The sequence below is a fragment of the Cannabis sativa genome, chromosome 5 (genome assembly GCF_029168945.1).
Source record: "Cannabis sativa cultivar Pink pepper isolate KNU-18-1 chromosome 5, ASM2916894v1, whole genome shotgun sequence".
In the NCBI taxonomy this organism is placed as follows: Eukaryota; Viridiplantae; Streptophyta; class Magnoliopsida; order Rosales; family Cannabaceae; genus Cannabis; species Cannabis sativa.
In genome coordinates this window covers 22,989,759-23,061,847 of record NC_083605.1, presented here as the reverse complement: position 1 = coordinate 23,061,847, position 72,089 = coordinate 22,989,759, and the positions used below count along the sequence as shown (strand labels likewise).

The following is a 72,089-nucleotide window of genomic DNA, read 5'->3' as shown; positions in this document are numbered from 1 at the left end:
CATATAATTATTTAAATAATGTGAATCTATTGTACTGTCCATTATTCAAACAACACAACTAGTTTAAATAATGTGAATCTGTTGTACCGACCGTTATTCAAACTACTTATACATATCTATAGTCTAAATAATGTGAACCCATTGTACCGTCCATTATTCAAACCACATACACATATCTACTGTTTAAATAATGCGAACTCATTGTACCATCCATTATTCAAACAATATAATATAATAATGAACAAACAAAAATAGGTTTGAAGTCTTATACCTCATTCCTACTCCTTTTGAACATTATTTCATACAGAAAACTTAAAAGTTTCTACTTAATTTCCTTACCTCGTGGAAAAAATAGCTTGATTGCCTTTTACTTGCGTAGATCCAATTCTTTCGGTACTTGTAAATCCTAATTTCAAATCTTAAATTAAATACTCAGTTTAAACAATGATAGTAACTTGAAATTGATCTTACTATGAAATTTATCTTCTAGTATCATGCTTATCATATATTTTCTTCGAAAATAATACCTTAAATCACTATCCAACGAACTCTTGCATCCAAGCTTGCGTAAAACTCACCAAAGAAAAAGATGACTATAGTTTCAACTAAGATTAGCGAAACATGTGACGAACTTCCAATAACCAAGATTTAAGCAAGCTTGGCTCGCACTAGATTCTTAGACTCCGAATCCTTGATATAAAATACAAGATTATTAGAGTGTGACTAAAAGAGTTCATAAAATGTGTTTTAGAAAAATTACCAATATGCGGTGATAAAAAATTGAAAGGCAAAGATATGAATGGCAATGATGAGGCTTTGATCAAGATTATGACTCCAAGTACGAAGTGGACACATAAAAATAAAAGCTTGAATCGGTGATATATAGGTTTGGCTATATAGGATAAAAGGGAGATTGCTGAGAGATTGATTTTGGTTAATGAAGAAATATGAAGAGTATGGCTCTCTATTTATAGACCTCTACACCCACAATACTATACCAACTGACCATATTGTTAATATTAATTAACCCTAGTTAAGTTTTGAATCTTTAAATTTTGAATATCTTCCTAGTCCTATCTCGGGTACATGTTCATGCACAACAATTTTTGCTATTATCTCTACATGCCACATGTGCATGTCCATTCAAATGCATAATGGATATTTATATATTTATTTATCATTTTTTTTAAATTAAACTCTTATTAATAATAATCAGAGTTTAATACATCAATAGGAAATGATAAAAAAAAAAACTATCAATTCAAGCTCATTCACTATCCACCCTAAGTGCATGCACAACTAATTCATGAACGGAGATATGAACTAGGAATGCCTCAGGAAAACTGGAAAGTAAACTAGCCAAATCAGTTAAGAAAAAGTCCAAATCATTACACCAAGCGAAACGCTTAGAAAAAGCTGAGATCAAAACTAAACAAATAGACTCTTGAAATGAATAGAAAGCTCCAACAAACAAGAGAGACCAATTTAGCCCTTCCATCAAAAATACTTGTTCTCTGCTTGAATGACTGAAAATTTTCCCTACAAAAATAACAAAACAAAGAATGAGTTCTTACAAAATATCTTGTAACATCAAGTAAAGTAACTATAGGAAACAATCATAAAATAAGCAAAGAAAAATAAAAAAAATTATCTCACGTAAGTAACTCCAAAAGTGACCTTGACAACCTCCATAAATAGTCACTATGTAAAACAAATAAAACAAAACAAAAAGTATCATAATATAACATAACATACACAAACATGAAAAATAATCCAAATAAACTTAAATTACCAATAATTAGTAAATTTATAAAATTAACTAACATATACTATAATTAATTAATTTAGCAGTAACAAAAATTTATATAAAATTTAAAATTTATATTAACACCGTATAAAAATAACAAACTTAAAGATTTAAAAAAAAATTCTCAAAAATTAAAAAAAAAAGTTAAAAGGTAAAAGAAAAAGAAAACTAATAAAAATAATAGGTATTGTAATTACAATATATCTACTAAGTTCATTTTCTTAGTGTTAGACGTTCCCAATATTCAAATTTAAAAATTCGAATTGTCTTCATAACATATATACTTATAAAACTTACTTATTTAAGGAGAATATTGCTTCACGTGTAGACTAACATGCACACTTCTATGTAACTAAATATTATTCCTCATATAATATATCATTTCAAATATTGAGACCAGCCCAACCCCATATATATATACCACTATACGACCTTAGTACTACTACTATAATACCTTAAATTATTTTCTAAAAAATAATACCTCCACCATCCTTTCCGAGTTTCTCAACTTTTACTCCAATCTTTTCCATTTTCAAGGAGTTAATCAAGATGCCATCAATGCCATCCTCCAGGGAGTCACTCTGTTGAAAATATTTTACCAGGATCTAGATTTACTACCAAGTATGTTTGATTAACATTCTAATATGAATTCTAAAACAATGAAATAAACACATAAGAGTTTAAGAAACCTTACATTGGGTGCAGCGGAATAATATGACTCCTTCCATTCAGATCTCTAGTCCTTGATTCCTTTCTGTAGCAGAGCATAATCAAGATCTGAATCTGGATCTCCTTCTCTCCTTCTTTGATGCTGATTTTCCACAGTCTTACATACTATGATTGAGGTACCACTTGATGTGTGTGGGCACTACTCTATCACTCAAGGGAATTTTCGAAATTTTGAAGAGAAGAGAAGAGAGAGGAAAGTGGCGGCTCGGGAATTCTCTCAGAAAAGAATGAGATGCAATTGTGTGTTGTTTCCTAAAGCCATTACTTTCTATTTATAGAATGCCCTCTAGATTTAGGTTAGAATTGTGTGGCATTAAAATAATGAAAAAATAAAATGATAAAAGCCTATGCATAGTGGGCGGCCCAGATAAGGAAATTGGGCCTCACTTTGCAACTTTTCCATTTTGTTATTTCTCATTCCCATTTTCTCAAAAATGCCAATTTTCAAATTTAACCATTTAAATGCCAATTCTAATTATTTAATAACTTAAAATAATTATTAAATAATATTGTCATTTAATATATTTATTAATTTAGACATATAAAGTATCTTAATTAATAAATAAACCTAAAATCTCTTTTCTTTACAATTTTGCCCTTGCTTAGTGAAAATTCATAAAGTAGACATAGTCTAACTTTTAGAATTATAATTGATTAATTAAAATCAATTAACTGAGTCTTACAAGCAGTATGGTCTCAACTAGTATGGGGACCATGGATCTATATAACCGAGCTTCCAATAAGTCGAACTGAATTTACCAAGTAAATTCCCTAACTTATTAATTCCTTATTGAATCCACACTTAGAACTTGGAATTGCACTTTCAGTCATATAGAACGCTCTATATGTTCCATGATATAGACACGTCATTAGTTATCCATTGTTATAATTCTAATGTGATAAATGACCCTCTAATAGATGATCTACATTGAAAAGGCACTAAGTTACCGTTACACCTTCAATGTATTTTATCCTTAAAACACTTAGCTCCGTATAAATAATATTTCAGCAAAGTGAAATGAGATCTCCACCATTTATCTCTGTTTAGCCAAGCTCGAAGGATATCATCGTTTCACTTCTATATTCCTATAGAATTTATAGATTCCATATTTATGGTAGCGCTCCCACTCAATTATACTATCAAGTTCCCAAAATGTACGTATCACCCTGACCCAAAAGTAGGCTTAACTAAGAAATCAAAGAACATGTATAGTACTGTTGAGATCGATCCTAGCCATATCAGGATTAAGATCATTTGATCTAGGATCAACAGGTGATATTAAATTGAATAGATATTACGGTAAATTTTAATATATCTAATCAAAGTTCAATATCAGTCCCTTCCGATGTATACTCCATACATCCGATACTGGTAAACTTTGCCAATGTCCTGGAAAGGACGTAACACTTTTCCAAGGTGTAAGAATACCTATCGCTGATTATACCATATCAGTCTAAATCCAGTGTTGTGACAAATCAGGGAATAAACTTTCGAACATATAATTAAGATTATATTTCACTGTGCTGACAACACTATAATCTTTAACAAATTCATATGTTCTGGACTTAAATAGAATTCATACATTATATGTATATAATCATGAAATAAATCATGTGAATCATGCAACATAAAATGTTATTTTTGATCTTTATTAATAAGTAAATCTGATTATATTGAAATGGGTTTTATTTAGGGCATAAAATCCAACACACTCATCACCTCTCCCCCACCCAAATCTCCTTCCTGGATGAGCCTTTCTCAAAAGATGAGATCAAAAAAGCTATGTTTAGCCTTTCTGGAGATAATGCTTCTGGCCCTAATGGTCTGAACTCTCTCTTTTATCAAAAATATTGGCACCTTCTGGGATCTGATCTGTGTCATGCTGTTCTTCATATCCTAAATCATAATGGCAATATTTCCCTAATTAACGAAACTATTCTAGTTCTGATCCCTAAAAAGAAAGGGCAACAACCCTGTGTGATTTTTGCCCTATCAGCCTATGTAATACCATATATAAGTGCCTCTCAAAGGTCCTGGCAAATTGCATTAAGACCGTTCTTCATTCTGTCATTGTTAATAACCAGAGCGCGTTCCTCACTGGCCGTCAAATCTTTGATAACATTCTCATTGCCAATGAAATTATTCACTCTATTCATTCCAGGAAATCGGGTAAAATCAGCCGTGCTGCGATTAAACTTGATATGGAAAAAGCTTTTGACAGGGTTGAGTGGCCTTTTCTCAAGAACATCCTTGCTCAAGTGGGATTCCTCTCCAGGTTCACTTCTCTTATCATGAGTTGTCATTCCACAGTCACCTACCGTTTATCCCTTAATGGTAATTGGTCTGACAGTTTTTTCTCTTTCCGTGGAATCCGTCAAGGAGACCCTTTATCCCCGTATCTCAGCTGCTATTAGAACCAAAGAGATGACTAACGATTTCTCTGGTATCAAAATTTGTCGGGGAGCTCCTTCTATGTCACCTCTTGTTTACCGATGACAGTATGTTGTTCACCCCTGTCACTACTTAGTCGAGTACTGCCATAAATGATTTCCTTCATATCTATCATCAGGCAACTGGTCAATCGGTCAATCTGGAAAAATCCTCCATCCTTTTCTCACCCAACACTCCCCAGGACTCTCAAAATCTGTTCAGGAATTCGTTACATCTTACTAACGAGGGTTTCATCAGCAAATACCTAAACGTGCCCCATTGTGTTGGCAGGGTTAGCAACTCTGCCTTCCATTACCTTATCCAAAATGTTTTTTCAAAGATGAATGTCTAGCATGGAAAATTCTTTTCTAGGGCTGGTAAGGAAACACTTATCAAAGCCGTCATTCAGACTATCTCTTCTTTTGCCATGTCCTGTTTTAAGCTCCCTAAATCTATTTGCTGGGCTATCCAACGTCTAATCTCTAAATTTCGGTGGGGTTCGACTTCAAATGATAAGAAAATCCACTAGAAGAAACGGTCTACTATCTCTTTTTCAAAATTTTTTGGTGGTCTTGGATTTAGATCTCTTATCCATCATAATCAAGCGCTACTTGCAAAGCAGGCTTGGAGATTTTGGTCTAATCCAGATTCCCTCCTTCATTCAATTCTCAAAGCCAGATATTTCAAAAACTCAGATTTCTTGTATGCCTTCAATGGTTACAACATCTCTTTCACTTGGAGAAGCCTCCTCTGGGGTTGTCAACTTCTTAAAAAGGGCCTTGTCTGGAAAATTGGTAGTGGCAATGATATCCCTATTTCTGCTTCCAACTAGATACCAAACATATCTCACCCAACTCTTCTTCATCCCATCGATCCTTCCTTTTCCACTGTGTCTTTTTTCATAAACCCAAACAACACCTGGAATATGGCCAAACTATAGCATTACCTCCCACATTACCAAGCCATTATACAAATTCCTCTTGACCCCAATCCCCGCGATACCCATCATTTGGGGTTACCACTAGTCAAGCATTCTTACTGTTAACTCTGCTTATCACCTTGCTTCCTCATCCTCCAATATCAATTCACCATCCCCATCTAATTCCAATGCCTTTAATCAATGGTAGAAAACTCTTTGGAACCTTCCCATCCCACAAAAAATCAAACACTTCACTTGGAAAGCTTTCAACCACATCCTTCCTTGTGCTCTTAACCTGTTTCATAAGAAATTCCTCAACGACCCATTTTGTCGCTTCAGTGGAGGCAGAATGGAATCTGTAACCCATGCACTTATAGATTGCAACAGAGCTCGCACTATTTGGAAGCATTCAAAATTTAAGGAATTTTTCTCAGCTCATAGAGGCCAGGACATTAAAGAATTCTATCTCCAAGGCCTCGCCATTTTAGCTAAAGTGGACCTTCCTCTGTTCATTAGCTTAATATGGCATATTTGGAACACTCGAAAATAAGTGTTGTTTAATAAATCTTATAATACTGACAATGTGGAAGAATTTGTTAAGAATTTTTTGCAGGAATATAAGGAGGCTCAAAGAATTAATCGCACAGATCCTCCCTCGGCCAACACAAGACAACAACAATCTCAGTCCAATCCTGCATCACAGCACACTATCCCAGCTGGTAGTACTGCTTTATTTGTGGACGCAGCGCTAAATCAATCAAGTAGTGTTACTAGTTTAGGCTTCGTTTTCAAGAAAGGCTCTCACCAAGTCTTAGCCTCTGCAATGACTCATAAACCAGGAGCTCCTACCCCTATTTTTGCAGAAGGTCAAACTGTACTGGAGGGTCTCTCTTGTTGCCTCTCCCTTCAGTTGCAGCCTGATCTTTGTTGGGATTTTATGCCCTAAATAAAACCCATTTTAATCTAATCTGATTTGTTATCAATAAAAGATTAGAAGTCATTTATGTTTACATGTAGTTTTCATATTTATGGTTTAATATATACAAAATCTGTTAAGTCAAGAACATATAGTTATTCACAATCACAGTGATGTCAACACAGTGGAACGTGATTGTGATTATATGCTTCAAAAGATAATGTCCTTGATTCATCAGTGCACTGTATTTACACTGATGTGATAATCAGCGATAAAGTATACTTACACCTTGGATAAGTGTTATGTTCTTTCCAGAACATTGGAAAAGTATGCTAGTTTCGGATGTATGGAGTATACATTGGACTGGGACGGATATTGATCTTGGTGAAGATATTATAATCATACTGTTGTATCTTTCTAAGTCAATATCACTGGTTGATCTTAGATCAAAAGATCTTAATCCTGACATGCTTAGATTCAATCTCAGGAGTGCTATTCATGTTCTTGTTGCAATTATTTTACCAGGATCTAGATTTACTAACAAGTATGTTATTAGCATCCTAAACATGAACTTCTAAAACGATATGAAATAAACACATATAAAGTATCAGGAACCTTACAATGGTTGCAGCGGAATATAATGTCTCCTTCCACTCAGATCTCTAACCCTTGTATCTTTTTTGCAGCAGGGTATCACTAAGATCTGAGCCCGAATCTCCTTCTCTTGAAACTGGATTCTTCACAGCCTTACACACTATGATTGAGTACCACTTGATATGTGTGGGCACTCACTCTTTTCACTATGTGGCTTCGGTTTTGAAGAGAGGAAGAGAGAGATAGGGTTTCGGTTTTAGTATAGGAGAAGAGGCTCAAATTTTTACTGAAGGAATGAGATGCATCATCTTTTCCCTTTAGCCATCACTACCTATTTATAGGAAACCACTTAGGGTTAGGTTAGATTTAATTAGCATTAAAATAATAAAAAAAAATAAAGTGGCAAAATCCATCCCAAGTGGCCGGCGATGGATTGTGGGCCCCACTTTGCAATTTTGCCATTTTTCTCATTTTTCATATCATTTTCTCAAAAATGTCATTTTTCCAATTTAACCACTTAAATGCCAATTCTAATTATTTAATAACTAAAATTAATTATTAAATAATATTGACATTTAACATATTTATTAATTAGACTCAATAAAGTCTCTTAATTAACAAATAAACCCTAGAATCTCTTTTCTTCATAATTAAGCCATTGCTTAGTGAAAATTCATAAACTAGACATAGTCTAATTTTAGAATTATAATTGATTAATCAAAATCAATTAACTGAGTCTTACAAGTAGTATTGTCTCAACTAGTATGGGGACCATGGGCCTATATATCTGAGCTTCCAATAAGCAGACCTAGAATTTACCAAGTAAATTCACTGGCTTATTAATTCCTCATTGCATCCACCATAGCACTTGGATTGCACTCTCAGTTATATAGAACGCTCTATATGTTCCACGATATAGATACGCTATTAGTTATCCATTGTTATAATCCCAATAATCAATGATCCTCTATATATGATCTACATTGTATAGGGATTAATTTACCGTTACACCCTTCAATGTATTTTATCCTTAAAACACTTAGCCACCTATAAATGATATTTCAGTAAACTAACATAATCACTGAAATGAGTACTCAACCATTTATCTCTGTTTAGCCAAGCTCGAAGGAAATCATCATTTTACTTCTATGTCTAGATAGAAGCTATAGATTCCATATCTATGACTAGCGCTCTCACTCAATTGCACTACCATGTTCCCAAAATGTACGTATCACCCTGACCAAAAAGTAGGCTTAACTAACAAATCAAAGAACATGTATAATACTCTTGAGATCGAACCTAACCATGTCAGGATTAAGATCATTTGATCTAGGATCAACTAGGTGATATTGAATTGAATATATATTATGGTAAATTTATTATATCTAATTCAAGTTCAATATCGGTCCCTTCCGATGCATACTCCATACATCCAACCCAAGCTTTACTTTAACCAATGCCCTGGAAAGGACATATCACTTATCCAATGTGCAAGTAAACTATGTTGTAGATTATCATATCAGTTTAAACCCTGTGTACTGATAAATCTAGGAATATATATTTAATCACACAATCTTGATTACTTTCAGCTGTGTTGATGACACAATAAACAAGAATATTAATGTGATAAGAGTTTGGATGAATTTATAAATCAAATAAACATATAAATGATAACATGAACCGAATGACACATTAAATAAGTGATGAAAATACTTTTGTCTCTTCATTGATAATTGAATGATTAATATTACATTGAAATGGAGTTTTATTTAGGGCACAAAGCCCAACAGTTCTTTGATTTGTTAGTTAAGCCTACTTTTTGGTCAGGGTGATACGTACATTTTGGGAACATGATAGTGCAATTGAGTGGGAGCGCTAAACATAGATATTGAATCTATAGCTTCTATCTCGACATAGAAGTGAAACGATGATTTCTTTCAAGCTTGGCTTAATAGAGATAAATGGAAGAGCTCTTGTTTCAGTGATTATATTAGTTCACTGAAATATCATTTATAGGGAGCTAAGTGTTTCAAGGATAAAATATATTGAGGGGTGAAATGGTAAATTTATCCAAACTCGGTGAAAATTATCTATAAAGGATCTTTGATTATTGAGATTAAAACGATGGTTAAATGTTTATAGCGTATCTATATCGTGGAACATATAGAGCGTTCTATATGACTGAGAGTGCAATTCCAAGTTCTATGGTGGATGCAATAAGGAATTAATAAGTCAGTGAATTTACTTGGTAAATTCTAGTTCTGCTTATTGAAAGCTCGGTTGTATAGGCCCATGGTCCCCATACTAGTTGAGACCATACTACTTGTAAGACTCAGATAATTGATTTTAATTAATCAATTATATTTCTAAAGTTAGACTATGTCTAATTTATGAATTTTCACTAAGTAAGGGTTTAAATGTGAAGAAAATAGATTCTAGGGATTATTTATTAATTAAGAGACTTTATTAAGTCTAATTAATAAATATCTTAAAAGGAAATTTTATTTGATAATTAATTTTAATTATTAAATAAATAGTTTTGGCATTTAAGTGGTTAGAATTGAAAAAATAGTATTTTTGAGAAAATAAGGAAAGATTGTTATAAAATGGAAAAAAATTTCAAAGTGGGGCCTATATCCATGGCCGGCCACTTGTACGGTATTTTCCATTTAATTTTTTCAATATTTTAATGCGTAATTAATTCTAACCTAAACCTAGTTGGTTGCCTATAAATAGATAGTGGTGGCTCACACTTAAAGATGATGAAAATTCACCTTCAGTCAAAATTTTCCTGTGCCTTCTCTTCTATTATTTTCGAACCAACCTTCTCTTCCTCTCTTCATTTTTTTCATACCTTGAGTGATAGAGTAAGTGCCCACACACATCAAGTGGTAACTCAATCATAGTGTGTAAGGCCGTGAAGAATCCAGAATCAAGAGAAGGACATTCGGGCTCAGATCTTGGTGATACCCTACTACAGACAGGATACAAGGGTTATGAGTGGAAGGAGCCATTAATATTCCGTTGTACCCACTGTAAAGTTTCTCAAACTTTATATTTGTTTATTTATATTGTTTTTGAGATTCATATTTAGGGTGTTAAATAACATACATGGTAGTAAATCTAGATCCTGGTAAAACATATTTCAACAACTGGCCTCAGAGCCATGGTAATAATTTACTTTCATGAAATATGAATGAAAACGATTTTTGTGTTGATTTGGATGGTTTCATGATGGTTTATGTGCTTATTTGATGATTGTTTGGAAATCGCAGTATATGTTGTAAAAATATTTTTTATTTCGTTCTAGAAATATTTTTACTGGAAAGTAGATAAAAAATTAATACATTTAGGCTTTTGCAGAACCTAATTTGGATTTTTTTTGAATTTTTTATGATTTTTTAAATTTGGATGAAAATATTTGAAATCAAATACACACGTGTGCACGCGCGGGTATCAGGCACCACTCGAACAACACGCCTCTTCAGACAGGAGCTGGCCGAGTTTTCTCAGAAACAACCCTGTCTGAAGGGCTGCTCATGTCGAGTTTCCTCGGCCATTGAGGCTGCATCCAACCTCTATCTCGTTCAAATCCCTTCCATCTGCGCACGCAGGGGTATGCATTGCATACCAATGTGCACCAAAATTGTTTTCTTCATATTTTTTGATTCAAAAATCGTTTTTCCTTGAAATAAAATTTAAATTTCGGTAAAATTTTATGTAGAATCTAAATTTTCAATTAAAAATCTAATTATCAGAATAAAATTAATTTTATTAATTTTTTAATTAATTAAAATTAGTTTTAGATATTATTAGGCTTTGATTTTTCACAAAAATAGCCTTATGGTTAATTTAGAAATTTTAGATTATTTTATTTATTTTAATTATAAGGTTAGATATTACATTTTTTTATTAAATTTGAATGATCTTATTTTGATATTAAAATATTTTTTTAATAAAACAATCTTGTTTAAATTTCAAAAATTTGCTAACCATATCATTTTGTTTTTCAAATTTGTTATTTTTAAAATATATTTTATTAATTAAAACTATAAGATTTGATAAATGTTAGGTTTAACTTTTATCTTATTAGATATATTTTAATTAAAAATTAGTTTTGGCAAAATAACATGAAATTTGAAAAATTAGTTAGTTTAGGTTTGAATAGAAATTTTAGGGTTTCTAACCATAAAATTTTTCAAACTTATTTTATTTTATTATTTTTAATAAAATTGGTAATATCCTAACCATGAAATGTCTTATTTTTCAAATTGTCTATTTTATAATATTTAATTTATTAAATTATAAGATTAAGAATATAATATTAGGAATATCAAAATTTTAAAATTCAAGATATTATATTATCTTATTAGAAATTTAAATAATTTAAATTTTGAATAAACTTGAAATTTGAAAAATTGGTTAGATATTTGAATTTAAGTTAGAATTTAGGATATTTAGGAGATTTGTTAGTTTTTTTCAATTTTTTTTTAAATATTCTCTAACAACCTAAATTTTAAATTCTAGTTAAGATATATTTTAAATTTTAAAATAGAGATATCTTAGCCTACTTTCCAGATTATCTGTTACTTGTTTTGGTTTGTATTGTTTGATTATTTAATTATTTATTCAAATTTGTTTTACAAACCTATTATTTATTTGATCTAAATTGCTATGATTAACTTGTTGACAGATCCAACAATCTGATTTTAATCATAGTTCAATTGCCAATAGATATTATAAATAATTTGTAACAGGTAAATTTTGCATTCCTTTCATCTGTGTAAACCTAGTAACATGATAGGGCCCATCCAAATTATTTGACCTGTGTGAGCCTATATGTTTGCTTTTGAGCTTAGATGCATATAAGAAGTCCATTTAAGTTTTATTAATAAAATGGACTAGGTTGCTAAAAGGGTCAAGATGCAAAATGGCCCTAAATCTAACAATTAAGTTAATAAATGTCCATTTTTTTAAAAAAATTAACAAAATGTCCTTTTAGTTAAAAATTTGATGATAAAATTACAATTATAACCTTGAATAATTAAGTGTTTGGTATAGTTATTTTGCACAATAGTATATCGTTTTATGTGCAATAATATACTAAAAAAAACTGAAAGGTAGTATATTAGTTTAAGATTGTAGTATATTATTTTAATGTGCTATGGTACATAATGAACGAAGGACGGAAATTAAAAAATATGGAATATTAGTTTAAGTTTGAGGTATAGTTATATTTCACTTGGAAATATTGTCTTTATGTTCATTAGTATATCATGAAGGAAAGAAAAAGAAAAAAAAAACATGTGGAATATTAAATTAAGTTTTTAGTATATATGTATTTTCCACTATATTGGTGGTATATTAATTTTTTATTATAGTATTTATGCTTATGATTGCAAGCTTTGATATGCTATTATATATCGTGGAAAAAAATCATTTAATAGTATATTAGTTTAAGTTTATTGTATATTTATATTGGTCTAAGGTATATTGTTTGTATGTGATATGTATATCGTGAAGGATATAAAGAAAAAAAAAACTATTAAATATTAATTTAAGTATGAGGTATAGTTATATTTGACTGAGGTATATTGATTTTATGTTCATTGGTATTTCATGAAGGAAAGAACAAGAAAAAAAAAACTTGTGGAATATTAAATTAAATTTTTTGTATAATTTTTTTTTTCACTATGCTGGTGGTATATTAATTTTTTATTATGGTATATCTGCTTATGATTGTGGTATATAGTTTTTGTATGCTACTGTATATTATGGAAAATAATTCATTTAATAGTATATTAGTTTAAATTTGTGATATATGTATATTGGTTTAAGGTATATTGTTTGTATATCATACGATATATTAATAAAAAATTAATTATATGGTTAAATAACATATTAGACAACAACAACAACAGCAGCAAAATCTAAAAGAATAAAATATATAATACCTTTTATATAATGAAAAAATAGTTGACAAAAATTCAGTAGAGAGGTTTTGATTTATTGTTTTTCATAATTTCTATTAAAGGAATAAAACATATAATACATTTTATATAATGAAGGGTATTTTAGGTATTAAAAAGTAAAAAAGGACATTTGCTTTATTATTTTAAAAAAGGGACATTAACTATCTATAGAGTTAGAAATAGGTAATTTTGAGGTATACTTGCTGAAATAAAATTTCACTTAGGTAATTTTATTTAGGCCTAATTAGAATTGAGCTTATTCAATTGATAACAATTATTTATTTAATGGTTAAATTTCTCTCCTTTGGGCCTTGTGTGAGAGTTAGGGGGCCTTTGTAGTGGGTAGGACATACTGAACCCAGCCCTCCCTCACATGAACCACCCCAATTGTGAAGGCTCATTTGCCTTATTTAAAAAATAATATTAGGTTAATTATATTAGTCTAACCTAATTAAAATTGAATTAGCAACATAATTAACTTTAAAATATATGAAATTTATTTTTCATTGAATATTTTAAAGTTAATTTTAGAAAAATACTTAGTTAATGAGATATATTTTAGATAGTTATTTCTAATAGCTAATTATATTTCCTAATATCTAATTAGGAAATATTTTAAGTTAAAAATTAATTATTTATTAATTAATTTTGGACCAACTTAATTTAGAATATTTTTCCTAGTATTAAATTAGAATTAATAATTAAGTTTATTTTATACTTGATTATTTAAATCTTATATTTAATACATTTAATTAAATTGAAAATTAAATATTTAAGTTGATTTTATTCTTGACACTTAAATATTATAATTTTCAGAATATTTAATTAAATAGAAAATTATTTTAAGTTGGAAATTTTATTTTCAGAACAACTTAAATTTGAATAATTTTCAAAATATATTTTATTTTATTTTATTAATCATTTTATGCATAAATTCGAAATTGCATTTTTATAATGCAGAAAATTTTGAATTTTGTTTGAAAAATAGATTAAAGTTGAAAATTAATTTTTTTTATTAGTTTTAGACCAAATTAAATCAATAAATTTTTCATTTAATGATTAATTAAAATAAATGGACTAAAATATATTATAATTAGAAAATAAAGTAATTAGTTAGTGAAAGTCTAGATAGTTATTGTCTGTTTGCTTGAAGTATTTTTCTAGTTATATTTAATTAAATAGAAAATTAATATTTAAGTTGATTTTAATCATCATACTTAAATATTTGATAATTTTCTTAATATTTAATTAAATAGGAAAATTATATTTGTGTTGAAAATTAATTTTCAATTAATTTTGGACCAACATAAATTAGAATAATTTTTCATGATTTATTTTATTTTATTTTATTTTAAAGCATTTTCGAAAATTGTATTTATTTTAAATACATTAATTTTCGAATTATGCAATATATATTTGTAGAAAATTAAAATTGAGTTGAAAATTAATTTGTTAAATTAATTTTGGATCAACTTCAATTGAATAATTTTCGAAATATTTATTGAAAATTATTACTAAGATGGAAAATAATTTAATTTATTTTCAAATCAATCTAAGTATAATTTTATAAATATTTTATTAAAATTTATATTTAGAATTTTATTCTAAATTGGAAATTTTAATTAAATAAATATATATTTAAAATAAATAGATTAAAATAAATATTAGAGAAAATACACTTTAAATAATGAGCTTTATTACTAGGATATTCGATCTCCATTGTTGGTTCTACTGTTGGGTTTTATGCCCTAAATAAAACTCATTTCAATATAATCAGATTTACTTATTAATATAGATCAGAAATAACATTTAATGTTGCATGGTTCACATGATTTATTTCATGATTATTTACATAATGTATGAATTCTATTTAAGTCCAGAACATATCAATTTGCTAATGATTATAGTGTTGTCAGCACAGTGGAATATAATCTTGATTATATGTTCGAAAGTTTATTCCTTGATTTGTCAGTTCACTGGATTTAGACCGACATGATAATCAGCGATAGGTATTCTTACACCTTAGATAAGTGTTATGTCCTTTCCAGGACATTGGCAAAGTTTACCAGTATCGGATGTATGGAGTATACATCGGAAGGGACTGATATTGAACTTTGATTAGATATATTAAAATTTACCGTAATATCTATTCAATTTAATATCACCTGTTGATCCTAGATCAAATGATCTTAATCCTGATATGGCTAGGATCGATCTCAACAGTACTATACATGTTCTTTGATTTGTTAGTTAAGCCTACTTTTGGGTCAGGGTGATGCGTACATTTTGGGAACATGATAGTATAATTGAGTGGGAGCGCTAACATAAATATGGAATCTATAACTTCTACAGGAATTTAGAAGTGAAACGATGATATCCTTCGAGCTTGGCTAAACAGAGATAAATGGTGGAGATATCTTTCACTTCGCTGAAATATCATTTATACGGAGCTAAGTGTTTTAAGGATAAAACACATTGAAGGTGTAACGGTAACTTAATGCCTATTCAATGTAGATCATCTATTAGAAGATCATTGATCAAATTAGGATTATAACAATGGAAATTAATGACGTTTCTATATCGTGGAACATATAGAGCGTTTTATATACTGAGAGTGCAATTCTAAGTTCTATGCGTGGATTCAACGAAGAATTAATAAGTCAGTGAACTTAAGATATAAATTCTTGATCTGCTTATTGGAAGCTCGGATATATAGACCCATGGTCCCTATACTAGTTGAGACCATACTACTTGTAAGACTCAGTTAATTGATTTTGATTAATCAATTATAATTCTAAAGTTAGACTATGTCTAGTTTATGAATTTTCACTAAGCAAGGGCAAAATTGTAAAGAAAAGAGATTCTAGGTTTATTTATTAATTAAGAGACTTTATATGTCTAATTAATAAAAATATTAAATGACAATATTATTTAATAATTAATTTTAGTTGTTAAATAATTATAATTGCAATTTAAATGGTAGAATTTGAAAATTGGCGTTTTTGAGAAAATGAGATGCAAGAATGATAAAACAGCAAAATTGCATAAGTGAGGCCCATTATCCAAAGCCCATGGCCGGCCACACTTATAGGGTTTTATCATTTATTTTTACATTATTTTAATGCCAAATAATTCTAACTTAAACCTAGGTGGTTACCTATAAATAGATAGTGATGGCTCTCATTCACACTTAATTCTGTCAGATGAAAACTGAGCCTCCTATTCTTTTCTCTATAGGCCGAACCACTTCCCTTCTTCTTTTCTTCTCTAAATTTCGAAATCCTTGAGTGAATGAGTGAGTGCCCACACACATCAAGTGGTATCTCAATCATAGTGTATAAGACTGTGGAAAATCAACAAACAAGAAGGAGATTCAGCATCAAAGGAAGGAGAGAAAGAGATCCAGGTTCAAATCTTGGTGATGCTCTGCTACAGAAAGGAATCAAGGGCTAGAGATCTGAACGGAATGAGTCATTATATTCCGCTGCACCCAATGTAAGGTTTACTAAAATTTATATGTGTTTACTTCATTGTTTTATAATTCATATAAGGATGTTAATGAAACATACTTGTTAGTAAATCTAGATCCTGGTAAAATAATTTCCAACAACTGGCCTCTGATCCATGGTAATGATTTACTTTCATGAAATATGAATTAAAACGATGTTATATGTTGATTTGGATGGTTTTATGTTGTTTATATGCTTATTTGATGATAGTTTAGAAATCACAATATATGTTACTGAAATATTTTTTATTTCGATCTGGAATTATTTTTTCTGGAAAGTAGACGAAAAATTAATAAATTTAGGTCTTTACAGAACCTAATTTTGATTTTTATGAATTAGTTATGATTTTTTTGAATTTGAACGAAAATATCGGGATTTGAATGTCACACACGCGCGCATGAGCCTCGGATCTGCTGGGAGACGCTGCTGTCTGAAGGGCAGCTCGCGCCCAAGATCCTCGGTCAAATGGGGCTGCTTGCAGCCTCTATCCTCGGCCACACCCTTGCTTGCAGCCTCAAACTTGTTTTCGTCATAACTTTTGATTCAAAAATCGTTTTTCATTGAAACAAAAGCCAAATTTTGGTAGAACTTTGTGTAGAATCTGAATTTTCAATTAAAAATCTAATTGTCAGAATAAAATTATTTTATTAATTTTTTAATTAATTAAAATTAGTTTCTGATATTAGTAGGTTTTGAATTTTAAAAATTTGAATTCTCACAAAGGAGCCTTATGGTTAATTTTGAAATTTTAGATTATTTTATTTATTTTAATTATAAGATCAGATATTATTTTTTTATTAAATTTTAAATGATCTTACTTTGATATTAAAATATTATCTTTTAAAAATAATCTTGTACTAATTTCAAAAAATTTCTAATTATATCATATCTTTTTCAAATTTGTTATTTTCAAAATATATTTTATTAATTAAAATTATAAGATTAGGAATATGTTAGGTTTAACATTTTATCTTATTAGACATTTTTTTAATAAAATTATATTTTGGCAAAAATAACTTGAAGATTTGAAAAATTGGTTAGTTTAGTTTGAATAGATATTTTAGGGTTTCCAACCATAAATTTTTTAAACTTATTATTTTTTTAAAAAATATTCTAACCATATAAAATATCTTATTTTTCAATTAGTTTATTTATGTAATATTTAAATTTATTCAATTATAAGACTCAGAATATAATAATAAAATATCTAAATTTAAAATTCAAGATATTATATTATATTATCTTATCAGAAATTTTAAATAAATTTAAATTTTGAATAAACTTGATATTTGAAAAATTGGTTAGATATTTTTGATTTTTTGTTAGAATTTAAGAAATTTAGGAGTTTGTTGAATTTTGAATTTTTTTCAAATATTCTCTAACAACCAAAATTTGAATTCTAGTTAAGATATTTATTTTAAAATTTTATTTTATTTTAAATTTTAAAATTGAGATATTTTAACTTACTTTCCAGATATTCAAGATCAGTTATTTATTTGTATTGTTTGATTATATTATTATGTATTCAAAAAAAATTTTTACAAACCTATTATTTATTTGATCTAAATTGCTATGATTAACTTGTTGACAGATCCAAGCATCTGATTTTAATCATAGTCCAATTGTCAATAGATCTTATAAATAATTTGTAACAGGTAAATTTTGCAATTTTTTTTATCTGTGTAAACCTAGTAACATGATAGGGCTCATCCAAATCTTTTGACCTGTGTGAGCCTATATGTTTGCTATTGGGCTTAGATGCATATAGGAAGCCCATTTAAGTTTTTACTAAGTAAATGGATTAGGTTGCTAAAATAAAATTTGACATAAGTAATTTTATTTAAGCCCAATTAGATTTGGACTTATTCAATGAATAACAATTGTTTATTTAAAGGTTAAATTCCTCTCTTTTGGGCCTTGTGTGAGATTTGGGGGCCAATAGAAGTGGGTACGACACACTGGACCCAGCACCCCCTCACATGAACTACCCCAATTGTGAAGGCCTATTTGCCTTATTTAAATAATTGTATTAGGTTAATTATATTAGTCTAACCTAATTAAAATTGAATAAGCAACATAATTAACTTTTAAAATATATAAAATTTAATTTTTCATTTAATATTTTAAAGTTAATTTTAGAAAAACACTTAGTAAATGAAATTATTCTAGATAGTTATTTCTAGATTAGTTATTTTTTCTAATATTTAATTAGGAAAATATCATAGATTGTGAAATTAATTGTTTAATAATTAATTTTGGTACAATCTAAGTTAAGTATATTTTTCCTAGTATTAAACTAGAATTAATAATTAAGTCTTCTCTATACTTAATTATTTATTTCTTGAATTTAATACATTTAATTAAATTGAAAATTTAAATATTTAAGTTGATTTTCATCTTGATACTTAAAAATTATTATTTTCATGTTATTTAATTAAAATTGAAAATTATTTTAAGTTTGAAATCTTATTTCATAATAACTTAAATTTGAATAATTTTCAAAATATATTTTATTTTATTTTATTAATCTTTTTCCACAATTTCGAAATTGCATTTCTTAAATGCAGAAATTTCGAATTTTATTTGAAAAATAGATTAAAGTTGTAAATTATTTATTTTAATTTTGGACCAACTTAAATCAATGATTTTTTCATTTAATGATTAATTAAAATAAATGAAGTAAAATATATTTAATTAGAAAATGAATTAATTAGTCAATGAAAATCTAGATAGATATTATCTGTTTTTGCTTGAAGTATTTTTCTAATGTATTTAATTAAATAGAAAATTAATATTTAAGTTGATTTTCATCATGATACTTAAATATATTAAATTTTTCTTATATATTTAATTAAATAGGAAAATTATATTTTTTGTTGTAAATTAATTTTATTAATTAATTTTGGGCCAACATTAAATTAGAATAATTTTTTCAGAATTTATTTTTATTTTATTTTAAAGCATTTTTTTCGAAAATAGTATTCTTAAATACTTCAGTTTTTTGAAATGCAATGTATATTTATAGAAAATAAAATTTGAGTTGTAAATTAATTTAAATTAATTTTGTAACAACTTAAATTGAATATTTTTCTAAATATTTATTGGAAATTATTACTAAGATGGAAATAATTCATTTTATTTTCATATCCATCTAAGTAAAATTTATAAATATTAAATTAAAATTTATATTTAGAATTTTTCATTCTAAATTGGAAATTTTAATTAAATAAATATATATATATATAGTTAAAATAAATAGATTAAAATAAATATTAGAAGAAAATACACTTTAAATAATGAGCTTTATTATTAGGACATTCGATCTCCATTGTTGGTTTTACATAACTTTTGTTTTAGTGAGTAATCCTCCCTAATGGAGGAACGTTCATTAGCAAGTTAGCACCGTTTAATCTCGAAAGATAAGTAGCTTTGTAAGTGTTTTATATGGTATGGATCACCCTAATGGTGGCGACTATATTTGACTTACAAAATATGAAACAATGGTGGAAGATCATAAGATAGAATAGCCTTGACTCTCGCCTAAACGGGGCAACGCTGGATTCCAATCTTGATCGAATAAAAGGTTGCTAGAATGTTTAACATTTTAGATGAGCTGACAACTCTATTCAATGGATGGTAGCTTTGACTCTCGCCTAAACGGGATACTGATATCAATTTGTTGAAGACCTTGAAAATTATTTAGGACTGTATGTTTTAGTATTTTCACTTGTCATTCCTACTTGCTATATGTTTAATAATTTCTGAATTGTGTATGAATTTATATTGAACCATGTTATTTTCTGTTATTAAATTGTAGTTTAATTTCGAATCTTCATTGTTGGTCTAACTTGGTTTGTTTTTCTAATGAGATAAATCCCTAATGGATTTTCATCATTAGGCATACATAATAGTGTTAGATCTCGAAAGATAAATATTGTATATGCAACATCTAGTTGTTCATCAATTGATGACACCTTAGACTAGTATTTTACAATATGAAACAAGAAGATTGTATAAATAAGATTACTTTGACTCTCGTTAATCGAATCATCATTGGATTCTTATTTAAAACAACGAAATTATCCTAATTCCTCTTAGCTTATTCATTTCGAATTAGCTTAATAACATATCATTGGATGAATGGTCTATAAATCGTTTAATGTCATTCTATTTTTTCTCTTCAGAAATTTAATGACGCATATGATTATATTCCCAAAATTCTATTCCAAAATGATATAAATCCTCAATCTTAGAAATCTCCTACTTGTATGGGCAAATCAAACTTAGAGTTAAATTAGTAGTGGTGGTCCAAGAAAGAATTACTCATTATATTTGATATAAATTTAAGTCTTTGACTTTAAATTTTAGATTCCAAACATTTTTTTTTACAATACAGTTTCACTTTCACAAGTGTTTAATAACCATTTTCTATCAATGGATTCAAACTGTATGGAATATGAGTTTAGTATTCTGTGACCAGGATCCACTTGCACTACTCTAAGAACTCTTTGATGTAACTAAACCTAAGTCATCAAAAAGACACAACAACACATTTTTAATCTATGGCATTTATATCTTGATCATAGTGGTATTGACAAGATCAATCTCTGCAAAGAGTTAATATGCCTATATCCACTGAAAGTAAGTTCATGTCATTCGCAGATGGATGTACATTCAGGGGTGGATATGAGTTTTTTATTGTATTCTTAAAACGATCACTCTAGATTATACCTTATGCAAAGAAATTTGAAATGTTTGAAAAAATTCATGAATTTCTAGCAATGGTGAAAACCATTAAGGTAAGTGGTTAAAGATCTTGCGAACTGATAGGGGTGGAGAAATAGTTAGTAGATATGCAGTTCAAAGATCATTAATTTGATCATTAATTTGATTTTTGAATTATATCCAAACTTACCTCCCCAGAAATTTTGATTTGCATATTGATGATTAATTACTAGTCGTTGCCTAAATCCTTCTATGGTAATACAATTTCAGAATGATGCAATGGTTGTATACTTAAAGTAAATCATTACTAGATTCATGGATGACCTAATAAAAATCTTAAGAAAAGCTTGAACTGTTAACCATGGTTTGCATGTTTGTTAGCTATTCTAAGTGATTAGGGGTGGACCATCCCATAGTCAATAGATAAGAAAGTGTTTGTTTAAACAAATACTACTTTTCTAAGAAAATGACTAAGTCTGAAAATAAAGTAAAACATAAAGGAGATATTTTTCTTGATTCTAAAAGTGTTCTATCATCTTATTTGACATATGATGATCCCACTACCTCTGTTGTCTTGTCACAACCGAAGAGATCAATACTATTTAGTTTTCTTAGACATAATTTACGGTACCTTGTCGTAGTGGGAGAGTTTCAAGGAACTTCACTTCTTATGACTTGGAAGACACTAGTGATTAAAATCCATTGTGAGTTTAAATAAGTAATGGATTGTCAAGATAAGAAACTAAGAAGAAAAGCCAATAGAACTATGGTTTAATCCATTCACATGGAGTAACCTAAACTTTCTATTACAAGGACATAAAAGGAAATTTTGTGTATAAGTCTATTCAATGGACTTAACAAAACTTCATGTTCCTAGTATTATAGGTTTGAGTTTATCTAAACCTATGGCTTATGGTATACCTGGTAATTACTTACTCTAATGCAAGCAACTTACTTTAGTAAGATGCTGAAGCATTTTCTTTCTAGTGGCAATCTATAGAAGCTTCTCGACTTCTAGGCATAGATTTTATTTATCTAAGGAAAAGTATCAACTATTCCAGAAAAGATAAAGCCATGAAAGAATTTCTTAAATCAACAGTGAGAGGTCTCAGATATGCTTTAGTATGCCTTAGACCAGACACCTGCTGTTGAGTGGGAGTAATGAGTAGGTATCAGATTAATTCAGGAGAAGAACATTGGAAGACAATCAAGTAAATCTTAAGATTAAGAAGAGGAACTATATGTTAGTCAATAAGAGTGTGTTTAAAACTCTTAGACTACACCACATTAGATTTCGAGACTTGGCTTTATGCTAGAAAGTCTGCTGATAAGATGGTGATTACTCTGGGGTGGAGTAGTGATTTTGGAGAAGTGTAAAAACCTATCTGAAATCTCTAGGTCTACCAGAGAGGGACTGAATGTTAAAGTTGCAGGAAAGGTACTTATTCAGTCTAAGGAAAGTTTTATACAATTGTGGCACCGTTCCAACTCGTCTTAACTACTAGTGTTAATTTCCTGATTAACCAAAAGTAGCTGCCAAAGGTATAGAATCCAGTATCCCAAAAGAGTAGACATATAGAGAGGAATTTCACATTATCAATGATTTTGTGATTAAGGAAGAGTAATGGTGGAGAAAAGGTTGTGGTTAATTCAACCTGTCAGATCCTATTACGAGGAGTTTACTACTACTACACTTGATTTGTATATCAAGGTGTTGAGATTATTTGAAATGCACTTTTTTGTTTTATATTAGTACAAGTGGGAGTTTGTTGAGTTTTATGCCCTAAATAAAACTCATTTCAATGTAATCAGATTTACTTATTAATATATATCAGAAATAACATTTAATATTGCATGGTTCACATGATTTATTTCATGATTATTTACATAATATATGAATTCTATTTAAGTCGAGAACATATCAATTTGTTAATGCTTATAGTGTTGTCAGCACAGTGGAATATACTCTTGATTATATGTTCGAAAGTTTATTCCCTGATTTGTCAGTTCACTGGATTTAGACTGACATGATAATCAGCGATATGTATTCTTACACCTTGGATAAATGTTATGTCCTTTCCAGGACATTGGCAAAGTTTACCAGTATCGAATGTATGGAGTATACATTGGAAGGGACAGATATTGAACTTTGATTAGGTATATTAAAATTTACCGTAATATCTATTCAATTCAATATCACCTGTTGATCCTAGATCAAATGATCTTAATCCTGATATGTTTAGGTTCGATCTCAAGAGTATTATACATGTTCTTTGATTTGTTAGTTAAGCCTACTTTTGGGTCAGGGTGATACGTACATTTTGGGAACATGAAAGTATAATTGAGTGGGAGCGCTAACATAAATATGGAATCTATAACTTCTATAGGAATTTAGAAGTGAAACGATGATATCCTTCGAGCTTGGCTAAACAGAGATAAATGGTGGAGATCTCATTTCACTTCGCTGAAATATCATTTATACGGAGCTAAGTGTTTTAAGGATAAAATACATTGAAGGTGTAAGGGTAACTTAGTGCCTATTCAATGTAGATCATCTATTAGAGGATCATTGATCAAATTAGGATTATAACAATGGATAACTAATGACGTTTCTATATCATGGAACATATAGAGCGTTCTATATACTGAGAGTGCAATTCTAAGTTCTATGCGTGGATTCAACGAAGAATTAATAAGTCAGTGAATTTAAGATATAAATTCTTGATCTGCTTATTGGAAGCTCGGATATATAAACACGGTCCCCATACCAGTTGAGACCATACTACTTGTAAGACTCAGGTAATTGATTTTGATTAATCAATTATAATTCTAAAGTTAGACTATGTCTAGTTTATGAATTTTCACTAAGCAAGGACAAAATTGTAAAGAAAAGAGATTCTAGGTTTATTTATTAATTAAGAGATTTTATATGTCTAATTAATAAATATATTAAATGACAATATTATTTAATAATTAATTTTAGTTGTTAAATAATTAGAATTGGAATTTAAATGGTAGAATTTGAAAATTGGCGTTTTTGAGAAAATAAGATGCAAGAATGATAAAACAGCAAAATTACATAAGTGAGGCCCATTATCCAAAGCCCATGGTCGGCCACACTTATAGGGTTTTATCATTTATTTTTCATTATTTTAATGTCAAATAATTCTAACTTAAACCTAGGTGGTTACCTATAAATAGATAGTAATGGCTCTCATTCACACTTAATTCTGTCAGATGAAAACTGAGCCTCCTATTCTTTTCTCTATAGGCTGAACCACTTCCCTTCTTCTTTTCTTCTCTAAATTTTGAAATCCTTGAGTGAATGAGTGAGTGCCCACACACATCAAGTGGTATCACAATCATAGTGTGTAAGACTGTGGAAAATTAACAAACAAGAAGGAGATTCAGCATCAAAGGAAGGAGAGAAAGAGATCCAGGTTCAGATCTTGGTGATGCTCTGCTACAGAAAGGAATCAAGGGCTAGAGATCTGAACGGAAGGAGTCATTATATTCCGCTGCACCCAATGTAAGGTTTACTAAACTTTTTATGTGTTTATTTCATTGTTTTAGAATTCATATTAGGATGTTAATGAAACATACTTGTTAGTAAATCTAGATCCTGGTAAAATAATTTCCAACATCTACATATGTAACGCCCTAATGCTAAGGCACGCTACAGTGTTTTTTTCAATTATTGTGCAATCTTTGCTAATCAAAGAAATTTCTCGAAAAACGTGTCAAATTAAAACTTTTGCTTTAAATATTAAACTTTGCAATATAACATAATAATTACAAATTCCGGGATCCCGTTTTTAAACTTTGTAAAATTTACTTTTTCAAACTATACATTCAAAATACACAAGTTCTAGGTCGCACAGCGACTTTCAAAATATAACTCCCAGATGTCCCGAGACCGAACACTCCAGGTCGCGCTGCTTGACATGTACAATCTCACCCGAGCTCAGGTTCATTCTTGTTCAGCCTTCGCCTTTCCTTTACCTACACATGGAAGCAGAAACTGTGAGTCAACAGACTCAGTAAGAAATGCATATAACATACCATATAATTTCCGACCTGTAAATAGGCGCCCATACACCTATTTACAGAGCTTAACAGATGAGTATGAACGTTCAATACCAGGGTACAACCACTATACCACATACACATCGTACCTCACTGTACGAGTGTTGGTAGGGTTTACCCCGAACACTGAGTAACACTGAGTGATGTACCACACACCTTAGCATTTACCCGTGCTCATGTTGGTATCACTGTGTCGTACTCACAGCCACAATAATCACTATACCAATGCACTCTATAAATTATTCATATAAGTGTTGGTAGTGCTTTACATGATTCAAGCATGCATATATAAACACATATACACACATTCAGATAATCACATCATACATTATACACAGTTCTGACCTGTTTTCCGAATTCAAGTGTGCTGGCCGACCTGAACGGAATTCACGTGCTAGATGGATGCCCTAATCACAATAATTGCAACACAGATGAGTGACTCGCTAAATCACTTTTTGGGACTTTAAACTTGAAACTAAAAGTTTCCCTATCGATAAACCTCATGGCAATACCCTAAATATCTCAAAATTGGCCAAAACTAGGGTTCTGGAATTTCCCCCAACAGGCAGACCGGTTCCCAACCGGCAATCCGGTTCTGGGTCACCAACCGGTCGACCGGTTGGTACTGGTCTCCCAGAACCGGAATTCCGGTTCTGCTGCTGGGAACCAAAAATCATCCCCCTTAATTCAATTCAATCCCAAACCTTACCAAACTCTCCAGTATACCTATACAATGCATAAACATCCATTTCCAACCAACAAATCACAGAACAAACCAATAATTCAAATTATGCCATTAAAGCTCAAAGCTTGAGTTTCAAAACTCAAGCTTGCTTAGAATCATTAACAAGCATTAAAAACAATAGCTAGGGACTCAAATCAACTCAAATTAACCCTTGAATTCGAACCCTAAGTAATTTAAACCTTAACAGCTCCTATTATCCCAAAACACCATTTCAACCTAACTTAAAAACTTGAAAACTAAGAAGGGTTCAATGGAGCTTACCTTAGATTGATTATCTCCTATGAAATCCTTGCTGAAATCCAACAATCAACACCAAACTCCCTTGATTTGTCCCAGCCGAAAGCAAGAAAGAGAGAGAGAGGGTTCAAGAACAATGCAATTTCTAATTTTTCCCTTTTCCTTGATTTTTCTTCAAATGAGACAAAAGGATTAAGTTAATCCTTTGCTGAAATTAACTTGATTAGGTGTCAAAACCTAAGGCAGCCACCTATCTCTATTTATTAGCAAATGACTAAAATGCCCTTAAAGATATAACTTAGGTATTTCTAAAGCTAGGGGTAAAATGGTCAAAATCCATAACCCCGCTCAATCCCGATAATTTATTTTCTCTAAAATATTTCCCACTATGAAATAGAGTTCTAAACTTACCCATGTGATCAATCTAGCCATCCATCGCATTTTCCGTTGTCGCCAAGCAAAAATTACAAAATTAACATATTTCACATATAAGCTAAATAATACCCCTAGAGTTTAATAAAATCTCCGGAATTGAGAAATTATAACTCTAATATTTATTTCTAAATATTGGGGTCCACATTAAAATTAATTCACAAATAATAATAAAATAATAAAAATTAGTGCTAATTGCCTTTACTAATCCACATTACTAGAGCGGTCATTACAATTATCCCCCCGTTAATAGGATTTCGTCCCCGAAATCTAACCTGAATAGCTCTGGATGTTGAGTCCTCATATCTGACTCCAATTCCCAGGTGGCTTCTTCCACCTTACTGTTCCTCCAGAGCACCTTAACCAGTGCAATAGTCTTGTTCCGAAGAACTTTTTCTTTTCTATCCAATATCTGGACAGGTTGCTCTTCATAGGATAAGTCTGGTTGTAGTTCAAGGGCTTCATAACTCAAGACATGAGTCGGGTCCGACACGTATTTCCTTAACATAGAGATGTGAAATACGTCATGAACAGCTGATAATGCTGGTGGTAAGGCTAGCCGATACGCTACCTGCCCGACCTTCTCGAGTATCTGAAATGGCCCAATGAACCTAGGGCTTAACTTACCCTTCTTCCCGAAGCGCCTAATACCCTTCATTGGTGAAACCCGCAGGAAAACATGTTCCCCTGCCTGAAATGTAACATCTCTGCGCTTCGGATCAGCATAACTTTTCTGCCTGCTTTGAGAAGCAAGCATCCGAGCCTTGATCTTATCAATAGCTTCATTGGTCCTCTGCACTAACTCTGGACCCAGGTACTTCCTTTCTCCTGTCTCGTCCCAATGAATAGGAGAACGACATTTTCTACCATATAACATCTCATAGGGAGCCATCCCTATTGTACTTTGGTAGCTGTTGTTGTAGGAGAATTCAATTAAAGGCAAGTACTTACTCCATGAACCCTCAAAGTCCATGACACAGGCTCGCAGTAGGTCTTCTAAAATTTGGATAGTTCTTTCTGACTGACCATCAGTCTGAGGGTGAAAGGCTGTACTAAACTTTAACTTGGTACCCATAGCCTTCTGAAGACTCACCCAAAACTTCGATGTGAACTTTGGATCCCTATCTGACACAATAGATTTAGGGGCTCCGTGGAGACGAACTATCTCCTTCACATACAATTCAGCATACTGATCCACTGAATAGGTAACTTTCACTGGTAGGAAGTGAGCTGACTTTGTGAATCTGTCCACGATGACCCATACTGAATCATACATCCCCGTAGTTCTAGGCAAACCAGTTACAAAGTCCATTGCGATGTCCTCCCACTTCCATTCTGGAAGGACTAAAGGTTGCAATAACCCTGCCGGCCTCTGATGTTCAGCCTTAATCTGCTGGCAGGTTAAACACTTGGACACGTAGTCCACCACATCTCTTTTCATCCCATACCACCAGAAGTAGGGTTTCAAATCCTGATACATCTTGGTGGTTCCCGGATGCAACGAATAAGGCGTGGTGTGAGCTTCATCCAGTATTTCTTTCTTAAGCTCATCAACACTAGGAACACAAACTCAAGCTTTATATAACAACATTCCACTGCTCGAGACTAAAAAGCCTTTAGGCCGACCAGCCACTACTTCGTCTCGAACTTTAACTAGTTCGGGATCTTCCAGTTGTGCCTTTCTGATTCTCTCCAACAGATCAGATTGGAGTGTTAAATTATGTAATTTCCCGACCACGAACTCAATCCCTGCACTAACCATTTCCGAGGCTAGTTGAGGGGCTATCATAACCGTAGTACACACTTGACCGAGACCTTTTCTGCTTAAAGCATCGGCCACAACATTGGCTTTCCCGGGGTGATACAGTATTTCACAATCGTAGTCTTTAACTAACTCCAACCACCTTCTCTGCCTCATATTCAGATCTTTCTGGGTGAAAAAGTATTTGAGACTTTTATGATCAGTATAAATCTCACACTTTTCACCGTAAAGATAATGTCGCCATATCTTTAAAGCAAAAACCACAGCAGCGAGCTCTAAATCATGAGTTGGGTAACGCTACTCATAATCCTTCAGTTGACGAGAGGCATAGGCTATGACTCTGTCAGTTTGCATCAGAACACATCCCAGACCCTATCTGGATGCATCACAATAAACAACGAATTTCTCTTGATCTGATGGCAAAGCTAACACCGGAGCTGTTATCAAACGTTGCTTCAACTCCTGAAAGCTTGACTCACACTTATCTGACCACACAAATCTCTGATTTTTCTTGGTCAATTCGGTTAGGGGCATAGAAAGTTTAGAAAATCCTTCGACGAAACGTCGATAATACCCTGCTAACCCGAGAAAACTTCGAACTTCCGTCACAGACTTGGGCCTCGGCCAATTCTTCACTGATTCTACCTTATTTGGATCGACCATAATTCCATTCTTCCCAACAATATGACCCAGAAAGGACACCTCGGACAACCAGAATTCGCACTTTTTGAACTTGGCATACAGCTTGTGATCCCTCAGTCGCTGTAACACCATTCGAAGATGATGCTCGTGCTCCTTTTCTGACTGAGAGTATACAAGAATGTCATCGATAAACACTATAACACAGTTATCGAGGAAATCCTTGAATACCCTATTCATGAGATCCATAAAGGCCGCAGGACCATTAGTCAATCCGAATGACATTACCAGAAACTCATAGTGCCCATATCTGGTTCTAAAAGCAGTCTTCGGTATGTCCTCCTCCCAAATTCTGAGTTGATGATAACCAGACCGTAAATCAATCTTCAAAAACACTGTCTTTCCCTGAAGCTGATCGAACAGATCATCGATCCTGGGCAACGGGTACTTGTTCTTAATCGTCAGCTTGTTTAGTTCCCGATAATCAATACACATTCTGAGGGAACCATCTTTCTTTTTCACAAAAAGAACCGGAGCTCCCCAGGGCGACACACTGGGTCGAATAAACCCAATGTAAAGCATCCCCTGAAGTTGTAACTTAAGCTCCTTGAGTTCTGCTGGAGCCATCCTATATGGAGCTTTAGAAACAGGTTCAACTCCAGGTGCCAAATCAATTACAAAGTCAATCTCTCGCTGTGGCGGCAATCCCGGCAACTCCTCGGGAAACACATCAAGAAAATCTTTCACCACCCGGACTACCTCAGGCCCAAATGTTTCAGGTCTGCTGGAGTCAAATACCACCGCTAGAAATCCTACACAACCATTGCATAGTAAATCCCTAGCTCTCAGCACAGAAATAACCGGGATCCGAGACCCCTGAACCGATCCAACATAAACAAATGGATCTTCACCTTCCGGCTGAAAAGTCACCATTTTACGCCTACAATCTATATTGGCCGAATACTTGGATAAGAAATCCATTCCCAGTATAATATCAAACTCAGTTAGTTTCAATTCTATGAGGTCAGTACTCAATTCCCTATCTTCGATCCTAATTGGCATAGACCTAATGCGCCTATTAGAGATAACCAATTCCCCGCTAGGCATTAGGGTTCCAAACCCTCTTTCTAAAATATCACAAGGCCTACCCAAAAGGTCAATCACTCTTGTAGCCACATATGAACGTGTAGCTCCCGAGTCAAATAATACTGTAAATAACAAGTTGTTGACGGGAAGCTGACCTGTCACAACAGAAGGACTGGCTGCAGCATCAGCTTGGGTAATAGCAAACACACGAGCAGGAACCGGTTTCACCTCAGCTTTCGGCTCCTCTTTCTTTGCCTGGGGGCAATCTTTCTTGAAATGCCCCACCATGCCACACAGAAAGCATGTCTTCCGGTTACATTCTCCCGGATGGTGTTTCTTCCACCGTGGACACTCAGGGTAGGAGTAACCCTGGCGTCCTCCTCTGCCTTGGTTCCCACGGAACCGCTTGCTTTGCCCCGAGCCACCAGAAGCTGGAACAACTTTTCTTTTCTGCTCAGTGGTGGAGTCACCACCATCCCTACCATAAACAGGAGTAGGAACAGTGGGGGTTCCACCAACACTCGGAGTCACTCGGGGCTCCTGAAGGAATTTCACTGCTCCCTCGGCTCTCAAAGCCTTTTCAACCATCTCCGCATATGTGGTTGCTTCAGTGGTGGTAATCACTAGGTCATGTCGAATCTTTGCACTCAAACCCGCCAAATATTTTTCTTTCTTACTGAAGTCAGTTGGCACAATTCCTGCTGCCAACTTGGCCAATCGATCAAACTTCGTCGTGTATTCTGTAACCGACATTCCTTCAGTTTGAACTAGATCAGTGAACTCTTTCCCCTTTGCACTGCGGACTGCTTCATTATAATACTTGGAGTTAAATAACTCCTTGAATTCTTCCCAGGTCATCAGCGTGACGTCTCGAGTGAGGGTTATCAACTCCCACCACACGAGAGCATCTTCCTGAAACTGGAAAGTGGCGCAGGTCACCCGGTCATTTCCAACCACTCCCATGAAGTTGAGAATACGCTCGATCACCGAAAGCCACTGCTCGGCCTTCATCACATCAGGACCTCCCAGAAACACTGGAGGTGCCTGTTTCCGAAATCTTTCATACAATGGCTCCATACGGTTGCCAACAACAGGTTGTTCTGCTGGCACCGCAGGAACTGCAACGGCTTGAACCACTTGAGGAGGCACGGCAGGAGGACCCTGCTGCCTCAACCTTTGAATCTCTTCATCTTGCTGGCGGATTTTATCTTGCATCTCAGCAAATCTTTGCTCCCAATCAGGAGGAGCTTGAGGTGGATTTACAGGGCGACCACCCTGAGCTCTGCCACGGCCACGGCCGCGACCACGAGGATTTTGAAGATTCCCCTGACCACCTCCATTCTCAACCATGCCACCCTGACTTCTTGTATTTCGCGGGGAGTCCATTTAATAGGACTTAGCCTGCGAATCCATAAGCCAGGCACGTTAGACAGCGATCAAAATTAACTCCGCTCTTAATAACTTAAAGGCAACACACTTTCTTTTCTTTTTAAAGAAATATATTTAATTTAAATCTAATATGCTTCCTAACATGCTTTTGTTGGGTTTTATGCCCTAAATAAAACTCTATTTCAATGTAATCCAGATTATTCAATATGAATAAAGTAACAGAAGTAATTTTTCATTCACTTGTGTATGTTTTGGTTCACTTAATCAATTGCTTGTCTGTTTGATTTATAAATTCATCCAAACCCCTTTCACATACTTGATCATGTTTATTGTGTTGTCAACACAGTGGAAAATAAACATGACTATGTGAATAAAGTATTCCTAGATTTATCAGAACACTGGGTTTCACTGATATGACAATCTACAACAGAGTTTACTTACATATGGAGAAATGTTATGTTATTTCCAGAACATAGGTTAAAGTAAAGCTCAGGTTGGATGCATGGAGTATGCATTGGAATGGACCGATATTGAACTTTGAATTAGATTTTGAAACTTACCGTAAATATCTATTCAATTCAGTATCATAAGTTGATCCTAGATCACATGATCGAAATCCTGATATGGTTAGGCTCAATTTCAAGAGTATTGTTCGTGTTCTTTGATTTGTTAGTTAAGCCTAATCTTTAGTCTGGGCAATACATACATTTTGGGAACACGGTAGTGCGATTGAGTGGGAGCGCTAACATAAATATGGAATCTATAGCTTCTATCTGGCGAATAGTAAGCAAAGGGTGATTTCCTTCGAGCTTAACCAAACGAGATAAATGATTGAGTACTCATTTCACTTAGTTGAAATATCATTTATACAGGGTTAAGTGTTTTAAGGATAAAATACATTGTAGGGTGTTACGGTAATTTAGTCCCTTTACAGTGTAAATCATCCATATAGAGGATCATTGATCACATTAGGATTATAACAATGGATAACTAATAATGTGTCTATATGGTGGAACATATAGAGCATTCTATATACTGAGAGTGCAATTCTGAGTTCTATGTGTGGATTCAACGAAGAATTAATAAGTCAGTGAATTTAAGTGGTAAATTCTAGATCTGCTTATTGGAAGCTCGGATATATAGACCCATGGTCCCCTCACTAGTTGAGATGATATTACTTGTAAGACTCATTTAATTGATTTTAATTAATCAATTAAAAATTCTCAAGATAGACTTGTCTATTTGAGAATTTATCACTTATTAAGGGCAAAACAGTAAATAGAGATTTTGAAGGGCATATTTATTAATTAGGAAACTTTAATTAGTTTCATTATTAATAAAATAAATGATAATATATTATTTGATAATTAATTTTAATTATTAAATAATTAGATTTGTCATTTATGTGGTTGAACAATGGAATTGGCAGTTTTTGACAAAACAGGAAACTATCAGTGTAGGAAAAGGAAAGTTGGAAAAGTGGCAAGCCTTGTTTCCACAATGCCTAGGCCGGCCACTTAGCTTCCTTTTCTCTTTAATTTTTTCAATTCCAAATGTCAATCATAGCCCTTGGTAGTCTTCTATAAATAGAAGGCAAAGGCTTCAGAGTTGCATACAACTGTACAACCTTTTCACAATATTATTCTGAAAGAATTTTCTCTCAGAAAATTCTCTCTGAGCCGCCACCTTCTCTCTCTCTCTTCCTTCACTGTTTCGAAAAGTATAAGTGCTAGAGTAGTGCCCACACACATCAAGTAATACCTCAATCATAGTGAGGAAGGCTGTGTAGAATTCAGAAACAACAAAGAAGGACTATCGGGCTCAGATCTTGATTATACTCTGCTACAGAAAGGAATCAAGGGTTAGAGATCTGAGTGGGAGGAGACATATATATTCCGCTGCAATCACTGTAAGATTTCTGATACTCTTATGTGTTTAATTTCCTATCGTTTTAGAAGTTCATATTTAGGTTGTTAAATCAACATACTTGTGAGTAGATCTAAGATCCTGGTAAAATAACTTCCAACAACTGGCACCAGAGCCATGGTAATTGATTTGCTTGCAAGAAATTTGGACTTAAAACGATTTGCTTGTTTTTTGGATGGTATCATGTTGCTTTGAGTGTCATATTGATGTTTGATTGTTGTTTGTGAATTCTGGGAAAAATGGTTACTGTTCTGATTCTGTAATTATTTTTGTTGGATAGTTTGGAAAATTCTAAGCAATTTACTTTTTTACAGAACTCGATTTCGATTTAATTTGAATTAGTTATGAATTTTTGAAAATTGGAAAAATCGGGGTGACGAGCAACCTCATCACGCGCGCGGAATGGCTGCTTGCAGCCTTCCTGCGCTGTGATTTCTCGGCCAATCACCCAGGATACGCGCGCGGATGGCCATGCATGGCATGCCATCCGTACAGTTCATCCAATTTTTCAGTTTTTTTCGATTTTTCATGCTATTTCATGGAATTAAATTCCGATTTTTTGTGTAGTTTTGTATGTTGATTTTTGTTTTTTAAATTTCAAATCTAATTATCAGAAATAAATTAATTTTATTTTTTAAATTAATTTTAGATATTAGTGTAATTTGATTTTGAAAATAGGAAAAATCAAGTTTTGCTTACCTTTTTTCTTATTTCCTTTAAAATTTGATTATTTTATTTTTTTTAAGGTCAGATATTAATTTTTGGTAACTTGACCTTAATTAAAATAAGATCAAAATAATCATGATAATTTTAAAAGAGGAAATAAGGTAATTTTGTTAACTTTTAAATTTTTTTATTTTTTAATTAAATTAAATTGTAAAACAAGAAAAGGGTATGTATTTACCATTTTCTATTTTATTATTTAATTTATTAAATGACATGAAATTTAAAAAGGAAAGTTAGCAATTTAATTTTGAAATGACATTTAGGTTACCCAAAACCTAATTTTTCAAAATGGTAGGTTTAATTTTAATTTTATTTTCGAAATAAATGTTTAAAATTAAATAAATCCTACATCCAACTATCCAAATCTAACATTGTTGCAGGAGTATGTGTTTTAGATTGTTTGTAAGTTTTCTAAAACCTATTATTGCTTGATCTAAATTACCTTGGTTAATTTGATGATAGATCCAATGATCTAATTTTAACCAAAGGTTCAATTGATGATAGATCAAGTAAATAATTTGTAACAGGTAATTTTTACAAACTTCTTTCATCTGTGTATGACCTAACAACATGATAGGATCCATCCAAATGTGTATGCATGTGTGAGCCTATATGTTTAATTTCTATTATAGATACATATAGGTTGTTGTTGCTAAATAAAATATCATAACTGATAGATTTTATTTAGGCTCATTTAGAAGTGAGCCTATTCAATTAATAACAGTTATTCATTTTAAGGTTAAATTCCTCTCTTTTGGGCCTTGTGTGAGAGTTGGGAGCCTTAGAAGTGGGTACGACATACTGGACCCAGCCCCCCCTCACATGAACAACCCCAATTGTGAAGGCCCATTTGCCTGATTTGGATAACTGTGCTAGGTTAATTATATTAGTTTGACCTAATAAAAAATTGATTAGCAACATAATTAATTTCATTCTTCCTTGAAATTAATTTAAGAAAAACATAGTTTGAATAGTTATATTCTGGAAAGCTATATGTATTTTTCTTGTTTTTAATTAAATATGGAATTATAACCATATAAATTCTTTCTGAATCTTAATTTTATAATTTCATTAAATATTCCTATTTAAGTTGAGATTTAGTTAAATCTATCAAATCAACTTAGATTTGAATATTTTTGAATTTTCTATTATAAATTAAGTTGAGGAATTTTGGGAATTGGTTATTAAGATTCTTTAGATATTTTTTAAGTTGATATTTTTTAAATATGGGAACTTAAAATGGAATATCTTCTAAATTAAGTGGTTACTACTTAATTGGGAATATTTAATTAAGTCATTGGTTGAGGAATATTTTTAAGTTGGGTATTTAGATTTTTCTAAACAACTTAAATAAGATATTTTTCAAAATTATTCCATTTTTGAAATTTAATTAAAGTTTTTACTTTAATTTGTAATATTTCAATATTGAGATATGGAATATAAATGATTAAACAAAATACATGTTTAAATAATGAGCTTTAATCAAGAGAAATTCGGTCTCCATTGTTGGTTTTACATAGCTATTGTTTTAGTGAGTAATCCTCCCTAATGGAGGAACGTTCATTAGCAAGTTAGCGCCGTTTAATCTCGAAAGATAAGTATTCTTATAGGTTTATTTATATGGTTCATGACCACCCTAATGGTCGCGACTATATAAGACTTACAAGAATGCGAAACAATGGTAGAAGCTTATAAGATAGAATTGCCTTGACTCTCGCCTAAACGGGACAACGCTGAATTCCAATCTTGATCGAATAAAAGGTTGCTAGAATGTTTGACATTTTAGATGAATTGACAACTCTATTCAATGGATGATACTTTGACTCTCGCCTAAACGGGACATTGTATCAGTTCGTTGGAAACCTTGGAAAATAAACTATGTTAGATTTAGTATTTTTATAACATAAGTGATTATTTGTTTTCTGAACCTGTGTATGAATTTATAGAACCAAAACCTTACTTCTGTTTATTGATATGTTGTAGTGCCAATATGAATAACCCTCATCCCGATCCACTCCTAGTTAGTATCTTTGCAAAAGAACTCAATAGTGTGAAAATGAATCCTGGTAGTTGCATTAACTCGCACCTATTGTTGATGAATCTGAAATTCCAAAAGGCGAATCTACTAGGAATTGATTTATCAAAGGAACAATGGGTAAAACTCATACTTTATAGTCTTCCTCAGGAGTATAACAGTTTTGTTCTATATTATTTATTGAACAATCCTAACTCCTCCGACATGGACAAACTCGAGTCTGAGTTAAGGGCCCATGAGCGGGATCTGATTGCAATGAGACCTTCTAGCATTGCAAGCTTTAATCAGAGGAAGAAGATTAAGTATGAGGGCTCTAACAAAGCTGCTTCTTCAAGTACAATTATCGAACATCATGTTCTATGTGCGAATTGTAATGGAAATGGACATAAAGAAGAGCAATGTCCCAGGCTTCTAGACAATTCAAACGAAGGTGATGCTTTTGTATTTGAATCATGTGTTTTAGAGAACGACAAATCCTCCTGGATTGTTGATTTTGGATCTACTAACCATGTATGTTCTTCATTGCAGCTGCTTGAAACTTGGGAGAATCTTCACCCAGATGAGTTAAAGCTTAAAGTTGGAAATGGCGAGTTGGTATCAGTTAAAGCAAGAGGAACAGCCCGAATCAAGTTTAATTCTAAGAAGTTTTTACTTTTAGAGAATGTTTTATATATTCCTAATTTTAGTAGAAACTTGATTAGCGTTTCATGTTTACAGACACATTTTTATATATTGAATTTTTCGAGTTCAAATTGTTCAATTTCTCGTAATGGATTTCATATATGTGTTGCAAACATGGAACGAGGGCTTTATGTTTTAAGACCTGATACTCAAATCTCACTAAATACTGAACTTTTCAATGTAGCTAAACCTAGAAGCCTTAAGAGAAAAGAGATTGATAATGATGATCAAACTTATCTATGGCATTTACGTTTAGGTCATATAGGTTTTGATAGACTCAATAGGCTAACCAAAGACGGTCCATTGAAAAATGACGTCTTAGGAGAACTGCCAGTCTGCGAGTCTTGCCTAGAAGGAAAAATGACCAAACGTTCTTTCTCTGCAAAGGGAGAGCGTGCCAAAGAACCCCTAGGGTTAGTACATTCAGATGTTTGCGGACCACTGAATGTAAAAGCCAGAGGAGGTTATGAGTATTTCGTCACTTTCATTGACGATTTCTCTAGATATAGTTTTCTTTACCTAATGCAAAAGAAATCTGAAACGTTTGAAAAGTTTCAGGAATTTCATGCTTTGGCTCAAAACCAATTAGGTAAAACATTAAAGATCTTGCGAACTGATAGGGGTGGAGAATATATGGATATGCAGTTCAAAGATCATTTAATTGAACTTGGAATTGAATCCCAATATACTGCCCCAAGCACTCCACACCAGAATGGAGTTGCAGAAAGAAGAAATCGCACTCTCTTAGAAATGGTTAGGTCTATGCTGAGTTATTCAACTCTGTCTACGTCCTTCTGGGGATATGCTATTCAAATGGCAAACGACATTTTAAATGTTGTTCCATCTAAAGCAGTCCCTAAGACACCCGTTGAACTATGGAATGGTCGCACACCTAGTTTGCGCCATTATAGGATTTGGGGGTGCCCTGCTCACGTCTTAAGAAAGAAAGAAGGCAAACTGGAATCGCGAACTGAAGTTTGCATGTTTGTCGGAAATTCTAAAGAGACTAGGGGTGGACTATTCTATAGTCACAAGGATAACAAAGTGTTTGTTTCTACAAATGCTACTTTCCTTGAAGATAACTATATGAAAGACAACAAACCGAAAAGTGAGATTGTATTAGAGGAAATGCTCATAGATACTGTTCCTTCAAATGTACCATCTTCTTCTACTCAAGAAGAGGAACATCCCACTCCCTCAGTCGTAGCAACTGAGAAAACTTCTACTAAAGCTCCTGTTCAGAAGGTCACCGCTCCTCGTCGTAGTGGGAGGGTTTCTACGAAACCATCTCGTTATGGCTTGGATGGTGAAATCAATATGGTCATTGGTGACGGTATTGATGACGACCCATTGACCTATAAACAGGCAATGGCAAGTCCGCAACGAAAGCGATGGTCAGCCGGTATGGATTCAGAAATGGATTCCATGGAAAAGAACAAAGTCTGGGAATATGTAGAACCACCTGAAGATTTTCGTCCAATTGGATGTAAATGGGTCTACAAGAAGAAAAGAGGTGCTGGAGGCGAAGTCGAAACTTTCAAAGCTAGACTGGTCGCCAAGGGTTATACCCAAAGAGAAGGTGTGGACTATGAGGAAACTTTTAGTCCTGTTGCCATGCTCAAATCCATCCGAAGTCTTCTCTCCATAGATGCCGCTTTAGATTATGAAATTTGGCAAATGGATGTCAAGACAACCTTTCTTAATGGGCTTCTTGAAGAAACCATCTATATGGAGCAACCAGAAGGTTATGTTCTTCCTGGGCAGGAGAATAAAGTTTGCAAATTAAATAGGTCCATATATGGACTTAAGCAAGCTTCTCGCTCATGGAATAAAAGGTTTGATGAGATCATCAAGACCTACGGCTTTCATCAGAATGAAGATGAACCTTGTGTTTACCAACTCAAGGAAAACCAAGTAGTAGTATTCCTGGTCCTTTATGTTGATGACATTTTGATCATTGGAAACAATGTCAAGAAAATGACTCACATCAAGGAATGGCTTGACACTCAATTCGATATGAAAGACTTGGGTGAGGCAGCCTATGTTCCTGGTATTCAGATTGTCAGAAACCGAAAGAACAGATCCCTTGCTCTCTCTCAAACAGCTTACATTGACAAAGTTCTAGAGAGATTTTCCATGACCAATACCAAAGGGGCAAACATGCCCTCTAGACATGGTATCCGTCTATCTAAGGAACAGTTTCCTACTGATCCTCAAGAGATAAAAGACATGGCAAAAATTCCTTATGCTTCTGCAGTTGGAAGTCTAATGTATGCTATGCTATGCACTAGACCTGACATCTGCTATGCAGTTGGAATCGTGAGCAGGTATCAGTCAAATCCAGGACGGGTACATTGGAATGCTGTTGAGTATATTTTGAAATACTTAAAGAGTACAAGAGATTATGTATTAGTCTACAAGGGTGGTGCTTTAAATCCCTTAGGCTATACAGACTCAGATTTCCAGGGATGTCTTGAAGACAAGAAATCTACATCTGGGATGGTGTTTACTCTTGGGGGTGGAGCAGTAGTTTGGAGAAGCGCTAAACAAACTGCGATTTTGGATTCTACCATGGAGGCAGAATACATAGCTGTGGCTGAAGCAGCTAAAGAGGTTGTCTGGCTTAGGAAGTTCTTCACCAGTCTTGGTGTAGTTCCTGGAATGGAAAGGCCTCTAGTCCTGCTTTGTGATAAAACAGGAGCTATAGCCAACAGTAAGGAACCTCGGAGCCACAAGAGAAGTAAGCATATAGAAAGAAAGTATCATATTATCAGAGAATATGTGGCAAGAGGGGATGTACTGGTGGAGAAAGTGGATACGCAGGATAACTTGGCTGATCCATTCACCAAAGTCTTGGCAGTAACTTCATTTGAAAAGCACCGTCAGAATTTAGGATTAATTGAAATGTACTGATTTGTTTTATATTAGTGCAAGTGGGAGTTTGTTGGGTTTTATGCCCTAAATAAAACTCTGTTTCAATGTAATCCAGATTATTCAATATGAATAAAGTAACAGAAGTAATTTTTCATTCACTTGTGTATGTTTTGGTCCACTTAATCAATTGCTTGTCTGTTTGATTTATAAATTCATCCAAACCCCTTTTCACATACTTGATCATGTTTATTGTGTTGTCAACACAGTGGAAAATAAACATGACTATGTGAATAAAGTATTCCTAGATTTATCAGAACACTGGGTTTCACTGATATGACAATCTACAACAGAGTTTACTTACATTTGGAGAAATGTTATGTTCTTTCCAGAACATAGGTTAAAGTAAAGCTCAGGTTGGATGCATGGAGTATGCATTGGAATGGACCGATACTGAACTTTGAATTAGATTTTGAAACTTACCGTAAATATCTATTCAATTCAATATCATAAGTTGATCCTAGATCACATGATCGAAATCCTGATATGGTTAGGCTCAATTTCAAGAGTATTGTTCGTGTTCTTTGATTTGTTAGTTAAGCCTAATCTTTAGTCCGGGCAATACATACATTTTGGGAACACGGTAGTGTGATTGAGTGGGAGCGCTAACATAAATATGGAATCTATAGCTTCTATCTGGCGAATAGTAAGCAAAGGGTGATTTCCTTCGAGCTTAACCAAACGAGATAAATGATTGAGTACTCATTTCACTTAGTTGAAATATCATTTATACAGGGTTAAGTGTTTTAAGGATAAAATACATTGTAGGGTGTTACGGTAATTTAGTCCCTTTACAGTGTAAATCATCCATATAGAGGATCAATGATCATATTAGGATTATAACAATGGATAACTAATAATGTGTCTATATGGTGGAACATATAGAGCATTCTATATACTGAGAGTGCAATTCTGAGTTCTATGTGTGGATTCAACGAAGAATTAATAAGTCAGTGAATTTAAGTGGTAAATTCTAGATCTGCTTATTGGAAGCTCGGATATATAGACCCATGGTCCCCTCACTAGTTGAGATGATATTACTTGTAAGACTCATTTAATTGATTTTAATTAATCAATTAAAAATTCTCAAGATAGACTTGTCTATTTGAGAATTTATCACTTATTAAGGGCAAAACAGTAAATAGAGATTTTGAAGGGCATATTTATTAATTAGGAAACTTTAATTAGTTTCATTATTAATAAAATAAATGATAATATATTATTTGATAATTAATTTTAATTATTAAATAATTAGATTTGTCATTTATGTGGTTGAACAATGGAATTGGCAGTTTTTGACAAAACAGGAAACTATCAGTGTAGGAAAAGGAAAGTTGGAAAAGTGGCAAGCCTTGTTTCCACAATGCCTAGGCCGGCCACTTAGCTTCCTTTTCTCTTTGATTTTTTCAATTCCAAATGTCAATCATAGCCCTTGGTGGTCTTCTATAAATAGAAGGCAAAGGCTTCAGAGTTGCATACAACTGTACAACCTTTTCACAATATTATTCTGAAAGAATTTTCTCTCAGAAAATTCTCTCTGAGCCGCCACCCTCTCTCTCTCTCTTCCTTCACTGTTTCGAAAAGTATAAGTGCTAGAGTAGTGCCCACACACATCAAGTAATACCTCAATCATAGTGAGGAAGGCTGTGTAGAATTCAGAAACAACAAAGAAGGACTATAAGGCTCAGATCTTGATTATACTCTGCTACAGAAAGGAATCAAGGGTTAGAGATCTGAGTGGGAGGAGACATATATATTCCGCTGCAATCACTGTAAGATTTCTAATACTCTTATGTGTTTAATTTCCTATCGTTTTAGAAGTTCATATTTAGGTTGTTAAATCAACATGTGAGTAGATCTAAGATCCTGGTAAAATAACTTCCAACAACTTTCACATTCATATTTATTTAAAATACTAAACAAGTACGGGCTTACTGAACCGTGAACCGAGCTTTCTCTGATGAAGATTGTACATGTCATAGCAAGCTTCGGTAGACAAACCTGGCGGCTCTGATACCAAAATTGTAACGCCCTAATGCTAAGGCACGCTACAGTGTTTTTTTCAATTATTGTGCAATCTTTGCTAATCAAAGAAATTTCTCGAAAAACGTGTCAAATTAAAACTTTTGCTTTAAATATTAAACTTTGCAATATAACATAATAATTACAAATTCCGGGATCCCGTTTTTAAACTTTGTAAAATTTACTTTTTCAAACTATACATTCAAAATACACAAGTTCTAGGTCGCACAGCGACTTTCAAAATATAACTCACAGATGTCCCGAGACCGAACACTCTAGGTCACGCTGCTTGACATGTACAATCTCACCCAAGCTCAGGTTCATTCTTGTTCAGCCTTCGCCTTTCCTTTACCTACACATGAAAGCAGAAACTGTGAGTCAACAGACTCAGTAAGAAATGCATATAACATACCATATAATTTCCGACCTGTAAATAGGCGCCCATACACCTATTTACAGAGCTTAATAGATGAGTATGAACGTTCAATACCAGGGTACAACCACTATACCACATACACATCGTACCTCACTGTACGAGTGTTGGTAGGGTTTACCCCGAACACTGAGTGATGTACCACACACCTTAGCATTTACCCGTGCTCATGTTGGTATCACTGTGTCGTACTCACAGCCACAATAATCACTATACCAATGCACTCTATAACTTATTCATATAAGTGTTGGTAGTGCTTAACATGATTCAAGCATGCATATATAAACACATATACACACATTCAGATAATCACATCATACATTATACACAGTTCTTACCTGTTTTCCGAATTCAAGTGTGCTGGCCGACCTGAACGGAATTCACGTGCTAGATGGATGCCCTAATCACAATAATTGCAACACAGATGAGTGACTCGCTAAATCACTTTCCGGGACTTTAAACTTGAAACTAAAAGTTTCCCTATCGATAAACCTCATGGCAATACCCTAAATATCTCAAAATTGGCCAAAACTAGGGTTCTGGAATTTCCCCAACGGTGCACGGTTCCCAACCGCAATCCGGTTCTGGGTCACCAACCTGGCCGACCAGGTTGGTACTGGTCTCCCGAAACCGGAATTCCGGTTCTGCTGCTGGGAACCAAAAATCATCCCCCTTAATTCAATTCAATCCCAAACCTTACCAAACTCTCCAGTATACCTATACAATGCATAAACATCCATTTCCAACCAACAAATCACAGAACAAACCAATAATTCAAATTATGCCATTAAAGCTCAAAGCTTGAGTTTCAAAACTCAAGCTTGCTTAGAATCATTAACAAGCATTAAAAACAGTAGCTAGGGACTCAAATCAACTCAAATTAACCCTTGAATTCGAACCCTAAGTAATTTAAACCTTAACAGCTCCTATTATCCCAAAACACCATTTCAACCTAACTTAAAAACTTGAAAACTAAGAAGGGTTCAATGGAGCTTACCTTAGATTGATTATCTCCTATGAAATCCTTGCTGAAATCCAACAATCAACACCAAACTCCCTTGATTTGTCCCAGCCGAAAGCAAGAAAGAGAGAGAGAGGGTTCAAGAACAATGCAATTTCTAATTTTTCCCTTTTCCTTGATTTTTCTTCAAATGAGACAAAGGATTAAGTTAATCCTTTGCTGAAATTAACTTGATTAGGTGTCAAAACCTAAGGCAGCCACCTATCTCTATTTATTAGCAAATGACTAAAATGCCCTTAAAGATATAACTTAGGTATTTCTAAAGCTAGGGGTAAAATGGTCAAAATCCATAACCCCGCTCAATCCCGATAATTTATTTTCTCTAAAATATTTCCCACTATGAAATAGAGTTCTAAACTTACCCATGTGATCAATCTAGCCATCCATCGCATTTTCCGTTGTCGCCAAGCAAAAATTACAAAATTAACATATTTCACATATAAGCTAAATAATACCCCTAGAGTTTAATAAAATCTCCGGAATTGAGAAATTATAACTCTAATATTTATTTCTAAATATTGGGGTCCACATTAAAATTAATTCACAAATAATAATAAAATAATAAAAATTAGTGCTAATTGCCTTTACTAATCCACATTACTAGAGCGGTCATTACAACATAGTTCTTATTTTAGTGAGTAATCGTAGAATCTCGAAAGATAAGTATTATTTGTAAGTGTTTTATTTTTTGTATGGATCACCCTAATGGTGGCAACTATTAGTAAGACTTACAAAAGTATGAAACAATGGTAGAAGCTCATAAGATAGAATAGCCTTGACTTTCGCCTAAGCGGGACAACGCTGGATTCTCATTTTGATCGAATAAAAGGTTGCTAGAATGTTTATCATTTTAGATGAGCTGACAACTCTATTCAATGGATGGTATCTTTGACTCTCGCCTAAACGGGACACTGATATCAGTTTGCTGAAAACCTTGGAAATTATTTAGGATTGTATGTTTTAGTATTTTCGCTTGTCATTCCTACTTGCTAAGTGCTAATAATTTCTGAATGTGATTTTGTGTTGAACCTTACTTGATTTCTATTTTTTGTTATTTGTAGTATCCAACATGACAATGACCAACCCCATGATGTCACTGCTGACTGATAATAAGCTGAATAGATCTAACTTTATCAAATGGAGAGAGAACATTCACATTGCTCTCATTGGTGAGAATGCCCTGTTTGTGTTGACTGAAGTGGCTCCTGAGCAGCCTGGTGAGAATGCAACCAAGGCAATAAAGGAGAAGTTCGAGCGTTGGCAGAATGCCAACAACAAAGCTCGATACTTCATGCTGTCTAGTATGGTTGACACCTTTGAAGACAAGGTTTGCTAACACTCTCACGGCTGCCGAAATCATGAACCAGTTAACTGAACTATTCGGGATGGCATCAATTCAAGCTCGCTTTGAGGCGACTAAGAATTTCATCAACGCACGGATGAGACCTCATCAGAGCGTGCGTGATCACCTTCTCCAGATGACTAGTTACTTCCAGGAAGCTGAGAATCATGGAGCTGTTATAGATCAGACAACTCAAGTGAGTTTGATCTTAAACAGTTTGACTCCAACCTTTTTGCCCTTCACTTCAAACTATGTCATGAACAAGTTGGAACTTGACTTTCACGAGTTAATCAACAACCTTCAGACATTTGAAAAATTGATTGGAGGATCACAGAAAGGAGGATCTAAAGCTCCTAGTTCTAGCAATTCTAATAGGGGGGCTAAGGCTGAGGCAAACATTGCCTCTACTTCCAAACCCAACAAGAAGAAGAAGTGGAAGAATAGCAAGAAGCCTGATCAAGCTGTGAAAACAGTTAAAAAGAAAAAGGTTGCTAATCCCAGAGATAAGCCAAAAGGAAAATGCTTCTATTGCAATGAAAAGGGCCACTGAAAACCCCCAATGCCCTAAGTTTCTATCAAAGAAATAAGGTATTTCTTTCTATGCTATAAACTCATGTGTTTTAGAGAATTATTATCCCCTTGGGTTATTAATTCTGGACCTACTAACCATGTTTGTTTTTCTTCTTATTTCAGCTCCAGCTACTTGAACTTGGATTGCTATCCTAGCGAGTTGAGTCGGATGGTTGGACAGATGGGTGGAGATAGTCCAAGATTGAAGATGAAGCTCGGAATCTTCTTTATTATAATTTTTGAATAAATTGTTTTAATTTAAGAACAATTTGAATTTCAACTATTGGTTTGGGATTTTTATTCCTTATTTTTCATATTATTGCAGACAATTCATTTTTTTGGAGAATATTATAATAAAATATTTTTCTCTTTTGGTAATGAATTGCATTCATGAGTTGAGCTTTATATTTCTTTATCTTATGTATGCCTATACAAATTATATTTATATGTTTCAAATGTTTGTATGTGTTTGTGTTTTATTATTGATACAAAATCTATTGTATATTATACTCTGCAAAGAGATAATACCACATAAACACTTTAGACTTTCAATTCTATGTTTATGAATAATTGTTAATTCTGAAATAATTATTAAGATTTTGTTTAATAAAAAGATCTTTTGATCTGATAGGGGTGAAAAAGGTTAAGAATAATGTATGCAGTTCAACAATCTTTTTTTATCTATTGAATTCTGGATTATATTCATAACTCCACATGATCTCTATAACACTTGGGGGTGGATGAAGCTATTGACATATGTAGTTCATTTTGAACTCTAGACTATACTCAATACGCCACAGTATCTCTATGTCACACATATTTTGATTAAACATGGATATAATATAATGAACAAAATTAGGAAATTAGTAGAACATATTCTTGATCTTAATTCTTGTTCCAATTAATATGTTACTGTTGTAATAGAAATTGATACCAATAAAAGTTCCTGGACATAGTATCACAATACCTCATTTAAGTGGGAGAATTTTAAACATTCTAAGCTCATCTCTATTTGGATGACACTTGTGATAGGAACTTTTAGAATACAACTGAGAAAGTAAATCTAACCATTCATATGGATAGAAATAACTCTTCAGAATTTTGAGAATAAGATAGTAGAATTTTGCATAGTCTATTCGAATGACTTAGGCAAAATCCCTAATCCTCATGAAATGTTTTATGGTATCTCTAATGATTACTTAATCTTAAGCAAGTATTTTACATTAATGTTAATACTAGATTGCTATGCTGATGGCTTAGTCTAGAAGGAACTTTCAGACTAAGATAATATGTCACAACAAGATATCCCTGAAAAACCCTAGTAAGAGGTTAAATGTACTTCTATGTATGAATTTAACCAGACTCCTACTGATGAGTGGGAGCTATCTAAGATGAAATCAAACAAGGAACATTAGGAGACAGTCAAGAAAGATTTCTGAAAGTGACCTATATGTTAGATAATAGAGGTTATATTAGAATCCTTATATCTACACCAACTCATAACCAATTCGAGATAGTGGTTACTCTGGCGGTGGAGGAATTATTCTAAAAGAGTGTAAAAACCCATCTATAATAATTTAAGCTCCATCAGTGAACATACATAACTTTGTAATTTCAAAAAAATACTGGAAAGTTATTCAACTAAAGAAAATTCTACACTGTGTTATCTCTATTCCATTTTTTTTGGATAGAATGAGAGATATGTCTTCTGTTTATTCAGATGCACTTAATAAGTTGTAAAGAATTCAGTATCCCTAGATGAGTAATGCATATAGTAAATAATGATGCATAATGTTTTATGAACACAAAGGAAGTAATGGGGGAGAAAGCAGTAGCTTACCACAGACTTACAGTTCCAGTAATTTGGGTTGAGTCAAATATACTACACTTGATCTGGATATCAAGACAATTGATTGATTGAAATGCACTACTTGTTTTATGTTAGTGCAAGTGGGAGTTTTTTGGGATTTTATGCCCTAAATAAAACCCATTTCAATCTAATCTGATTTGTTATCAATAAAAGATTAGAAGTCATTTATGTTTACATGTAATTTTCATGTTTATGGTTTAATATATACAAAATATGTTAAGTCCAGAACAAATAGTTATTCACAATCACAGTGATGTCAATGTTGGGTTTTATGCCCTAAATAAAACTCATTTCAATATAATCAGATTTACTTATTAATATAGATCAGAAATAACATTTAATGTTGCATGGTTCACATGATTTATTTCATGATTATATGTACATAAATTATAAATTCATCTGAAACCCTTTTCACATACTTGATCCTGTTTACTGTGCCGTCAACACATTGGAAAGTAAACATGACTATGTGAATAAAGTTTCCTAGATTTATCAGACACAGGGTTTTACTGATATGATAATCTACAACAAGAGTTTACTTGCATTTGGAGAAGTGCTATGTTCTTTCCAGAGCATTGGTTAAAGTAAAGCTCAGGTTGGATGCATGGAGTATGCATCGGAAGGGACCGATATTGAACTTTGACTTAGATTTATTAAACTTACCGTAATATCTATTCAAGTCAATATCGCCTAGTTGATCCTAGATCAAATGATCTTAATCCTGTTATGATTAGGCTCAATCTTGAAAGGCTATTCGTGTTCTTTGATTTGTTAGTTAAGCCTACTTTTAGGTCAGGGTGATACGTACATTTTGGGAACACGGTAGTGCAATTGAGTGGGAGCGCTATCATAAACATGGAATCTATAGCTTCTATCTGGCGAATAGTAAGCAAAGGATGATCTCCTTCGAGCTTGACCAAACGAACATAAATGGTGGAGTACTCATTTCACATAAGCTGAAATATCATTTATACGGGGTCAAGTGTTTTAAGGAATAAATACATTGTAGGGTGTAACGGTAATTTAATCCCTTTACAGTGTAGATCATTCATATAGAGGATCATTGATCACATTAGGATTATAACAATGGATAACTAATGATGTGTCTATATGGTGGAACATATAGAGCATTCTATATACTGAGAGTGCAATTCTAAGTTCTATGCGTGGATTCAACGAAGAATTAATAAGTTAGTGAATTTTAGTGCTAAATTCTTGATCTACTTATTGGAAGCTCGGTTATATAGACCCATGGTCCCCCCACTAGTTGAGATAATATTGCTTGTAAGACTCATGTAATTGGTTTTGATTAATCAATTATAATTCTCAAATTAGACTATGTCTATTTGTGAATTTTTCACTAAGTAAGGGCGAAATTGTAAAGAAAGAGTTTATAGGGGCATATTTGTTAATTATGATACTTTGTATGGTTCAATTAATAAATATGATAAATGACAATATTATTTAATAATTATTTATAGTTATTAAATAGTTAGAATTGGCATTTAAATGATTGAATTAGGAAATTGGCATTTTTGAGAAAATCAGATACAAAAGGTGGTAAAATTGCAAAATTGCAAAACCCAAGGCCCAATCCACTTATGTATGGCCGGCCACCTATATGTATATTTTAAATTGATTTTTTTATTATTTTAATGCCATATAATTCAAATCTAACCCTAGTGGAATGCTATAAATAGATAGTGAAGGCTTCAGAAAAAAAAGACTTTTCTTCAGACTTTCTGAATCAGAAAAAACTGAGCCTTCTCTCTCCCTATCTTTAGCTGACCACTCTCTCTCTTCTTCCTTAGAATTTCGAAATCCTTAGTGTATGAGTAGTGCCCACACACATCAAGTGATACCTCAATCATAGTGAGGAAGATCGTGAAGAAAGATCATCAGCAAAGGAGATTCAGCATCAAGGATTCAGAGAAAGAGATCCAGGTTCAGATATTGATAATGCTCTGCTACAGAAAGGAATCAAGGGCTAGATATCTGAACAGAAGGAGTCATTATATTCCGCTGCACCCAATGTAAGGTTTCCTAAACTTTATATGTGTTTATTTCATCGTTTTAGAAAGTTCATATTTAGGATGTTAATAAACATACTTGTGAGTAGATCTAAGATCCTGGTAAAATAAATTTCTAACAGTCAACACAGTGGAATGTGATTGTGATTATATGCTTCAAAAGATAATGTCCCTGATTCATCAGTGCACTGGATTTACACTGATGTGATAATCAGCGGTAAAGTATACTTACACCTTGGATAAGTGTTATGTTCTTTCCAGAACATTGGCAAAGTATGCTAGTTTCGGATGTATGGAGTATAGATTGGACTGGGACGGATATTGATCTTGGTAAAGATATTATAATCATACCGCTGTATCTTTCTAAGTCAATATCACTGGTTGATCTTAGATAAGAAGATCTTAATCCTGACATGCTTAGGTTCAATCTCAGGAGTGCTATTAATGTTCTTTGATTTGTTAGTTAAGCCTACTTTTTGGTCAAGGTGATACATACATTTTGGGAACATGATAGTGCAATTGAGTGGGAGCGCTAAACATAGATATGGAATCTATAGCTTCTATCCGGATATAGAAGTGAAACAATGATTTCCTTCGAGCTTGGCTTAATAGAGATAAATGGAAAAGCTCTTGTTTCAGTGATTAAATTAGCTCACTGAAACATCATTTATAGGGAGCTAAGTGTTTTAAGGATAAAATACATTGAGGGGTGAAACGGTAAATTTATCCCTACTCGGTGTAAATCATCTATATAGGATCTTTGCTTATTGAGATTAGAACGATGGTTAAATATTTATAGCGTATCTATATCGTGGAATATATAGAGCGTTCTATATGACTGAGAGTGCAATTCCAAGTTCTATAGTGGATGCAATAAGGAATTAATAAGTCAGGGAATTTACTTGGTAAATTCTAGTTCTGCTTATTGGAAGCTCGGTTGTATAGGCCCATGGTCCCCATACTAGTTGAGACCATACTGCTTGTAAGACTTAGATAATTGATTTTAATTAATCAATTATAATTCTAAAGTTAGACTATGTCTAATTTATGAATTTTCACTAAGCAAGGGCTTAAATGTGAAGAAAAGAGATTCTAGGGATTATTTATTAATTAAGAGACTTTATTAAATCTAAATAAATATTTTAAATGACAATTTTATTTGATAATTAATTTTAATTATTAAATAAATAGTTTTGGCATTTAAGTGGTTAGAATTAGAAAAATAGTATTTTTGAGAAAATAAGGAAAGATTGTTGTAAAATGGCAAAAATTTCAAAGTGGGGCCCATATCCATATGGTATTTTCCATTTAATTTTTTCAATATATTAATGCCTAATTAATTCTAACCTAAACCTATTTGGTTGCCTATAAATAGATAGTGGTGGCTCACACTTAAAGATGATGAAAATTCACCTTCGGTCAAAATTTTCCTGAGCCTTCTCTTCTATTATTTTCGAACCAACCTTCTCTTCCTCTCTTCATTTTTTTTTCATACCTTGAGTGATAGAGTAAGTGCCCACACACATCAAGTAGTAACTCAATCATAGTGTGTAAGACTGTGAAGAATCCAGAATCAAGAGAAGGATATTCGGGCTCCGATCTTGGTGATAACGTGCTACAGACAGGATACAAAGGTTAGAGATCTGAGTGGAAGGAGCCATTAATATTCCGCCGCACCCACTGTAAGGTTTCTCAAACTTTATGTATTTATTTATATTTTTTAGAAATTCATATTTAGGGTGTTAAATAACATACATGGTAGTAAATCTAGATCCTGGTAAAACATATTCCAACAATCTTATCTTCGCCGACTGTCTTAACCTTGTCTCGAAAGTTATTTCAAAGATCAGACAATCCATCTCCAACTTCCCTGCAGCCTCCTTGCAGTACTTACCTCGTCAATTCAATGCTCAAGCTCATCACCTTGCCAAGGAAGCGATCAGGTAGAGAGAGGATAGTTAAGGGGAACACTTGGTGTTTCTTTCTCGTGGCTGCTGTTTGTATTGTTTCTATTTTGCAACTCTTCTTCTTCAAAAAAAAAAAAAAAAAAAAAAAAATACTACTATTACTACTCTCTTACAATTTAAGATGATATACTACTATCTTTAATATTTACTTAATACTAACGTGTGCTAATAATAATAATGTTAAATCCTAATTCTATAAGTACAACACCTAATGGACTGCCTAAAAGCCCATAGTAGTCTATAAAACTCTAGTTTATCAAAATGACAAAATTTTCATAACTTAAGAAAATACTATTCAATGACCAAATAACATATTCTAAGCAATTAACTATACATTTCCACATCGAGTTAACAAACAATAATAATAAAATAAACATATACATAGTCGAAAATAATAAAAAAATATTTTTGGTTATTACACCCTCCTAGGTCGACTGCCATGATTCGGGACTGCTCAACTCCAGGATGTTTTCTTTCTTTCCACGTGTCAAACATTGATGTTCATGTCACCAGGATCAGTTTCTCGGTAACAATGTTATTTTCTTGTTATTTTATTAGAACGTCGTAAAATTATAATTAAAAAAATTAAAATTAGAAAATTATAATTAAAAATAAATAAAAAATAATAAACTTGAGAAATATTCTTTGCAGAAATATAAATAGAAAATTATTTCACTGTATAAATATTAAAATTTTACTGAAAATATTATGTTTTTGAGTACTTCCCAACTATTGTGTTTGTAATAGATATGTATATTTAAGATTAAGAATATTTTATGGTAATAGTCACAATTAAAATACAAAAACTATTGAAAATACGTTTATGTTTTTTCTTTTCATCTCTTTTAAATGTGTTTTGGTTGGGATTAGGTATGGACTAATCCATATTGACTGTGAAATGTTAACAAAGTTTTTTATTATTATTATTTTATTTTTTTTAACAATGTGTAGACGAAATTAATTAATATTTAGAACGTCGTAAAATTATAATTAAAAAAATAAAAATTATAATTAAAATTAAATAAAAAAATAATAAACTTGAGAAATATTCTTTGTAGAAATATGAAAAAAAAAAATTATTTCACTGTATAAATATTAAAATTTTATTTAAAATAGTATTTTTTTGTAAAAAAATTTACTATTCTTTATTTGAGTACTTCCCAATTATTATGTTTGTAATAGATATGTATATTTAATATTAAGAATATTTTATGGAAATGGTCACAATAAAAATACAAAAACTACTGACAATAGGTTTATGTTTTTTCTTTTCATCTCTTTCAAATGGGTTTTGGTTGGGATTTGGTATGGACTAATCCATATTGACTGTGAAATGTGAATGTTGACAGAGTTTTTTAATATTCTTATTTTATTTTTTTTAACAATGTTCAGACGAAATTAATTGATATTTAGGGCATTTTTAATGTAGTGGTAAAAATGTTGTGTATTATTATATTTTAGCACAAAAAATAATTTTGTGATAAATTTATATTAAATTTTAGGATTGTGCTTTAATACACAATTGTAAAACTTTGATGTTAAATTTAATACTTAATTAATATTTTCATTAAAAAAATAAAAAACTAATAACTTCATTATCAATTTTATTATATTAATGTGTAAGACAATAAAAAAAAAATAGGGAAATTATCCCATACACTATTTTCAACTTTTTTTTGGGTTTCTAAAGTGGTTGTAACGTTAGTTGCAATAGGAGTTTTTGTACGATTTTTTTGTTGCAATTTAAGTTGCAGCTCTAGTTGCAATAAGGATTTTTATATAGAATTGAGTAAAAATGCAAAAAAAAAAAAAAAAAACATTTAGAAGTGTAAAAATAAAAAAAAGCCCTATATAAGTATTTCATATTTATTTTAATGCTACAATTAAATATAATAATACAAATAATATAAATGTAAATAAAAAGTAATGTATTTATTGTGATATAAATTTTATATCATAGAAAATATTGTGTAAAATTTAGCACAAAATTTACTATGTGCTAAATTTATATAAGTTTTTGGTACATTATTAGAGCACAATTTTTGTTAAATGAGTAATATTTTAGCTTACTACTTGTACTTATTTGTATCTCCGTTAAAAATACTCTTAAAAAAAACTATACTCCAATAATATTCTAAAAAAATATAATAAATTTGACACAAATTAAAAATAGTACTAAATTTGGCACCATATATTGTTTGCTAAATTTAGTCTAAAATAATATGTATCATTGATTAGAATAAATTATAAATTATGATGTAGATATCCTTAAACAATTTGAATAGCTCATCGTCTCTTTATCAAACCATATAATAAAAAATAATAAATTTGTATATAATTTCAATAAAATATAAAATATCATTAATATAATTAATTATTTTATATCCGATTCATTAGAACATAATTGAAAGAATGGGGAAAATGTTTTCCAAATTTAACACAAAAATTTTAGATGTTAGTTTTAAAAATAGAGAACGACAAAAACCATTCCCCAGTCCCTACTCATGTTTTCTTTAACTGCGAAATAAGTTGAGCAAGCTACGACTACTATTGCTCCTTCGTTAATGGCCTGAGCTTTCGCTTGGGTAGCTTGGTTCACTGCTTTTCTTCTTCTTCTTCTTCTTTTTTTATTTTTATTTTTATTTTTAGAATAAAAATATTAATGGAGGGAATTGAATGGAGCGAGTACGAGCGCCGAGTGGTTGACACGGTCAAATGGTGCCAAGAACGGAACGAAAGCCCTCTGGTTTGGTCGATTGAGATGGGGAAGTGGGCGACCCAGGTGCCCAGCCCGGACTTAGGTCAAGTTTTGGTCTCTCATCTTTGTTTTCAGAACAACACTCCTTCTCTCTGGAAGTTTCTTGAAGGAGCCATGTCCTCCGGCCTCCTCTTTCCTGTCCAAGTTCTCTCTCTTCTCTCTGCCAGGTTTCTCTTTCCATAATTCCATTTTAAGATCATGTTATCGTTGTTCTCATTCTATTGTGAGTTAAAGTGTTGACAATTGATGAAATGGCTTTGTTTTGCTTTATTAGTAATGATCCAGATGGTTACTTGTTTGTTATGCAGTATAATTCCTCACCGACGTTCTCAACCGGAGGCTTATAGTCTTTATCTTCAACTTTTAAACCGATACGCTCTTTCTTTCAATCCAGTCGTATCAGATGTCTCCAGACAAACGTTAGTATCAAATTTGATGGGATTCCTCTCTCTTATAAAGTTTTCTTTTTCTTTTGTGCATGAATTTCATCCCATTTTTGTTTGTTCAGTTTTCCTATTTAGCTCTTCTTCTATTTTGCATGATTTTCATGAGACGTTTTCTTCTTTGCTTTTTAACAGGATTATAAATTCTGTTGATCGTGCTCTTAAGCTCTCTGAGATATATGATATTCCTGTCTTGGAGCTTGGACATGTGTTTGTGTTATTCTTTTTCAGTATCATCATTGGTTTGATTGATAGTGTATTGGATGATTGGGGATTACTACAGAGTTCTCTTGAAAGACCAAGTTTAGCATTTGGAAACACTAATAGCAAAGATATGGACATAGATTCCAAACAGAGTAACAATTTAGCAAGAAAAGAACATCATGAAGAGTTGAGAACCAAGAATTCTTTCATGGCATTGGAGGTACTTGGAAAATTAACAGAAAGCAAAAAATCCTTGCTTCTGCTTCGACTTATTCATTTGAATATGTAAGCACGCCTTTCGTTGCAAAGATGATTTTTCTTTTTTTTTTTTTTTTTCTGTTTATTTTGTAATTTAAGATTCAACTTTGTGTAAGTTTCTTTTGCTCTTTTCAACATGATTTCATACGACAGTTAACATTGGCTATTTCCGTTGTCTAATTGTGATATAAAAATTTTAAACAGAAATTCTTTGTCATACCGTGCACAGAATTAGGGACATTGATAAGAACATAGTAATATAATTCCGATATCTAATGAACTTAAGAGATAGAATGTGTGTATTTTCATCTTCTCACCGACTGCTATAGTATATTCTGGTAGTTTCCATCAAACAACAGTATAACACGCTGCGTCTATATAAATTGTTAAGGACAATTCGCGAAGCATAATGAAAATTATATAATTGAAAATTGATCATCACAGCTTACAAAGTGTAAAGGTTTAGTTATATAGTCTAACTTAGTTGTCTTTTGCTAGCATTATATAGTAGTATAGTAGTGATTGAAGCTAGCTAGTGTACTACCTGAATTCAGTTGGAAAATCATAATGAAATGCTAATCAGAGTGAGACTGCTCAGTCATGAGTTTTATAGTTAGAATGCAGAAAATGACTTCTGATGCCCATCTGGAAAATTAATTTACATCTTGCTACCCTTGTTTCATTTCTTTTTATAGGCCTAAAAAATTCAATGGCCTCCTGTGTAGTCTACAGCTTTTTAAAGCCCATCATTTGGCATCTTCAGATTTAAACCCTGCTAAGCAATTGTTGGCAAGATTTTCTGCTAACATTGAGAGAGTTGTGGATTTTGTTCACCACTTAGACAAGCGCCAGCTCATTGGAATGCTTGTCGATAATGGACCACCATGTAGACCAGTTTCTCAGCTCAATTTTGAATCTGCCTTTTCTGCTTGTTGGGTTCCTTTAGATATTTACATGGAAAATGTAATGGATGGGAAACAGCTTGTCAAATCTGCTATTGATGTGATTGCAGGTATTAACTTTAATTGTGAAGAGTTTATTTTTTCGCTGCTTCACTGCATTATAATGTATAACGTACTATTTTGAAAGATAGAAGAACATCCTATTTACTATCATATAATTTCGATGTGTCTCTGCAGAAGTAGTTATAACCCTCCAAATACTTAACCAGGCATCATGGCAAGAAACTTTTCTTGCGCTCTGGCTTTCAGCCCTTCGACTTGTCCAACGAGTTGAGACTAATTTTTCTTAATCTGTCTTTTCTTGGAAAGTGAAGAGATAAGATTAAGCTAATACTTGCTTTTGCTCCACTCATTAATTTCAGGAACGCGATCCTCTAGAAGGTCCAGTTCCCCACCTTGAGGCCCGTCTTTGTGTCCTTTTGTCCATTGTCCCTCTGGCAATTGCTAAGGTTTTGGAGGATGAGGATCAAGTGTATTCACCCTCTGCTCTTGGAAATTCTATGTCAGCATATGAGAAGGCTCATGCTTTAAGGAAGTATGGATTGATTTCCTCGCTTCAGGTTCTTGGACAGTTTTCTGGGCTCTTATGCCCTCCTGCTTCAGTTGTTAATGCAGCTAACATTGCAGCTGCCAAAGCCGCTACCCATGTTCATAATTCAAAAAATGAAAAAGGTTCTGGACCTGGTTATGGCAATCATGGTCAGGGCCTTATGAAAGCAGGTCTGTTTTGAAATGTATAATTTGCTTCAAATCTTGCTACACACCAATGAGGTTTTGAGTATTAATGTTCAATAAATCCTAATGCTTCTCAGGTGGAAACATGAGACACCTAATTGTTGAGGCTTGCATTGCAAGAAATTTAATTGATGCATCAGCATATTTTTGGCCATGTTATGTTGTTGCATCAGCAATCACACCATCTGATACATCACCCAATCAAAACTCTCCTTGGTCAACATTTATGGAAGGAGCGTCATTAAGTAGTTCCTTGATCAGTTCCCTTGTCACTACTCCTGCTTCAAGGTATAATATAATTAATTGTCAATGTAGTTGTAAACAAGCAACTTAATGCTCATTTTGTTTCCTTCTTGCTACCTATTTTCAAGTTTACAAGAGATAGAGAAGTTATATCATATTGCAGTAAATGGGTCAAAGGAGGAGAAGTCAGCAGCTTCTAAGATTCTATGTGGCGCATCTCTAAGAATTGGATGGAACATTCAGGTAGTAATGGTATATTAATACAGTAATATCATAAAATTCTTGTCTTTGTACTTATGCACATGGTAGTGTAGTGTTCTCAGAGCACGTGTCAGCCGCTCGATTATATAGCTTGATTAAATTAGTTATATAATGTTGGATTTGAGTTTTGATAGTTGTGGTTGCAGTAGAAGAACTAATACCTTAATAACTTTTGTTGCAAGATAGAAGCTCTCATGTGATTCAAAATCAGTTATCGCTAATGTAGAAAATATTGAATCAAAAATTTCTCTTTCTGATCTCTGTCGAATGTACTTTCAATTTAGACCTTGTTTTGTTGTGCTTTACCATTTTTAGCTCCCTAGTTAAACTAATTTTAATTTTATATGTACAAACAAACAGTAATATGTTTTTTTTTTTCAAGGATATACTACTGGACTTAAAATTACATTTCTTCATAAATTGTCGTAAGTACAAATCATTTGGTCCTTCCTATAGATTTTTGAAATCTGATTTTTCATCATTTCCCAATGCAAATATCGTTGGCACTGCAGAAATTGTCATAAGAATTTCTTAGTTGTGCACATTATTGGTATGTTCACACTTAAATTTCATGGTCCAAAACCATAGTCAACTCTTAATAATATTTTCTACCTGAATATTTGTCTAATAGAATGCATCACTAGCTGTAGTATGTGTATTACTCTATGCCGAAGTCGCTACTTTTGGATGTTGCACGTTCTTTATTCAGCAGCTGATAGTTTTATGAAAGCCATCATGGTTGATGCTATGTATGTTGGAAAAGATTTCCAACCCCTCTTTAAAAAGCTGTAATAAGCAAATTGAGATTTTTCTAAACAAAAAAGATTGTCACTTTTTGGCAGGAACATGTTGTGCGCTTTGTTGTCAAGCTCCTTTCTCCTCCAACACCTCTTAATAGTGGGCCAAGAAGTCACCTGGTTGATCATATGTCGATGCTGTATGGAATCCTTAAAGAGGCTTCCTTGATCGATACTGTTCACATACTTTCTTTGCATGGTGTGGTAAGAAATGTAATCTTGGTCATTATGTTGGCCCCCAAAATATTTTGTTTTCCTGTGGAGAATAAGTCTACAATTAGGTCCATTAGTCTCTGCTCTTTAAATCCGCACTGTGGCTTTCTATCTTTTGGTGCGTATGTTTCTGGAACTCAAGTTCTTCATTAAGGCCATGTATGATATAAATCATACTGTTGACACTTGATAAAGGGGGATTCAAACGTGGGAACTCCTTTTTGTGAGAAAAAGTATAGTATGACTAGGCTATGCCTGTGAGCATTTATGATACAAATCATATTAAATTGTGCTTTTAAATTAGCATGTCAAGGATTGAACTCTTGGGCATTCTGATGGATTCATTTTTTTCGTATCCTACAGGTCCCTGAAATTGCTGCTTCTTTAGTACCACTCTGTGAGGTTTTTGGATCACTCGAACCTACATCAAGAAACAAGTCAAGCAAGGGCGATGAACCCAATGTTTATATGATATTTTCTCTAGCATTTCTCTTTCTTCTACGTTTGTGGAAATTCTATAAACCCCCTATTGAGCAGTGTATAACAGAGCATGCAAGAGCATTTAGAGGTGAGCTTACTCTGGAGTATCTTTTGTTATTGCGTAATAGCCGCAGTACATCTTTCCAGTATGAAACAAACAGCGATCCAGATCATATTGGATGCATCTCTGATAAGGCAATTTACATTGATTCCTATCCCAAATTACGATCTTGGTATTGTCAAAACAAATCATGTGTAGCTTCAACACTTTCGGGCCTTTCTAGTGAAAGCCCTGTTCATGAAGTTTCTAATAAGATCTTAAACATGGTATATTCCAAAATGACTATAACTGGATCATCTAGCAGTGGCTCCCCTGCAAGTACTGGAGAAGATACATTGCAGAGGCCCATGCTTCCTGCTTGGGAGGTATTAGAGGCCATTCCTTATGTTCTTGAGGCAATTTTAACTGCTTGTGCCCATGGAAGGCTTTCTTCTCGTAACTTGACAATAGGTTAGTTGGATGCCTGCTTTACTGGTGTTTCTGTTCCTTATCAATGATTCAATATATTAATTCATGACTTCATGAATGTCTGCAGGTCTGAGGGACCTTGTTGACTTTCTGCCTGCATCTCTTGCCACTATTATCAGTTACTTCTCTGCAGAAATTACTCGTGGTATATGGAAATCAGTTCCAATGAATGGAATAGATTGGCCAAGTCCACAGGCAATCCTACTAACAGTTGAGAGTGAAATAAAAGAAATACTTGCTGCTGTTGGTGTCAACATTCCAACATGTTCATACGGTACTTATTTCTTACGAGTTTCTATAATATTATTGTCTCTATGTTTTGCATTAGCGTCACTGCTCCAGGCACATGAAACAGCACCGTTTTATTATAGAAACCAAAATAGGAGGAATTCAGCCTCTATTTAGAACTTTGATTTGAAAGAGAAAAATTAAATAAAATCCAAGTTATTCAACTTTCTCTTGTTTGGATTCAAATGAAAAAAGAAATGAGACAAATAGATATCTTGTTGGTTTAGGAAGAGTGAGTTTAATTTAATGTAATTTACAGTAATGATATCTTTTACAAATAGATTAGAAAAGAGAAAAGCTTACAATTAAAATTTTAGGAAAATATTATGCTTCGTAATCTTTTTCCTTCAAAAAATTCTTGTTCCAAACAAAGCCTTGCACAAGAATAATTCCAATACATTTTAATTACAATGAAACTTATGTAGCCAACCTTTAAACTTAAAGCTTCATGTCTCCATCTCAAGTTGTGATTTCAGCATTATGAATAGACGCATAAGATAAAATGTGGACTAACTCTTGAACTTTTTCAATGTATTTGTTTATTATTTTCGTTCCTAGACATTTCCAAGCCTACGGATGCAGCTTTCTATATTATGGATGTCGAACAATATGTGAAACTTCTAAAATAATATCAGTCTTAACATTTCTATAGAAGATTCGTTTCTATAAGATACAGATCTGTTAAATTTTTTTAGGTATTCAGTGTCTAACCCTCTACTTAGATGCTGTGCTCTTTAACCCACTGTTAGAATTTATTGATCATAAATGAATTGGTAAATGACGTGAAATGCAAGCATACTAGCTTTCTGCAATTGAAAGTAAACACACAGTCAATCTCACACGCGTTTTTTACTCATTAAGGTTAAATACTTCAACTTTTCACTTTAGATAGTTACTGAAGTAATGGTCAAAATATCTAACATAAATTCTTATGCAATTTTACATGCGAATCAAATTAGTTTAAATTCACTTAATATTTGAATTAATAAAATTTGCATTTACATGCATGCTCAAAGAATTATCTAAATTTCCTGGCTGGTCCTTCTATAACATTGCAGAGGCTTCAGAGATAGTGCTTCCACTGCCCATGGCTGCTCTTGTGAGTTTAACCATTACTTTTAAGCTTGACAAAAGCCTCGAGTATATCCATGCTGTTTCTGGGCCAGCCTTGGAGAATTGTAGCTCAAGTTGCCCTTGGCCTAGCATTCCCGTAATAGGCTGTCTTTGGGCCCAAAAGATCCGTCGTTGGCATGACTTCATCGTTGTTTCATGCTCTCGCTCTGTTTTCAGACAAAACAAAGAAGCTGTTGCACAACTCCTCAGAAGTTGTTTCACTGCATTTCTTGGATCGCAGCTTGCTGCAACCACATCACTGTCCAATCAAAGCAGTGTGAATGGTCTATTAGGATTTACTATCTCAGCTTGTAGCATTCATCCTTTTGTAGCCCCAGGATTTCTTTACCTTCGTTCTTGTCGGACGATACAAAATGTTCAATATGTGAATGGTGTAATTGTAGGGCTTGTTGCAGAGTATGCTCAGAAATTATCTGTCAGATGGGAACGTAAGGAATGCCGTCGCTTGAAGTCTAGTCAAGCATCTCTTTGCCTGGCCACTACAAAGGCAAAGGAGATTGCTACTCTTGGTGCAAGTCTGTTATGTATTGCTGGTGGGTTTCAGCTGGTCCAGGAACTCTACACCGAAACTATCCCAACCTGGTTACTCTCATCGAGTGAAGCAGAATCAAAACATGGGGAAGTGAGTGCCGTTTCCTGCGTGGTGGAGGGATATGCCATGGCATATCTCTTGATTCTTTCAGGGTCCATCATGTGGGGTGTACAAGTGCAACAACCAAATTGGTTATTTACAAGAAGGGCACGCATTGTTGAGATCCACATGGACTTTCTGGCTGGCGTATTGGATGGGAACATATCACTGGGATGTCATCCGTCGACTTGGAAAGCCTATGTTTCTTGCTTAGTGGGTTTACTGGTGAAGTTCGCTCCGGCTTGGATTCAGGGAGTGAACCCAAAAACCTTGAGAACATTGGCTAGTGGCCTGAGAGGTTGGCATGAATGCGAGCTGGCTTTATCTCTTCTTGAAAGAGGTGGGACAGCAGTCATGGGATCAGCAGCTGAATTAGTGAATGTTACTAGCTGAATTTTTTAAAATCTAAACTAAATTTACTAAAATGTAGAGTGTAGATTGTGTTGGTTGTTCTCTTTCTCAGTGTTGAGGATCTGAGTTCAAATTAACTTTTTAATAATACTAATAACAACAAAAATCGTTCCCAGAAAAAAAAAAAAAAATAGCAGCTGTTACCAGAAAAAAAAAAAAGTAATAAACTAATGTAGCGTTGTATTTTTTTTTAAAGATAGAAATTGAAATATATTTTCATTTTTGTATTTTGACTTTTGAAAAATAAAATGTGTTTGGTAATATTTTTTTTTTTGTTTTTAGAAAATAAAAATAATAAAGGTATTTTGTAATTTCATATTTTTTAGTGAGAAATTTAGGTGAGTGAGAAATAGTGGTATAAGTTTGTGTGTGTCTGGCGGGCTTCAGTGGCTTAACTTATATTTATTTGTGCTTTTTAAAAAACAGACCGTGTCGTGCTGTGTCACAAAAAAATATAGGTTGTGGTGTGTTGTGTTAATATTTCCAGAGGATAGACCTAACATGACCTGTAGGTTTGGTATTTTTGTGTCGTCTTCGGATTCGTATCGTGCTTTGTTAGTACTGGCTCGTATTTCTTAAACAGGTTAGCCTATTTTCATATTCGGGTTTAAATTTGTGTTTTATTTTTTCATATTTTTTTTTTTACAATTACTAAATTATATGTATATTTTAAAATTTTAATTATATTTATATAACTTTTGAATAATATTTTATAAATAATTATATAAAAAAATTATTAACATCATTAGAATTTGAATATTAACTTATCGATACTCAAATTTTTATATCACATCTTATTAAATAAACTAATATATAATTTTAAATTATTATGTTTTAATGGTTTTAATTATAAAATTATAATATTCAGTATAATATTTAAGTTCTATTATTATTTTAACTTATTTATAATTGATAGATTCATATATTATTATTATTATTATTATTATTAATAAATTAGAAAGTTTTTTAATATATCGTGCCATGCTTTTTGGGTTTGTCGTGTTTTGTGCTTTTGAGCTAGTCTATACGTGCTTACATGTTGTGTCTTTTGTGCTTCTCGTGTCACGTCGTGCTTAAGGACATTTTTCGTGTCGTGTCATAGTGTCATACCAATTTGTAGCATCGTGTTGTGCCCAAGCCCGTATTTTTTCGTGCCTTGTTATGCTCGTGCTTCCTGAGCTCGCACCGATTTCATGTTGTGTCAAAAAGTTTGACCCGCATTTACAACACTAGTGAGAAATGGTAAAATTATAAAAATAATTTTGCTAAACATGTTTTTAGAAAATATTTTGTGTTATAGGATGAATTTTTCACCTAGAAATACAAGTACAATTTTGTTTATAGTTGATACGTGGATCCAATTCCAAGTTGGAAAAGGATGAAGTATCAATAACAGCCCTTGTAGGGCTATACTCGCTTGATCAAAACTTGCGAGAAGGTGCGATTGAGACAGGGTCTAATCGCACACTATACATATTATAGTAGAGTAAAAACATGATACAAAGAGAAGTTAGCGTAGTCGCACATATATCAATTATATACGGTGACCAAATGTTTCTCTCTTGCGCCTCACGTAAAGACCGCATCTTTACAAGCGTCAGGTTTGACCAACTAATGTAAGCGACAACTTGTCTAGAACCTGTGAGCTCTATGCTGTCGATACATAAATGCCCAATATGTCACTGATATAGTTGCAAGCATTCTATTTTATAAACCCAAAGAGGTTCACGCATCGATAAAAACCCAAGAGATTTTTATGTGTTTTAAAGGGTCAAAAGACCTTATATGCGAGTAGCACCAGAGAGCCTCACGAGTTTTCGTGTTACTTAAGAATGTGAACGAACAATGTGTGACTTCATTAGTTCCACTAGTTTGAATATTAAATAAGAACGGTCAAAACTGCTCTTATATTTATTTTATAGATATTTTTTAATCTTAATTAAATGTAATTAATGTTGTAATGGTCATGTTTGATCGGTTATGTAAACTGAGGGATCACTTGCTTTCTATATGAAAGAGTGATCCAATCCGAATGAAACTAATCGCAATTCTCTTTCAAAAGTGGACTAAGCAGACCGAGCTCTAACTTAACCACTATAATTGTGCTCATTTGTTTATTCGCTATTAATTTGATTAATCATATTGTTATTCTGAGTATTTGTCAACCCAGGCAAATACTCAAGTTCTATAAGGGAGTTCTTGCGTAGCTTGAATACTTGTAGTTTTGGTGTTGTCTAAATTCTTCTGAGAATATTTTGCTAAGCATATTTTGTTGGGATTTTAGTCATAAATAAAATCCATTTCAATATAATCTTATCTGCTATCAATAGAAGATTAGAAATTATTTATGTTTACATGTAGTTTTCATTTTATAGTTTTAATATACAATTTCTATTAAATCTAGAACATATAGTTATTCACCATTATAGTAATGTCATCACAATAGAAAGTAATTGTGATTATATGCTTTAAAGTCTTTAGTCCCGTGATTAATTAATGCACTGAATTTAAACTGACGTGATTATTAACAATAAATTTTACTTACACTTACATAAGTCGAATGTCCTTTCTAGGGCATTAGCAAAGTATACTAGTATCAGATATTTGGGGTATACATCAGACTAGACCGATATTGACAATGGAAAAAATATCATAAACTTATTGTTATATCTTTCTAGGTCAATATCACTCAGTTGATCTTAAATTAAAAGATCTTAATGTTGAAATGGTTAGGTTTTGGCTTAACTGTATTATTTGTGTTCTTTGACTTGTTCGTTAAAGCTGACCAATTTGATCGGCCCAATACTTACATCTTGGAAACATGATAGTGCAATTGAGTGAGAGCGCTAATCATAAATATAGAATCTATAGCTTCTATAACTATATAGAAGTGAAATGATAATTTTCTTAGAACTTGGCTTAACAGACATAAATGGAAGAGCTCTTCTTTTAGTAATTATATTAGTTTATAGAAATATCATTTATACGAAGTTAAGTGTTTTAATGATAAAATACATTGAGGGGTAGAACAGTAAATTTATCCCTACTCGATGTAAATCATCTATAGAGGATCTTTGATTATTTGGATTAAAACAATTGATAATTCATCACGTATTCGTTCTTGGTGAATAAAGTGTTCTATGTAATTAGGGGTGCAATTCCAAATCTATAGTAGAGCCAAGAGGAATTAATAAGTTAGGAAATTTACTTGGTAAATTTTAGACCTACTTATTAGGAATTTGGTTACATGGGTCCATGGTCCCCATATTATCTGAGATAATATTGTCTTGTTGACTCAATTAATTAGTTTTAATTAATCAATTAAAATTATAAATAAGATTGTGTCTTGCTTGTGAATTTTCATTAAGCAAGGGGTTATGTAACGCCCTGTCCCACAGGGACGCCACGTGTATGCTTTTACAAATTAATTTATAATTAACCCATCAGTTCAAGAAAAGTGTGGCTTAATTAAAAACTTTTGAATTAAACTAAAAACATAACTTTTATACAAAATACTGCTGAATACGGGGTTCCCCTATTTATAAACTTTTACAACTGGTTTCAAGATCGGTATTACAAAATAGGGTTACATTTCCAAAATGCAATCAAAAGATGGATCCTGTCCACTGAAAGCCGGGACTTAGCGGTTGATATGTACATCGTCGAGAGACCTCTGACTCATGGCTGACCCACTTTTCCCTTCAATTTATCTGCACCACGAAGCACCCATGAGTCACAAAGACTCAGCAAGAAAAACAAATAAAATACAAACAATGCATAATATGAGAAATCATAACATTGTATAACCAACAAGTTCATCACCCAATACAAAAATTTATCCATTGTGTATTAAAACATTACATAAACAATTATATGTCTTATAAGACAAACCAACATTGATGCCTCATAAAGCATCCTTACCACTCGTTAACCACGAGCTTCAAATGTCACTATCATTTCTCGATAAAGCAATTGATAAGTAAGAAACCTATCTGCGGTTTCAAGATGAGTGATTACTCATTTTAGCAACGGTAATGACCGTGTCTTTACCTTGATTATAATCGAGCCACAAACAATAATAATCGTGTCTCATATGACATGCTTAGTAGTGCAAATGACTTTTCTTACCTCAATCCAATATTAGGTGTGTAGGCCAACCTGAGTGGAACTACGCTCGACGATCCTGGGTCCTTTGTCATGACAATGAAACTTGGTAAACAATTTAATCGAATTCTGAAATAAATCCTAATTTTCCAACTGGACAAACTCTAATCCCCACTGACTTAGAAATAACTTAAACATCTCAAAATACCCTAAGCTAGGCTCTGGAAAACACCCTAGGCCAAAACCAGGTTTGAGAAAAACCCTAGAATTTCCCCTGCTGGCCAATTGGTTGACTGGTTCACCAATGGCCTGTTGAACCGGTCGACTGGTTTTGGCAATTTGGGAAAATTCTAGTTTTTCACCTCAAAACCGAACCAAAACTCCACCGAACGTACTCAAACTTTCCAAAACAGTTCTAAACCATAATTATGATATACTCAAGCAATAAAAACTAAGTAATTCCTCAAAAATTCAGATTCACCAATGACAATTAAGTTCTTAAACTGAATCTTTTCAAATTAACACCTTAGCAGTCAAGAAATAACCCAATACATACATAAACAAACCTAAATTAATCCTAGATACATACTTTGAACTTAATCCAACACCATAGCCCCGAAAATCACAAAATCTCTTAACCAAACTCAACCTAAACCTTAGAAATTCAAAGAGAAAAGATAAAAGACTTACCTCCAAGCTTGAACAACACCTAGGGTTAGTTAATTCAACTGGAAATGGGTTGATTTGAAGAAGAAAATTGCTTGGTTCAGCTGGGTTCTAGGGATGTCAAGGGAAGAAGAAGAAAGGAGAAGGTGATATTCCTTACTTAAGTTTATCTTCATTTTTCTAACTAAATATTAAAATTAATAATAATAAATCTAACATCAAAACCCTATTTCAATATAAGACAAACTAATATACAACCTAATGCATTTCAAAAAAAAAATATTCAACCTAATGAAATGACTATTTTACCCCTCTTTAAAAAAAAACTAAAGCCTAAAATTAAACCTAGGGTATTTTGGTCATTTTTAATTTTTCCCGAATGAATTAACAACTCAACTCTCTAAACTAGGCCAGTATAATTCTAATATATCTCAATTTTATTGCTGTGACAATTCTGACCACTCCGTCAAGGTTCCACAGCCGCCGAATGTGAAAATATTTTATTTCGAAAATGGTATTTACAATACCCACATAATCTGATAAAATCTCTGTAATTAATAAATTACGCTTAATTATTCATTTAATCACATATTTAATCAAATATGCCTAAATTAATATAATCATAATTTTTTAGATATTACAACCATCCCCTCCTTACAGAAAATTCGTCCTCAAAATTTACCTAAATATCTTGGGATACTGCTCCCGCATCTGCGACTCTAACTCTCAAGTCACCTCTTCAATCTTGTTGTTCCTCCACAACACCTTGACTAGTGGAATAGTCTTGTTCCGCAATATTTTTTCCTTGCTAGCAGGATCTGAACCAGTTGTTCTTCGTATGACAGATCTATCTGAAGTTCCATATCCTTTTGAAGCATCAAGACGTGGAACACGTTGTGAGCTACAGATAAAGTAGGGGGTAAGGCTAGCCGATAGGCTACCTGACCGACCCTTTCTAAAATCTCAAATGGACCAATAAATTTGGGACTTAACTTTCTCTTCTTTTCAAATCTTTGAATTCCCTTCATTGGGGACACCCGAAGGAAGATGAAATCCCCAACCTGAAATTCAATATCTCTACACTTTGGATCAGCGTAGCTCTTCTGTCTACTTTATGAGGCAAGCATATGAGCTCAAATTTTCTCAATGTCCTTACTCATTCTTTGGATTGCATCAGGTCCAAGGTACCTCTATTCACCAGCTTCATCCTGATGAATGGGTGAACGACATTTTTTTTGTACGGTGCCATATCAATAGTACTCTGATAATTATTGTTGTATAAAAATTCAATCAGAGGAAGGTACTTGTTCCAGGAGCATTCAAAGTCCAACACACACGCCCGTAACATATCCTCAAGTATCTGAATAGTCCTTTCAGACTAACCATCAGTCTAAGGATGAAAGGATGTATTGAACTTTTATTTGGTACCCATTTCTCGTTGCAGACTTTCTCAGATTTTAGATGTAAACTTTGGATCTCAATCTGAGACGATCGACTTTGGAGCACCATGAAGCCGAACTATTTCTTTGACATATAGATCAGCGTACTGATCCACTGTATACGTAGTCTGCACTTGTAAAAAGTGAGATGACTTTGTATATCGATCCACAATTACCCAGATAGAATCATAGAACCCTACTGTTCTTGGTAATCCATCCACGAAGTCCATGGTTTCCACTCAGGAATCTTCAGAGGTTGAAGTAATCCTGCTGGTCTCTAATGTTCTGCCTTGACTTGCTGACAAGTTAGGCATTTTGATACGTATTCCACAATATCACCTTTCACACCTGGCTACCAGTTCAGGGCTTTCACATCTTGATACATATTAGTTGTTCCCAGATGTAAGGAATATTGGAAATTATTTTACCAGGATCTTAGATCTACTCACAAGTATGTTTATTAACACCCTAAATATGAACTTTCTAAAACGATGAAATAAACACATATAAAGTTTAAGAAACCTTACATTGGGTGCAGCGGAATATATTGACTCCTTCCATTCAGATATCTAGCCCTTGATTCCTTTCTGTCGCAGAGCATTGTCAATATCTGAACCTGGATCTCTTTCTCTGAATCTTTGATGCTGAATCTCCTTTGCTGATGATCTTTCTTCACGATCTTCCTCACTATGATTGAGGTATCACTTGATGTGTGTGGGCACTACTCTAATCACTAAGGATTTCGAAATTCAAAGGAAGAAGAAGAGAGAGAGTGGTCAGCTAAAGATAGGGAGAGAGAAGGCTCAGTTTTTCTGATTCAGAAAGTCTGAAGAAAAGTCTAATTTTTCTGAAGCCTTCACTATCTATTTATAGCATTCCACTAGGGTTAGGTTTGAATTATTTGGCATTAAAATAATGAAAATATCAAATTAAATTGCCTACAAAAGTGGCTGGGCCATGCTTAGTGGATTTGGGCCTCACTTTTTGCAATTTTGCAGTTTTATCTTTTCTGCATCTGATTTTCTCAAAAACGCCAATTTTCTAATTCAACCATTTAAATGCCAATTCTAACTATTTAATAACTATAAATAATTATTAAATAATATTGTCATTTATCATATTTATTAATTGAACCATACAAAGTATCATAATTAACAAATATGCCCCTATAAACTCTTTCTTTACAATTTCGCCCTTACTTAGTGAAAAATTCACAAATAGACATAGTCTAATTTGAGAATTATAATTGATTAATCAAAACCAATTATATGAGTCTTACAAGCAATATTATCTCAACTAGTGGGGGGACCATGGGTCTATATAACCGAGCTTCCAATAAGTAGATCAAGAATTTAGCACTAAAATTCACTAACTTATTAATTCTTCGTTGAATCCATGCATAGAACTTAGAATTGCACTCTCAGTTATATAGAATGCTCTATATGTTCCACCATATAGATACATCATTAGTTATCCATTGTTATAATCCTAATGTGATCAATGATCCTCTATATGAATGATCTACACTGTAAAGGGATTAGATTACCGTAACACCCTACTATGTATTTTATCCTTAAAACACTTGACCCCGTATAAATGATATTTCAGCTTATGTGAAATGAGTACTCCACCATTTATGTTCGTTTGGTCAAGCTCGAAGGAGATCATCCTTTGCTTACTATTCGCCAGATAGAAGCTATAGATTCCATGTTTATGATAGCGCTCCCACTCAATTGCACTACCGTGTTCCCAAAATGTACGTATCACCCTGACCTAAAAGTAGGCTTAACTAACAAATCAAAGAACACGAATAGCCTTTCAAGATTGAGCCTAATCATAACAGGATTAAGAACATTTGATCTAGGATCAACTAGGCGATATTGACTTGAATAGATATTACGGTAAGTTTAATAAATCTAAGTCAAAGTTCAATATCGGTCCCTTCGGATGCATACTCCATGCATCCAACCTGAACTTTACTTTAACCAATGCTTTGGAAAGAACATAGTATTTCTCCAAATACAAGTAAACTCTGTTGTAGATTATCATATCAGTAAAACCCTATGTCTGATAAATCTAGGAAACTTTATTCACATAGTCATGTTTACTTTCCAATGTGTTGACGACACAATAAACAGGATCAAGTATGTGAAAAAGGTTTCAGATGAATTTATACATTATGTACATATAATCATGAAATAAATCATGTGAACCATGCAACATTAAATGTTATTTCTGATCTATATTAATAAGTAAATCTGATTATATTGAAATGAGTTTTATTTAGGGCATAAAACCCAACAAACTCCCACTTGCACTAATATAAAACAAAAAGTGCGTTTCAAATAATCTCAACACCTTGATATACAAATCAAGTGTAGTAGTAGTAAACTCCTCGTAATAGGGTCTGAAAGGTTGAATTAACCACAACCTTTTCTCCACCATTACTCTTCCTTTAATCACAAAATCATTGATAATGTGAAATTCCTCTCTATATGTCTACTCTCTTGCGATACTGGATTCTATACCTTTGGCAACTACTTTTGGTTAATCAGGAAATTAACACTAGTAGTTTAAGGCAATTTGGAATGGTGCCAAAGATGTATAGAACTTTCCTTAGACTGAATAAGTACCTTTCCTGCAACTTTAACATTCAGTCTCTTCCTGGTAGACCTAGAGACTTCAGATAGGTTTTTACACTTCTCCAAAATCACTATTCCACCCCCAGAGTAACCACCATCTTATCAGAAAGATTTACTAGCACATAGGCAAATTTCGAAATCTGATGTGGTGTAGTCTAAGAGTTTTAAACACACTCTTATAGACTAACATATAGTTCCTCTTCTTAATCTTAGGATTTACTTGATTGTCTTCCAATGTTCTTCTCCTGGATTAATCTGATACCTACTCATTACTCCCACTCAACAGCAGGTGTCTGGTCTAAGGCATACAAAAGCATATCTAAGACCTCTCACTGTTGATATAAGAAATTCTTTCATGGCTTTATCTTTTCTGGAATAGTTGAGACTTTTCCTTAGATAAATCTATGCCTAAGAAGTTGTGAAGCTTCTATAGATTGCCATTAGAAAGAAAATGCTTCAGCATCTTACTAAAGTAAGTTGCTTGCATTAGAGTAAGTAATTACCAGGTATACCACAAGCCATAGGTTTAGATAAACTCAAACCTATAATACTAGGAACAGGAAGTTTTGTTAAGTCCATTGAATGGACTTATAAACGAAAATTTCCTTTTATGTCCTTGTAATAGAAAACTTTAGGTTACTCCATGTGAATGGATTAAACCATAGTTCTATTGGCTTTCTTCTTAGTTTCTTATCTTGACAATCCATTACTTGTTTAAACTCACAATGGATTTTAATCACTAGTGTCTCCCAAGTCATAAGAAGGTGAGTTCCTAGAAACTCTCCCACTACGACGAGGTACCGTGAATTATGTCTAAGAAAACTAAATGGTATTGATCTCTTCGGCTGTGACAAGACAACAGAGGCAGTGGGATCATCATATATCAAATAAGATGATAGAACACTTTTGGAATCAAGAATTAAATATCTCCTTTATTTGCTACTTGTTTTCAGACTTAGTCATTATCTTAGAAAAGTAGTATTTGTTTGAACAAACACTTTCTTATCTATTGACAATGGGATGGTCCACCCCTAATCACTTAGAATAGCTAACAAACCATGGTTAACAGTTCTAGCTTTTCTTAAGATTTTGATTAGGTCATCCATGAATCTAGTAATGATTTAATGTTAAGTACCCAACCATTACATCATTCTGAAATTGTATTACCATAGAAGGATTTAGGCAACGACTAGTAACTAATCATCAATATGCAACTAGAAATTTCTGGGGAGGTAAGTTTGGATATAATTTAAAAATCAATTTAATGATCTTTGAACTGCATATCTACTACCTATTTCTCCACCCCTATCAGTTCGCAAGATCTCTAACCACTTACCTTAATGGTTTTAACCATTGCTA

The 72,089-nt window shown here is 32.9% G+C and overlaps 1 protein-coding gene across 1 annotated transcript; it reads left to right on the top strand.

The window, feature by feature from the left end:
* The first annotated feature begins 53,960 nt into the window (after positions 1-53,960).
* On the top strand, positions 53,961-62,106 carry LOC115703143 (mediator of RNA polymerase II transcription subunit 33A-like). Its single transcript, XM_030630642.2, has 12 exons — positions 53,961-54,457; positions 54,599-54,709; positions 54,869-55,222; positions 55,891-56,207; positions 56,335-56,426; positions 56,520-56,877; positions 56,970-57,180; positions 57,264-57,378; positions 58,239-58,397; positions 58,770-59,397; positions 59,483-59,689; positions 60,762-62,106. Exons 1-12 carry the CDS (start codon positions 54,195-54,197, stop codon positions 61,859-61,861), a joined length of 3,915 nt encoding a protein of 1,304 aa, XP_030486502.2. The 5' UTR covers positions 53,961-54,194; the 3' UTR covers positions 61,862-62,106.
* The last annotated feature ends 9,983 nt before the right edge of the window (positions 62,107-72,089 follow it).

Bases quoted from the DNA above. Each gene is read 5' to 3' on its own strand.
- LOC115703143 (XM_030630642.2), top strand. From the start codon at position 54,195: ATGGAGGGAATTGAATGGAGCGAGTACGAGCGCCGAGTGGTTGACACG. The intron at 58,398-58,769 runs GTAAGAAATGTA...CGTATCCTACAG, and splicing joins TACTTTCTTTGCATGGTGTG to GTCCCTGAAATTGCTGCTTC. The intron at 59,398-59,482 runs GTTAGTTGGATG...GAATGTCTGCAG, and splicing joins TTCTCGTAACTTGACAATAG to GTCTGAGGGACCTTGTTGAC.